Below are 72,089 nucleotides of genomic sequence, written 5' to 3'. Positions count from 1 at the left end.
CTCGATCTCATTTACTTAAAACTCTTGCTATGAACACTCACCTTCGAGTCTTCTTTTTACTAATGGCCAAAAGTAGGCTCAAAACTCAATTTACATCACTTCTTAGTTTTCTTGTCATCAATTACGAAAAAGGGGGAGATTGAAGCATCTAGGCCCCTAATTCGTGTTTTGGTAATTAATGATAATATATCTTTGTGGATAAACATGTTTTAATGAGTTATGAAAAGGTAGTCACAAAGGTGTTGCGAGCTAGAAGTTGCATGAGTGAAAAGTATGAATAATGGCTAGCTCAAGGCAAAAGTATAATTGTAGGGCATTTTCTTTTACCGGCCAACAGAGATTAGAGAAGAAAAATTGACTGGACTGATAGGATAAGTGTCGTAATATTAAGAGGGGTTGAAGTATTTACTTAAGGTTTCTATGGTACCAAATTTCTCAAACTTGCATATCATATAGAGTTGAAAATTATAGTTTGAGAAAAACCATCGAAAAGACTGCTTTTGTGTGCTCCTGTGTGCTGGCGGTCTGACCGAGCCAAGCGGCGGTCTGACCGCTGTATAACAAACCAGGGCAGTCTTGCCTCTTTGAGAGTGGCGATCTGACCGGCCCTTCGGGTGGTCTGACTGCTGTATAAAGTTTTCTCAAATTCTGACTAAATCTAAGTCTCAGTTTGACTGTGAGCCTTACTGGTCTGATCGAGAATCACATAGAGAGTTTTTGTTCCTACGGTCTGACCGCAGGGTCCATCGGTCTGACCACCAAGACTGTGCTGGTCTGACCGAGGAGGATGGTGGTCTGACCGCCAGGATGTGTCAGAGTTTATTTTGACCTTTGTCTGTAGCCGTTGTACGGCGGTGGTCTGACCACCACTGGTGCTGCGGTCTGGCCGTCACTTGCGTAGAGATGTAAGAATGGCAGTAACGGTTAGATTGTGGGAAGAAGGGTATAAATAAGGGCATGGCTGGCTCATTGAGTGAACCTCTTGACTCTAGCACATAAATACAACACTTTGAGCTCTAGCCCTTCACTCTCCCTCTCCATTAGCTCGGTGATTGCATCTTTGAGAGGTTGAGAGCAACTAGTGCATAATTTCAAAGACTTTGAGCAATTTGGTACATGTGATCCTTCAAGCAAGCATTATCAACTTATTACTCTTGGAGGTTGCCGCCTCCTAGATGGCTTGGAGGTTATGGCACCGTCGAGCCCTTCAAGAAGAATGTGAAGGAACCGCGGTGGTGATTGTGAGAGGTTTGAGCACGCCTTGCTGGAGTGGTAAAGTGCTTCACTAGTGATATCGAGGTCTTGAGTAGTTCTTGTTCATTTCTGGCTTAAGGTCAAGTTGCTCGAATGAGCCCTTTCTTGTGTGAGAATTGAATACTTGATAGAGAAGCGGTTTGAAGCTTTAACTCACCTCAACGTGGATTAGGGGTGATTGGCAAATCACCGATACCATGGGAAAAAATCTCTTGTGTTATCTTTGAGCAATTTACCTTATCATTGAGTTATTTACTTTCATGCAATTTACTTCAAGTAATTTATCTTCCTAGATTATAAATTGTTGCATGTCACCATATGTTTGCAAACCTCAACTTAGCTCTTAGTTGTTCTTCATACTGCTCTAGTGATCCTTAGCCTATTCACCCCCTCTCTAGTCGGTATCCTTGATCCTACAACCACTCGATGTGGCCGGTCACAGTGCTCCCAGGGTTTGGACGAACCTAGACACTGGCGGACCGAAGCAGCGAGTCAAAAGGGGTAAAAGCTCAGCTGAGTTGGTCTTAGAATGCCACTCGCCGCTCGTCGCTCTACTTGGTCAGCTGCTTGAGTGTTCTTCGCATCGCATGGAGATCTTCCCGGCAGCGGCGAAGTCGGTCGTAGAACTCCTCCCTCTGCTGGGTGCTTTCCCTAGTCACCCGTTCCAGGTCCCTCTGCGCCCTGAGCAGGCTAGTCAAAAAATAGAGCATAAGCCACACCGCTGTTAGCCGGTTGAATCCTACATGTGTAACCTAGGACCATCACGTGATGCGAGTGGTCGCTGCAACGCACCTTGATGGTCGCTCGACCACAGACCCCCACACACATCTGACCGCCGCCTCAAAGGATTGTCAATCAGAAGGGTGGTCGACAAATATGGTTAGTGTCGGAGGATTAACTCTTGTCGCAGGGATCCCGAGAGACCCCTTTTTAGATATTCGGCTGGGGGGATGATCCTGAATAAGTTCGTCGGAGGAATGAATGAGAGTAAATGCAACGGCCGGTGGTGGGGATGATGACCTAGTGCAAAAAGAAGTAAATGCACCGGAGTTTAGACAGGTTCGAGCCGCACGGGGGCATAATACCCTACTCCTATATGGATGCGATAACTGTCCTGAGGAAGTCCCTCAAGGATGTTGCTGGTTATAAGAATATTGGCCTAACTAAGAGCTTAAGGCTCCTTGTTCTTCGGTTGAGACTGTGCTTAACCTAGCTCACAGTGTCTCTCGTTCTTCTTTGTTGACGTTGTGCCTTGTGCGTTGTGTTGTTCTCTTTTTTGTGTTCGTCTGGCTCTGGATCTATATCTTCGATTCTTTGATGCTTGCCCTCTCCTCTATGCCGCCGGCTCTTTTAAGTACTCGCCGGCTGCGACATGCCCCGAACGGGAAGGAGGGGACACAAGTTCCAAGACGCCATGACTAGGAAAGGCATCATCATTTCTTCTGGGTGAAGTGACCGGGGATGGAAAAAACGCCGCACGCCCGGTCACCTGTCACCATAAATGCCCTGGCAACGGGCGTCGTGGAGAGGGCCCACCGGGCAGCCGCAGAGCAACCCGGTGTACCCGCCCTGTCTTGTTCCTCTGCCACAGCAGGGCGGCAGACGGAACGCCTTGATCCTCACGATGTTATCCCAAGACAAGCCAGATGATACGGGACGGGACCCGTGCAATTAATGACCCCACGCCTCTCTGCCAAAACATGGCAGGAACTGACGCTGCGGCGGGAGCAGTTGGATGTGTCAGGCCATGCACGCTCATTAAATGTGGCCTCGGACCTCTGACTGGTGGACACCTCATCGGCGGGCCCCTCGGGGGCCTTTCTGGGTCGTCGGGGCACCGAGTGCTCGGGGGTACTGTTCACCTCCCCGAGCACTCTCTCCCGAGAATGCCTATCCTTGTCCTCGGGGAACCGGGTACTCGGGGGTACTGTTCACCTCCCCGAGCACTCTATCCCGAGCACTCGTGCATGAACCTTCGGGGAACCGAGTGCTCGGGGGCCGCCATGTGCAGCCCCGAGCACTATCTCCCGAGCACTCTTGTATGGATCTTCGGGGAACTGAGCGCTTGGGAGCTGCCGCACGCAGCCCCGAGCACTCTCTCCTGGAGCTTAGCTCTTCTGATCGTCGGGGGACTAGGGTGCTCGGGGATGACCGGGCACCTCCTCGAGCACTTTCTTCCCGGTACTTAGACTCTGTGGATCCTCGGGGAACTTGGGCACTCGAGGACCATCGACTGTGGCCCCGAGCACCTTCTCCCGGGACTTGAGCTTTTCTCATCCTTTAGGAGGGACCTCGTGGAATGGCGCCATGTGGTGGATAGCTGGTCGGGCCTCGGGACTCAGGGGCCCCCGGTTCCTGATACACCGACAGTCGGGGATTCGATGAGGGCTAGGGGGCCAATCGGCAGGGGCAGGGGAATAGTTCGGGCGAAAGACTTGAACACTCTGGGAACTCTATGACCACAATGACACAATCTTGTCAGGAAACAAAGGCGTGGGGGCTCCATTCAAAAAATCATGTTTTTTACTCCTTGGCGGCCTCCACCCGAAAGATGGACATCACGTAGTCCACCGCCCCCTAGCATTCCCACTGAAGTCTCTCCACGGCTTCTGGTCCGGCAACCGCGACCCCTTCCTGGACCAAGTCCAGGTTGAAGTTGGGGTCACGACTGCAGTAGCACAGGAAGATATACTCCGTGGTCGCCCTCACCGCCTGCGAGACGCCCTCCGTGCTCCTCAACGCCAAGGTGGCAGGGTGCTCAGAGAAGTGCTCCGTGAGGACCCGGAGGGTGTAGGCCCAGGCTTGGGCAGTGTGGTCATCCTTCGGCTCGATCACCTGCAGCCCAAGGCTACCCAGGGGATCCGCCAGCTCTCCGAAGGCTTCCTAAAGAATGTTGAGGGTAGTGCGCTCATCCTCCTTGAACTGGGAGCACTCGGTGGTTAGCATAGCTTTCTCCTGGGAGAGCTCACTGCACCTCCTCTGCATCTCAGCCAGTTGCTTTTCCTTCTCTTCGACCAGCTTGTGAACGGCGGCCGGGAAATGGCAGACCAACGAGAGCAAGTCAAGAGTTGAAACAGACTCCTCAACTGAGCCCATGGGGCCTGGAGCCGCCATCGATACGCCAGGGGCAAAGCTAACACTGGCAGGGGCGCCGGGGTATCAGGCCGGGGCACCGTCGAGGGGGGTGGGGGGCTGGAAGGCGAAGGTCTCTAGTGCAAGAGCTCGGGTGGCGAAGAGATTTCTAGGGCAAACTGTCCTCCCATTTATAGTATCGACTCGGTTCTGCCACCCCGGCTCTCGAGGATCCATCTGGGGAACCAAAATTCCCTCGAAATCCAATGTCCATTAAGGTTTCTCTCTCCCACTATCCTTTTTCTATGGACGATTAACCTCCCCTCGGGATGCGGTTTTCTGGGCTAACCACAAAAGTGGACCGTATCACTGACCACTCCCCGGGTGAACTCATTTTCACCTAGGGCCCAAGTGGTTCGACAAGGTCCAACCATGACCATCTGACAAACTGCTCAGTCTACCGCATCCGCGAAGGAGCTTGGGGGCTACTGTCGGTGTAAAGAATAGTGGGGTCCCCTCGCAAGAGGACCCACACAAGTAAGATATCAGCAAGTACTATATGCCAAGTTTGTCCGGAACTGTGGTCACCCCGCGCGACAAGTCAGCAACTGCGCGATCAGCCAGTGACCACACAACCAGGCTCTCCGACCAAGCTCCGCGACCAGTCCCCAGTCGCAGGAGCAAACCCCGTGACCAGTCTCCTCTGGTCGCGGGGCAGGTTTGTATCTAAACAGTCTAATCACAATAAATGCTTTTTCACTTGAGTATTTCCCTTCCCCATGTCCTCTTTCTGGTCGTCCACGGTGGTCGGCGTAGAGCTGCCGTGTCCCGTCCTGTAGCATTAAATTCTATGGGACGGCCTGACAGGCGTCGCAGGAGTTCTTTTGCAGGTGCGCAGGCGGTGGAACGATGAGACAGGCTCTGTAGCGTCGTAGAGCAAATGGGATACATTTGCTTTTAGTAATGATGGGCCTAGGTGGGAAGCTCTAGCTAGGCCTGGGTCTATGTCTTGACTCATGTGTAAATCCTCTCTTCCTCTGATATATAAAGGGAGGAGTACCAAGCTTGTAAAGGGATCGGAAAAAGAGAGGCCTAGAGGCGAAAGAGGTCGAGAAGAAGGCTTGGCAAGAACATCATCTATAAGCAACTTTGACCAAAGAAAAGAATACACAGGATGTAGGGCTATTACCCTAAGAGGGGCCTGAACCTAGATAATCCCCGGTGTTCTTGAGTTGCACATACACAAACAGATTTAGCAGGCACATCCCGAACAAACATCACGCACCCGTCATCCAATACACCCCAAAATCATTGTCAGGGATTTACCCTCGACAACATTATACTTGGTTGTGACTGGATATTTGTGCATAGTCCTATTGCAATTGATTTGAAGAGAAGGGTCCTTGGAAGATAGTGTACAAGTTAGTTTTGTTGATTGCCTCACTGAAAATGATCCAAGTGAGATGGAAGCACAAATATTTGATAATTGCTCAGGAGGGGAGCTATGGGATATCTGGTGTAGATGAAGGTTAACCGACCTGACTCTACTCAAGATCCTTTCTTCGAGAATGATGTTAAGCTGTTACTAGATCAATATTCACAAATCTTCTGAGAACCAGACAGCCTTCCTCCAAAAAGGGGTTGTTCCCATTCAAGTCCACTGAAGCTTGGTAGTACCCCTCCAAATGCAAGACCATATAGAATACCTCATTCTCAGAAGGACGAGGTAGAAAGATTGGTCAAACAAAAGTTGAGTCATAGCCTAATCAGACCAAGTGAGAGTCCTTACTCATCTGCTTCCATTTTAGCAAGGAAAAAGGATGGTACCTAGAGGTTCTATGTAGATTATAGACAACTTAGTGAGCAAACAATAAAAAATAAATTCCGAATTCCAGTGGTTGATGATCTCTTTGATGAACTCAATGGAGCAAGGTTTTTCTCTAAGCTGGATCTGAGGTAAGGTTTCCATCAGATCCTCATGGAAGAGAGTGATGTGCCAAAGACAGCCTTTAGGACTCACTTTGGGCATTATGAATTTCTAATGCCATTTGGATTGACCAATGCACCTGCATACTTCCAATCAATGATTAACTCTATTTTTGCTGAGCTACTTAGAAAGTTTATGCTTATATTCTTTGATGACTTACTTGTGTACAGTAAGACTAAGGAGGATCATTTGAAGCACTTGGAAACAGTCTTATAGATTCGGCTTGAAAACAAGCTATCATCTAAAATGAGCAAATATTTGTTTCCAGTGAGACAGGTGGAGTATTTGGGATATATCATAGACAAAAGGGCTTATCCACAGACAAAACAAAAAAAGAGACAGTCAAGAACAGGCCTATAACCAAGAATATCACATAATTAATGGGTTTTTTAGGGTTGGAAGGATACTATAGGCATTTTGCAAAGCATTTTGGAAGTATCTATAGGCCACTCACTACTACAGAAATAGGCTTATATTATGGCCCATCACTACCGAACCATTAGGAACCAGCAGTGGTGGGCCATCACTGCCAGTTCATTAGCCACATAGGAAGAATCTAACATCATGACTTATGAACCGACAGTGATAATGGTCATCATTGCCAGCCTATGGCTTGACCCACGAGTGATTCCCTGCTCCCTCATTACTGCCGGCTAAAGTCACTGACCGGCAGTGATATAAGGGTCATCACTGCTGGCTTATGTCTTGAGCCGGTAGTGATTCCCAACTCCCTCATCACTGTCGGCTTAAGCCCCCCGACCGGTAGTGATAGCCAGGCATCATTTTCGGCTAGTAATATGAGCCGGCAGTGATGTCCCGGTTATATAAAAGTTGCCCTCTCCTTCCCTAAGATTGAGCACAATAGAGAGCAGCTCTGTTCTTGCTCGGTGGCAGCCATTTTTGGTCACCAAGTTCTTAGGGGCTTCAAAATTTTGATGAATCCTCATGTCATAGGTGTTCCAAGGTATGTAACTTCATCTTCAATCCATTTCTAGTTAAATTTTATTTGCTAAATTGCTCTATATTTTGAAATGATGGAGATGAAACTATGACCATGATATTTTGAGACAATGTAGATGCAATTATACCTCATTTATGATATGGAAGTTTCAATTAGTAGCTTACGGTTGAAAGTGTCTTTATTATTGATTTACATTAACTATAGGTATGAGCATATTTATTTTGATTTTTAAAGAATTAGAAAAATTATCCATATAATTAAGGTGTATAGCAAACTCCAATTATATTTTTTATTTTAATTAATTAGCAAGCTTCAATATAGAAACTTTAGGTATGGGCATATTTATTTTTTATTTTTAATGAATTAGAAAATTATCCATGATATTTAGGTATGTAGCAAGCCCCAATTATATGTTTTTATATTTTGATTAATTAGCATGCTCCAATATGGAAACTTTAGGTATGAGCGTATTTATTTAATGAATTAAAAAAATTTGCCATGATATTTAGGTATGTAGCAAGATCCAATTCTATTTTTTATATTTTATTTAACTAGCAAGCTCCAATATGGAAACTTTATGTATGAGCATATTTATTTTTTATTTTTACTTAATTAGTCCTACATAAGGGTTAAATAATAATGAAAATTTCTAGGGATGGCACCAATAAACACTCATCAGAAGTGGACATGAAAGTATACAATGGCCAATTGCCCATAGGAGATGGCGAGGCAATTTATTTATTGGTGATTGCAAAATCTTCTAGATGTTATGAATTTGAATTTATAACAATGATATAATTGTAGATGGACAGAAGATGGATGTACGATGTGAGCCATGTGAGCGCAGAGTACAATAACGTCATGTAATATTTCCTAGTCTCAATACATGTCTTGTCCATGTGTCGATTACGAGAACAAGAAGCAGTTTTTCACCACCTAGCATATACATTCCCACTTGATGTCAATGGACTTTATGCTTGGCTATACCCGTTGGACTGAGCACGGTGAAGCTGAGATTGTACATGAAGTGCTACACATTGCGCACCGATATGCTGGCTAACAAATACACCGTATGCCGCCTGTCAGAGATACGTTGGTCGATGATGACCTAGAGCAGATGTTGGCTGACGATGACGACGACATTCTGTAGGAGATGTTACATGATGGGGAGGGGAACTTCACCAATGAAAAAGAGTTTCAAAGTTTCAGCATATGGTAGAGGACTCTAAAACATCATTGTTCCCAGTTGCGAGAAGGAGCACACAAAGTTGCATATCATACTTTTGCTGCTACAATTGAAGGCAAGCAACGGGTGGTTTGATACAAGCTTCACATAGTTGTTACTGTTCCTGAAGAAATTGTTTCCAAAGGAAAATGTGCTGTAAGAAAATATGTACCAGGCCAAGCAGGTTGTATGCCCATTAGGATTGAAAGTACAAGAAATGCATGACGATTGCATGCTGTATCGCGAAGAGCATGCAGACTTGAAAGTGTGTCTAGTTTATGGTGCAGCATAGTACAAGCATGACGGTGATGATATTGATGGTGAAGGAAAGAAGAAAAGGCCTCTTGCCAAGTAGATGTGGCCTCCTGCAGAGTCCTTGGGCGGCCTGAAACGAAAACATGTTAGTAACTAGCCAAAATACGGGCAAAATGTGCTCGAGACAGAAAGGGAGCTTACGTGTTTTTGGGCCCGCGGTACCACCATAGGGACTGTGGGATCCAGAAATCTGGGCTCGGCGGCTTCGGCTCAGGCCCGGGCTATACCCTTCTCCTTTCTGGGGGAGGGCTCTGGCCCTCGGGCCGTCGTGGGCTGGCCCCAGCGGCCGACTCGGAGCCTGTCTTTGAAGGCTGGTCGGTCCGGCCGCCAGCCGTTGCACCGCCAGCCGGGCTCTGGCCCCCGGGTTGCTGCGCCCTAGATCCAGCCTCCGCCCTGAAGTTTGCTCCAGAAGACTGGCCTCCTCGGCTGCCGCCGTCGCACCGCCTGCCGTCGGCCAATGTCACAGAGGTGACGGCGATGAGGATGACGACGGTTGAGGGACGTACACCCGGGGACGCTTCCCCTTGTCGCCTCGGGTCGCTGGCCTGCTGTCTTCGGTGGCGGCGCCCCACCCTCCATTGACATCCACCCTGGGGATGTGTATAGTCCTGAGGTCCCGGCGCCCAGGACGGTCCACCAGCCCCTCGGCGTCGAAGGCCGGCATTGACGCCTGCAGAGCCGCCCGGCCCGGGTCTGCACAAAGCGCCAGCTCCTCGCATGGCAGGACTGCCCGGGCAAGGTCATCGAAGCCGGTCACCACCTTCAGCAAGGTCGCTAGGGCCCCCTCCTCGCCTATGTAGGTCCTCGTCAAGTCGTCCGGACCGGTGTACATCCAAGCGAAGCGAGCGCGCTCCCGCAGAGGGGCTAGACGGTGGCGCAGGTAATCGGCGACCACCATGAGCGAGGTAAGCCCCGCCTAGCGCACGTCTTCGATACGGTTCAGCACCGGGCGCAGGCGCTCGTCCTCCGCAGGGGCCGCCTCCCAGATCCGCCTGTGTGGCTCCGCTGGCGTTTGGGGCAGCGAGAGGCGGTCATGAGGACTGACGTCGACGTAAACCCAGTCTTGACGCCAGTCATCCCATTTGCCGTGCAACACCTGCGGGATGTAGACGTCGCCGAGTCCCTCCCGTAGGCAGAAGTTGCAGCAGCCGACAACCTCCACCTCGTCAGATCCCTTCTTCTTCCCGGCCGCTTGAAGAATGAAGAAGTGCCGGAAGAGCGCGACCGATGGCGGCACTCCCATAAACATCTCGCAGAAGTGGGCGAAGATCACCAGGATGACCACCGAGTTCGGACTCAGGTGGGCCAGCTGGACGCCGAACGTGTCCATCACTTGCAGGAGGAACGTCGAGAACGGCGGCACCAGCCCGGCGGCGACAAAGGAGACGAAAATCATGATCCGCCCGGGCCTGCGCGTGGAGGGCGGAAAGTTGGCCGGTGTCACCACCGACGCTTCCCGCTGACCAGCGGGGACCATCAACTTGCGGACCTTCTCTGCCCCCTCCTCATTCATGAGGTGGGACTTTGGCAGGACGCTGTTGGCGCTCGACGCGTCCCGACGGCTGCTTCCTGCCCTCGGCATTTTTTGGGGGTGGGGAGTGTGTTGGAAGAGGCTGGAAGCAAGGTGCGCCGCGGGCTGAAGAGAGAGCTCCCGGTGCGCAAGGAAGACGAAGGCAGAGGATGGCAACCGCAAGAATGGCATGGAGGGTAACGGTTCGTTGCCCCTCTTCTTTTTATATCTTGGGGAATTCAAACGGCACCTCCCTCGATCCGCGCGGTTGCCAGGCGCACCACCCTCGATCCGCGCAGTTGCCACGCGCGCCTCCCGCCTCGTTATCACTCCCCTCGGAAGTCGGAAGGGCACGCGTCCTTTCTGTTTCCCACTTGGGCCGTACCAAGAGCCTGGGCCAAAAAGACTGTAAAGATCGCAAGATTTTGGCGCCCGATGACAAGCCACGTGGCACCGATGTTGTGATCGGCCTCGAAGAAATAGGGTCCCATCCGCAGTCTCTAGGCCATCACCTGCCGATGGGCCTGGGGGCTGCTGTCGGTGACATGGGAACCAGGGGTCCCCGAGTCCCGAGGTCAAGACAGCAGAATGCCACGTGGCGCCTTCCCTCGGGGACCATCTCCCCGAGACCCGAGAAGACCCAGTTCTGGGAGGGGTGCTCGGGACCACAAACAGTGAGCCCTGAGTACCCCTAGTTCCCCGAGGACCCGAGAAGACCCAGTTCCGGGAAGGGTGCTCGGGGCCATGAACACTGGTCTCCGAGTACCCGTAGTTCCCCGAGGACCCGAGAAGACACAGTTCTAGGAGGGGTGCTTGGGGCCATGAACAGTGGTCCCCGAGTACCTGGAGTTCCCCGAGGACCGAGAAGAGACATATTCGGGAGAGGGCGCTCGGGGCTATGAATAGTAGTCCCCGAGTACCCAGAGTTCCCCGAGGACCTGAGAGGCCCCTTGCCGGTAGACCCAGAGTTCCAACCACTCCCCCCACGCCTGTCGTACTGAGTACGTCAGTCCCTGCCACCACCAGGCAGAAAGGCGTGGGGACATTTAATGCGACGGGTCCCTTCGCACATCACTCTGCGCGGCTTGGAGATATCATCCATGGGCTCGAGGCATATCGCCTGCCCGCTTGCTGTGTCAGACTTGCTCTGACCGAGCGGGCGCGGGGTTGTTTGGTGGTTGTCCGGTGGGCCCCCCTGCATCTGCTAAAGTTGGCGTAATGAGCGACAGGACCAGTCGAGGGAGCATTTTCAACCCCCTGTAATGTCAAACTGCAGCCCCATGATGGTTGCTTTCCATTTATGGTTCATGGGAACTCGTGCCCTCCTTTCTGGGCACGCCAAGCCTCCCCCAACAGAATAAAAGGGGGGTGCACTCCAGAGAAGAACAGGCCGAACAAGCCTGACAAGTCTTAACACGCCTGAACAAGTTTCAGACGAGCATAGCACACAAGTCTGAGAAGCGGAGCAGAGGTTCACCAAGCTCGAAGCAAGACCGAAGCTCTAGACTTAGACAAAAAACCTTGTAATATAGAGATCCAGAGAAAGGCATTCCCAGAGCATTAATAGCATACACACAGGAGTAGGGTATTACGCTTCGTGCGGCCCAAACCTGTTTAAAATCCCTCGAGCATTTACTCCCACTAGTAGACGATCATCCGTCCCGCCTACATCTCATATACTCGCATTAAATCCACGTACAAGGTAGATTCAGAATCATCCCCTGGCTGAATCTCAAAGGGGGTCCCTCAGGATCCCCGCTTGCGGAGTTCATCCTCCGACACTCGCCGTACTTGCTAGAGCAAGATGAACTCTTGCTCCAACAGTGGCATCATCCGTGGGGACACGAACATAGAAGTGCTAAGAGAGGTAGGAATCCACCAAAAAAAAACCATCAAAGGGTTAGCTAAAACTGCCATACCCACTGTTGCAAGCATGCAACCATATGCATGGTTGCCTCAGCCATACGCACCGTATGCATGCTCCAGCCCTGCTACCGTGTGGGATGGCGTTCCTCCAACCTTGGCCAACTCAGAACCCTAGGTCGGTATAGAAACTCCAGACGGCGCGGAGGCCTTCCTGCCTCTGCACGACGAAGACATCACCGCCTCAGGAGAGGATGCGATTGAAGCCACGGTCAAGCAGGCTGCCTTCCAATGGTTCTGGGCGATCCAACCCAGGAGTGCTCCCACCTGGACTTGGTCCCCAGGTATCCCCTTCGACCACACCTGGGATGCCCTGAGCGAGCCAACATCTTTGGAAAATCTGTCCACTCACTGCCCTCCTTGGGCCCCTCAGGTGAAAGAGGGTTCCAAGGAGACGGAGGGCTCTGGGGTGCGCAGACCCCGCTAGCGCCTCCAACGCCTCCCTCGCAATGCCAACCACACACAGGGAACCCCTAGCCCACCTCGTCTGGGGAGGCATAATCAGAACCACTTCGGCCCCAAAGGCCGGTGCACCGGGCAGCCTCGATGGTCTCCCAAGGGGGAAGCAGGCCCGGGGGAAACCACAGGCTCTGGGACACATCACCTCCGGCAACGACCCCAATGACAACTCCAAGCTCTGGTTCCTCTGGAGACACACGGGTGTGTCCTACACGGACCAGGGCATGGCCACAATACCAACGACTGTCGCACCCTCATAACCTTCCGGGAGGAATACCTCGGAAGGCAAGCAGAATACATGACCGCAGAAAGAGCGGGCGAAGGACAACGCATGATCCGAAGGCCTGGGGCCAACTCCCAGGCAAATCCCTGACCCCTCAACCCTACACCGTCGCTACCAACCCTACCAACGGTACCACAACTAGCAACAAGAACTGAGTCGCGGACAAGCCGTCTCCAGGCTCCGAACGGAGTACCTCCGGAGCCTGGCATCGGCTAAGGGCCGAGGGAGTCGTGGACCACCTCTCCCACCTAGCCTTCGGCTTCGCCTTTGATGCGCCGTCGCCAGGCTCCGAACGGAGTACCTCTGGAGCCAGGCAGCGGCTAAGGGTTGAGGGGGTCGTGGACCACCTCTCCCACCTAGCCTTCGGCTTCGCCTCCTACGCACCATTGCCAGGCTCCGAACAAAGTACCTCCGGAGCCTGGCAGCGGCTAAGGGCCGAGGGGGTCGTGGACCACCTCTCCCGCCTAGCCTTTGGCTTTGCCTCCGACGCGCCGTCGTCAGGCCCCAGACAGAGTACCTCCAGAGCTGGGCAGCAGCTATGGGCCGAGGGGGTCATGGATTACCTCTCCCGCTTAGCCTTCGGCTGCACCTCCGACACGCCGTCGTCAGGCTCCAAACGGAATACCTCCGGAGCCGGGCAGTGGCTAAGGGCTGAGGGGGTCGCGGACCACCTCTCCCGCCTAGCCTTCGGCTTCGCCTCCAACGCACCGTCGCTAGGCTCCATACAGAATCCCTCCGGAGCCGGGCAGCGGCTAAGGGCCGAGAAGGGTCGCAGACCACCCCTCTTGCCTAGCCTTCGGCTGCAACTCCGACACATCATCACCTTCAACCCAGACAGTCGCTAAGGAACCCGAAGGGTCAAGGGCCACCTCCAGAGCTCGTCTCCAAAGGTTCCAGAGCGACTTCGCTGAGTCAGAAATCTGGAACAAATTAGGAAAGAGGCCCTGTCAGTCCCAAGCTCAAGGAGTACGCAGTAACCAGGGACGACGAGGTCGCCACTGCTCTACCTAGTTCTCCTTAGTTACGCTACGTATCCATTACCACCAGATTCTCGAGGCCACCTCTCCCCCAGAAGAAACGAAATCAACGATGATCTATACGAAGGCTCGGTGCCCCGATCGTCAGAAAAACTGGCCATCGCCTTCGAAAGGGACAAAGAAGCATTGTTTGGAGGCTTGAAAGCACGCGCGCATGCGGTCACCCGTTCGAAAGATCCCCTCACATTCCGATACGGAAGGAGATACGACCGTTCCCGAAGGTCCACGTTATATTATTAAACAACCAGTACATCTAGGGGATACAAACTAAAACAACCGTACATAAATTACCATGAAGAAGATAGATCCCTACGGAGCAAAACAAGGCGAGAAAGAGTACAAGGTGACTAAGTTCAGCTGTGACATGGATATATCACGGCATCACCAAGTACACCATCCCTATGACTACCTTCACCTCCTACGGGTCCCGATAGGGGCCACGCATGGGACGACGTATGCGCCTCATCTGCAGCCTACCACTGTGGCAGTCGATACAGCAGTCAGCTCCTGAGCTGTCAGAGGACGCTGAGGAGTCCGAGGAGGTCACCGGTGGGGCCTTCTCCCTCACCTTCCCAACCACCTCCTGCTTCACCGCCGGGCCCACAGACGCCGTCTCACTCTCCCTTCGCATGAGATCCAGTCGATCTCCTCATCGTCATCGGAGATATCGATGATCTCGATAGGCATGCCCTCCCCGGCCAAAGGTTGGGCCAGAGCGGCGGGCAACCACCTCCCCTGCAGAGATGGAAGCTGCATCGCCACAGGCGCCTCTGCCGACAACCGAAACGATCCGGCTCCCAAAGATGCCATTGATATCATCGACATCTCCAAAGAGGATAAGGAGGAAGATGATGCCATACTCAAGTCAAGGTTAACTACTTGTTCGTGGGGCTATGGAGACTCCAACTGGGTAACCCTCGCTTTATACCTGGGCCACGCGGCCATGTAGGTCCGGAAGATGATGCGGGACGAACATCGCCGTGTCCTCCCATTGAACACCTAGGGGGGTCGTGGCCATATCTGGGTTCCCTCCAACACGTGGCAGCGCTCCGCAACAAATGCCTCATTTTCTTGCACGGACGTTCCATCACGTTAAGAACCCAAACCCCTTTCGGCGCGTGACAGGGTCGTGGGCACAAGACCCTAAACGACCTCCCGCATTATCCAATCAAAACACGGCAGTGGCACATCTTGTCCCGCCGGGAGAACGCATGGGATTCTCCAAACCCACATTTAACCTCTACTCTAGCGACTTCAAAGGACATAGAATTACCATCAGGCATCCTTGATACTTTACCAAACTGGGGTTGATTTTTCCTCTGCATCCTCTCCCCCCTCCGAAACATGTCGTGCTTTGCCTGCAAGAAAGTGACCGGTATTAAAGACCTAGGCTAATGGACGCCACTCTGACACACCGGCGTGATGAAGGCTATCCTGACACCCCTGACAGTGCGGCGTCGGGCCGCAATCGGCTACCGGCTCACCCCCTTCAAGGGGTAGGCACCACTATAATTACTACGGTGGATATTTATCTCCCCGATAGGGTAGAAGGTAGTTATCCGGGATAAGGTCCAGTAATTTGGTCAGATCTCGGATATTTATACATTATGATAACTTGTACGTCAAGCTACGCATGGCCCTATAAATAGGAGGCCATGGTCCTCTGGGCAGAGGATGTACACAACAGGAGAGAACGAGCAAAACAGCAAAAAAAGATATAAGGGTGAAAGCACACCAAGTCACGCTGTGATATTCCTTCCAGAGTGATACATTTTTCTACCATCAATATATTTGTGGTGTTCCTTCCTCTCAAACTTCGTCTTCAAGCTTGAGTTTCCTCCTTAGAAGAAAGTCTCGCCGTACTTGCTGGGGCAAGACGAACTCTTTCTCCAACAGCGCTATCGCCGACACTGCAACCTTCTCCTCCTCAACCCAGCCACCACCTCCTCTGCCACCACTAGCTGCAGCACCACTCACACGCCTCTGTAGATTTAGGCCATAGGGTAAGCAGAGAGGGAGAGGGGAGGAGAGGGAAGGGCACGCGCAGCTGTGTAGGCGAATGGGAGGCCGCGAGGAGTGGAGCAGAGCGGAGAGAGGGAGCAGAGTAGGAGCAGATCTAGGCAAAAGATCTGGGGGGCACAAATCTAGGCCGCAGGGTAAGTGGGGAGAGAGAGGGAAGGGGAGAGCACACGCAGCTGAGGAGCGGAGTGGAGTGAAGCGCAGCCGAGAGCTAGGATCAGGTTGTATACAAGCCCGTGGGGCACCCGATGGTCCAAATTCAACCCCTCCCTTGGACCCGGCTTAGGTCAGGGCCACGACCCGATGGCCCCGCGGGGCGTTTTCAGCACTCGATCCCGCCCCTATTGGGTCTAAAACCCGCAGGGCCCCAACCCGACCTGGCTCGTTGCCACCCCTACAAATGACACTGCCATAGTTTTGAAGAAGTCTCATTATTTGTACTTCTTTTTATCTTATTATTCACATCATAGATATTCATTGATACAAAAGATTCATTCAGACGAAGCATATAAAGTTTGTCTTGTCTGACAGCAAGACCGATGTTTTCTGCATTAAACTTAATGATACACTTATTGTTTTAGAAATTACATTCAAATCCATTATTGCCCCGATGAAACTGAAATAAGGTTCATCCTCTTGGTAGGAATATAAACAACATTATTAAGATAATGAATGAAGCTACTATCTAATACTAAGGGAAGTGATTCAACAGCTTCAACTTCAGCTTCCTTCCCATTATCGACTATAAGACTTCGCTCCTGTCTTCTTAGGGTTCTCACGATAAGGAATCCTTGTAATGAGTTGGTAACGTACATAGTGATACCTGAATCAATACACCAGGAATTAAGGGAGAAATCAACATAAAGAGATTCATCAATAAATGTTATTATGTCATTACCCTTTCTTGCGACCCACTTCAGGAAACCAACACAGTCTCTCTAATAGTTTATTGTCTTGTAGCAGAAGTGGCATTCACCCCCACTTGATGTTCCTTAAGTAGCAGGAGCAAAAGAAGCAAGTGCCATGGGCCCCTTGTGTCCTACCTTGTTAGACTTAGGGGAGAAATGTAATTTTTTAAGATTTATAATCCCTTGGAATTTCCTCTTACTGGGCCTCTCACATGATGCCCATAATCTTTCTTTTCGGCCCTTAGCCTCTCCTTCTTTTGGACAAACATTACGATCAAATTGCTCATGGTTTACTTCTTCTTCTGAGTGTTGTAGTTGATCTTAAAAGGAGTGAACTCAGGAGGTAGAGATGTCATAATGAAATGGATAAGAAATCCCTTAGAAATATCCATGTCCATGCCTTGAAGCTTGCCAGCCATATCTGTCATCATCATGATGTTCTCTCTTATGATGCTGGATCCATCATACTTAGTGGTTAAGAGCCTATGATTATAAAAGAAATTTTAGAGAGATCTTAAATGAACACATCTTAAGACTGCTACAGTGTAAAAATGATTATTGGAGAAAAAAGTGTGCTACACAATGGGTTCTCTTGGGGGATGAAAACACAATGTTTTTTGAGGTAGTTGCTATGGACAGATACAAGAGAGATACTATTACTTTTCTTGAAGGTCAGGATAGGAGATTAGTGAGTGTTCATGAAGAAAAAGCAGCTATTTTATTTGGAGCTTTCAAGGATAGAATGGGTTCTTCTGGTGAGCCAGAGATGTTATTTAACTAGGATGATTTAGTGAGGAATTTTGATCACTTGGAAGATCTTTATGAGCTTTTCATCAAAGAAGAAATTGATAATGTGGTTAAAGCTAGGCCTATTGATAAATTCCCATGTCTTGATGGTTTTAATGGTCTCTTTTTGAAAAAACGTTGGCAAATTATCAAGGAGGATTTTTATGCTCTTTGTGAAGATTTCTATAATGGTATTATCAATTTACAGGCAATTAATAGCTCCTCCATCATTTTGATACCTAAAATCAATAATCCAGCTACAGTCAAGAATTATATGCCAATCTCTCTGCTCAACATTGTGCTTAAATTGACCACTAAACTTCTTGCAAATAGGCTTTAAAAAGTCATCATCTCTATCATTCATAAGAATAAGTATGGCTTCATTAAATTTAGAACAATCCAAGATTGTCTTGATTAGACTTATGAATATTTACACCAATGTCACCAATCCAAAAAGGAGCTAGTTATATTGAAATTATATTTTGAAAAAGCTTTTGATACAGTTGAGCATAGTGCAATCTTGAGTATGATCAAACAACTTGGTTTCAGTCAGAGATGGGTCAATTGGATTGCTTGTATTCTTAGCTCAGGTTCCTCCTCGGTTCTTTTAAATGGTGTTACGGGAATTTTTTTAAAATGCATTGTGAACAAGGCTCATAGAATGGGTATTCTTTCCAATCCTCTACACAACTCAGATGAAAATAATTTCCTCATTGCTCAACATGTTTATGATACCATTTTGGTCATGAGAGGATCTAAAAAAGTTGTTTTGCTTGAAAGGGATTCTTCAACCATTTACTTCTTCTACTGGTCTGAAAGTTAATTATGACAAATCTTGTTTGGTCCCAATAAACATCAATCAAGACAAAAGTTTCACACTTGGCAAGTGTTTTTGGTTGTTCCATAGGCTCTCTCCCTTTCACTTATCTGGGTCTGCCTCTTGGTACTACTAGACCAAGAGTAGAAGATCATGCTCCTTTGATGAACACAGTAGAGAGAAGGTAATATGCTATTTCAAGTTTCCTAACTATGGCAAGAAGATTAGAAATGATTAACTCTATTCTTTTAGCTTTGTTGACTTATGCAATGTGTGCTCTCAAACTTCCCTCAGCTGTGATTGAAAGTATTGATAGAGCAAGAAAGAATTGTTTGTAGTGTGGCTCTAATATAAATGCAAAGAGCAAATCTCTAGTGGCTTGAAATAAAGTTTGTAGACCAAAGGTGAAATGTGGTTTAGGGGTTATCAATCTAAAAATTCAAAATGAAGCTCTTTTGATTAAGCACCTTCATAAATTTTATAACAAATCTAATCCACCTTCGGTCAATCTGATTTGGAAGACTTATTATTCAAATGGTCAAGTCCCTCATGCTTCAATTGATAGAGGTTCTTTTTGGTGGAAATATATCTTGAAATTCTTTGATCATTTTAGAGAAATTGAATGTTGCAAGGTTGGAGATGAAAGATATGTCCTCCTTTCAAATGATGTTTGGAATGATCTTTACCTCAAAGAACAATTACCAAAGTTTTTCTCATTTGTTGAGAATGAGAATATTTATGTTGCACAGTAAAAAGGAAGATATGCCAATTCAAAAACATTTCCATATCCCTTTGTCAAAACAAACATTTCAAGAGTTACATTTCCTTCAATAAAAAAATCAATCAGTTACAGATTCTTCTAGCACTATCAGATGAATGGCACTACATTCGGGGTTACAATGTTTACATAGCCATCAAATTATATACTCTAACTTTCAGTGCGATTGAAACACCCTCTCCTTTTATCTGGATTTGGAAATCTAAAGTTTTTACATGGCTTCTTTTCATGGATAGATTAAATACCATAAATATTTTTAAAAGGAAGAATCTCAAAATTGAAGGAAATGACTACAATTGTATTCTTTGTAATTTGAAGGTGGAGGAAACAACCTTTCATTTATTCTTTGTATGCTCATTTTCTTCTAGATGTTTGCATGCTCTAGATATCCACTGGGATCAACAATTACAGTTCTTTCTCATGATGCAGAAAGCCAAGAGGGTTTTTAGAGGCCCTTTCTTCATAGAAGTATTCATCATTGCTGCATGGACTATCTCGAAACAAAGAAATAATTTAATCTTTAGGAATATCAATCCAAATGTAGTGGATTCTCCTACTGTTTCTCCCTCAAGAATGTGTGTACTGTGTCTGTGTAGAATGATGCATGCACGCATGCATATTAGAGGAACGTCACACATGAGTGCTTGTACAATGGACACGCTGCGACATGTAAGTGAGGGAGCTATTAATGAAGCATGGTTTTAGAGTAAAAGAGGGCATTAGTGGATTTTTTAAAACTCCAAAAATTACATGGTATTTGATATACTACCGTTTACAAAATAACAATTTTTGTTGCATCTATACACCTCAAAGTTTTCACACAATAATTAGCAATAACCCATTGTGAAGCAAAGCTTATTGGACGTGCACAAATACGCAAGAGAAGCAACAGCTATTGACTTGAGTTTTACCTGCACTGTAATTATTAGACCTAAAATTCGTGATAATTCCGAAGTGAGGTCGAAAAATGCACAACCTTATTCAGATTGTTTACAAAACTTGACCACTGTAACGTTTCCGAAATGAATTTTTCGGTGCCTGGCGCTGGGTAGAGGCACAGTTATGCAGCAACATTTCTAGAAGGTCAACACACACATAACTGGAGAGGAAGCAATCCACCGAGAGTCCAAGCAGTGCCATCGCAGGATCAAAATGGAATTTTTCTATTCACAAGGGACCAAAGCGCAAAAAGCATAGATCGAACGGCTTTTGCGGGTGGAACAAACAAGACTACCACTAGACTTCGAGCATATTTACTCGCAAATGCCATCTCATAAATAGGTCGAACTGGCAGTCCGTCACTCTCGCAAAGAAATGTGACCTCTGGGTAACGACCTCGAGCGAGTAGGATCCCCCTTGCCGCCACCCTCACCCATCGCCGTCGCCTCCTTCGGTCAACACCTCCCGTTCAAGCATGCATGAGCCTTGCTGTCACCGCCAGTTCTCATCCCGCTGCTGCTACCGTATACTTTTAGCACCTCTAGATATAGCGGTCTGGCCTTGGACCACGACAAGATCAGGTAGCCCCGACTTCGATAATGACTTGATCTGGCGGCCTTGGCTTCAACTTGGCCCTTGCGTGAAAGCGATAGGGTCGTGGGCGTCTGTTCCCTTGAAAGGTCCAAATAAATTGTAAGTTTGTAGATCTAATTAGTTCTGCATTGGGAACCTCTAGATATATCTGAGTTAGCCCAGTATGGTAAAGTTCTTTTCATTTCAGTTCATAATTTTACATCCCAAATGTCCTGATTAGCAGCAAGCAGTTCCCATTTTACATTTGTTTGAAACTAAGAATCCATCACTTGAGATTTACATCTTACTACTTGGATTCCTGTGGGTTTATCTTTCCCAATTCATTTGGCTACTGCTGGGGCAGAGTTTGAAGGATACAAGGCAATAGGTTTGCATCGATTTGGCTATCCAGTGTTCACTTTTCATTGAAAGATTTCCCCCTTCTTTTTTAAGGACATGGATCCTTTGTAGTACTAGTCATTGACATATGGGTGATGGTGCAGTACTGCAGATGATCTCTCTCCCTTTTTTAAATGTTAGAAGAGTTTACTTTTTAATATAGGCACTACATTGGTTGCAAAAGATTCAGTATGAAACTATTCAAACTCGCTTAGTAGGTCACATATTAACATTAACTTTTGTTTTTGTGGTTGCACATAGGATAATTCATTGCAGTTAGAATACTGGGTGAGTCCAGGTACAGAGTTGGAATTCTTATGTCTGGTTGTCTCAGAAGCATGAATATGTAGCAAAGTTGCTCTGTCTTAATCTCTCTGATATAATGATTATGCATCAGACATTGCTAAGTAATAAAAAACTGCAAGCAATATATATCCATCTGTTTTTCCCATGGAAATATTTAATGGTTTAACATACAATGGATGCAATTCGTCTTGCATAAATAGCTATGGTGTGTGACTAAACTATGAAGATCTGAAGCAATATTAGTCAATAATGCTGTTTGTGGAATACTCTAGAAGTACAATTTTATTGAAAGAATTCCGCTCTTTTGCATATGGGTTGACATGTGGATGTAGATCTGCGAATTGAGTTTGGTGCATATCCTCTAAGCTTCTCAGGCATGTAGCACCAAGACATAATGCTCTGAAATACAGTTGATCAAAAGAGGTAGTACAAGGATTTTACAACAACACAAGAATTTCGAAGATTCAGTTGATGGAATGATGAAGTACAAGGATTTTGGAGCAAGAAGTCAACTTCTCAATGTACATACTTTTTTTAATTGAAATAAATGCTATCTTGAGTTATTTTGGAAAATTACAGTATATGGACGATAAACTATTTACATTTTCAATAATGCTAGTTATATGTTCATACCGCTTTTATATTTTTTGAGTTGATCAAATGATCACCGTGTAAAATTGGAAATTGTTCATCTTTAAAAAATATATTTAATCTCTCATTATTTACTTTCTATATCTAGACGTTCAATATTTATCTTTTATACATTCTAAAAATATATTCAATATCACATTATTTGCTTTACATATATTCCGAAAATAAATTTAATATTTTATTATTTGTCTTATATATCTAGACATCCAATATTTGCCTTCATATATTTACTGTCAGGTTGCCATATTCTAGTTCTAGTTTGATTCCACATATACGAAACACATGTGCAGAATCGTATTAATAGTAGTCACTAAAATAGTTTATAGAAACAAATACATTCATTCCAAACAACCAGAGTATTGCAGATATTACACACTTCATTTAACGAAAATGCTTGCCTATAGATGTCCGGAGCGATAAGACATTTTGACGGATCGGCCCATGTATTTGAACCCGAAAATATTATCAATTTGAGTTAATTCTTATGTTCTCACATCTTTAATATTTCAGACATTCAAGTAATTTGTTGCTATAGTTAGTTTCGTATGTTACATCCCAGAATCTGTTGCGCACAGTTTCGGATAAAAAATTATCTATTTGAGTTAATTCCTATATTTTCGCATCTCTAATGTTTTAGATGTTCAAATTTAATATTTCAGACGTTATGAAAATTTGTTGATGTAATTATTTTCGTATGTTGCATCTCGGAATCTCTTACATACAGATCTGGACCCGAAAAATTATCCATTTGAATTAATTCCTATATTTTTGCATCTCCGATGTTTTAGATGTTCAAATTTAATATTTCAAACGTTATAGAAATTTGTTGGTATATTTATTTTCTATGTTACATCCAATTCTACACCACATATATTTTGCATAAAAATGTTACATGAAACAAGCCGTAATATTACGTTAAGAATTGTTCTTCTGGATCGGATGCATACATGTACTAGTTTTGATACATATCTTTTGATGTTCCAAACATTATTTTCGATGTTACAAATAATTATTGTCCGGACGCTAGCTCTGCCCTTCATTTAACTTATAAACCATCGACCAAACAGAATTACCAAATATGCTATCAACTTCTCCAAAATCATCAGACAGAAACAGCTTCTCTACCCATTAGACAGAAACAGCTTTTGGAAAAGCTTTGGCCAGCGGGCCGTGAACCAAGTTTCGTATCTTTACACCTCTGACCGTTGCCGTATCTTTACACCCTCTGACCGTTGCCCACCTTCCTCGCCGCCGCCTCCGGCGACTCCTCCATCATCACCGTCGCCTCCGGCTACACCCCCGCCACCACCTCCTCCTCGCGGGTAAGTAACCGGAGACCGCGCCTCGCCTTCGACGCCGCCGCTCCTCCCGCTGGCACGTGCCGTGCGGATCTGGATCCGAGGCACGGAGTGGATCTCGACCCTAGATCTCACTGGGATCCGCTTTGGTGCGTGCTGCAGCTGCTTCCGAGGGATGGAGAACGTGGGGATCGAGGAAGTGGACGACGCGCTGCCGGTGCCCGCACCGCCGAACGGGCGGCGGTACCGGCCGGTGGGGTCGAGCGACCGCGCCGTCGTCCAGATGACCTCCATGGAGCCGGGCTCCTCCTCCTCTGCGGCCATCAATGCAGCCGTGACGCCCCAGCCTCCGAGGTGATGCGGTTGCTTCTAATTTGTGGGTTTCGCGAGCATTTGATATTTTGATTGTGCGACGCGCAAGCGGATCGAATGGGGATTCGGACAGAGTAGAGAGCGTACTTCTGCGTGGATCACTAGCATAGTTGCTGCAAACCCGTGCGTGCATTGTCTTGCCCGTGCTTTTGTTTAACTAAATGAGGTGTTCAACTGAACATTCGTAGATGGACTGTTGGGACTTGGGAGTACTCACAGGACTGATGATATAGGTTGGCTTGTGCGGGTTGTGAGAGAACACTGAAACCACTAATTTAGGCTTTTGGGTTGCTGTTTTCTATTTAGAGCTCTGGGCATTAATATCAAGGTTCTGAGATCCATGCAAGTTCTATTTGTTTTTGTGGGATACCCGCAACTGCAACATCACCATTATAAGACCTGTAGTGATATATGGTTGCCTCTTCCGTTTCATGGAGCTTTGAAGTTTGCATGATGCTGAACTTGTTTCTAATTTCATACTAGAAACTAGTCAACTACTACTGGTTCCTATCGACATAGTCAGGGATTGTCATAATGACCATTTCTTATTTGTACAATGCTTTGATCGTTTATGATAGATCAAATTCAAATCATTTCTTATGTCTTATGGTATTTTTCATGTGAAGTCATATATCATGCTTTTATGTTGAGCAACTATGGGTATGATTGGTTGCCCGCATGAACCGTATACGCAGGCCGAGGGGAACCAAGCTGAGCGGAGTCATGTTTGTTGAAAATAAGAGTGTTTGGTTGGTTGTATCTGTATGGATAGGTTGAGTTGAGTTTCTGTTTGATTGACTGACTTTGAGATCGTATGAATGGATGCGAGAGCTTAGATTCTGATTGGTTACTCGCATGAATGTGATTTTGTGACACTGACAATGGGTCCGTCTGCATGAGCGGATGCAGCAGCCTGCATCCGCTGGGCCAAGCTACGGAGGGAAGCTCGGATTGAGCTTCTCCCTCGGGCCAGGCTGCGGGTGTACATTTGCATCTGCCGGGTTAGGCTGAAACAATTCATGCGGGCAACCAAACACGTTTCTCTTTGAAATTATACGCATCCACCGAGTCGGGATCTATCCGTGCGGATAACCAATCACCCCCTATAAGCACACTACTGTGGACTGTAGTTTTCAGTTCTGTAGTTGGACTGTTGGAATTTGATGGATCCCACCCCTGTTAATACTTGAAGAGGATAATATATATGTTTTCATTCCTTGTCAGTTCTAATTCTTGAGCCTGGTAGTGATTCCAAATGGCATATCCCTCAACCTTGCATTTCTTGACGAAATGGCTATCACTTGGCATGTTTTTTCCCTTTTCTTTTTTGCTTCATGTATATATGTTTGAATGGAACCTTCTGGGTTCCTTCTTTTTTTGCTTTTCTGGGGTGGATATTCTTTAATATTATCTTGATATTCTTTAAGTGTGTCTTTGGATAATTATAACAGTCAAGAAGAGACTTCAGAAGAATGCAGGTTGCCCAGGTGCTTTATGAATAAACTCACACTCTTTTATATGTGATAGGAACCTTAAGCCTGGTGCTAATCTAACTATAGATCCAAGCATGCGAGAAGGTTCTCCTGATGATCATGCTATATCTGGTGAATCTCAAGGGGATTCTAAGCTAGAGCTCTTTGGTTTTGACTCTCTTGTAAATATTTTGGGCCTCAAGAGGTATTATCAACCCTTCTGTATTTTTACTGATCTCAACTAAAAGTTGATATTCTTCTTTCTGTTAAGATGCTGAAGGTTTTGACTAGAATTAAGCATGTGCTCCGTGGAAATTGTATGAATAGGTTATTTGACCTTATGACATATCAGCATCTGATTGAATCTGAACAGCATGACAGGAGAACAGATTCAGGCGCCTTCAAGTCCTATGGATGGCGAGGATGTAGCAATTACCATTGGGCGTCTGAAGGTTGTCTTCCATTTCAACATTTTGTACCATCTATTTCAGACTTCATCACACTTTTCCTACTATAGTTATGAATAGAAAAATTAGTGACGGAGAGTCATACTATAGTCTGCAGAGTGTATTTTTCTACATCTAATTTTGAAGTTAAGGAGAACTTGATTCATTTACAATACCTTCACCTATTGTATTTGTCTTTTGTCAAAACATTCGCTTAAGCGTAAATAATCGGTTGCTTTGTACATCTTAGTTTGCTTGGAGTATGAATTCGTTCGTGCATGCCTGATCTTTAGAGTTTGTACAGTGTTAGTGTCACTTTTTCTTATTGCTTTTACTGACCATGTTCCGTTCTTTATTTTGGCTATTTGTTTGTTTATGCTATTTGATTTATGAACATATGTAAAAAGTGCTATCCTATATAATTGATTAAATTACTCTATGTTTTTGACAGGAAACTGGACCTAAGTTTGGTACCATGATGGGTGTTTTTGTTCCATGCTTGCAGAATATCTTGGGAATAATTTATTATATCCGTTTTACCTGGTAAGGTATTGCGTACACTTTTGTTACTGTCCATCAATACACTGTTTCTACATAGTTTCTGCAAAAATAACTTTTCTCTGCTGGTCATCCAGGGGCTGCCTGTCCTTATAGTAGAACCAAGTAAAAAGAATAGTAAAGTAAAACTGTAAATAGGTATCAGTATTTGACCTATTTTAGTAATAAGTACTAATCTCTTTCTATCCTCTCCTGTTGTTCACATCAGGTATAACTGGTGTTTCATTGCGATGCATGACTCTCTTCAATGCCTCACACTACTCAAAAACTAAACAATACTTCTCAGAAAAAAACTTGACCAATGTCTTCCCACCTTTCTGTAGGATTGTAGGTATGGCAGGTGTATGGCAGTCGCTTGTTTTAGTTTCATTCTGTGGTGCGTGCACATTTTTAACTGGAATATCATTAAGTGCCATTGCAACGAATGGGGCAATGAAGGTATGTTGAACATTAGCACAAAATTTGACAGTTCTTAAAATTGGGTTATACCTGGTTGACTGGTCACATTCTTTGCTTTTCATTTCATTTGTGGAAATGGCCAAAATTCTCTCCCAGGATCAAATTTAATCATGATTCAATGTTGGGACAAAATACTTTGAGATCTTACTCTGATGTTCCAAGGTGCAACCAAAATAAACTTACAGCACCAAACTGAGTTGCATTTTGAATGATGCATAGGGTGGTGGACCATATTATCTTATAGGTCGTGCACTTGGTCCTGAAGTTGGAGTTAGTATTGGATTATGCTTCTTCCTTGGGAATGCAGTTGCTGGATCCATGTAAGTATACACCAATACAGCCAGTAATTGAGGTTGTCTTTATTTTATTTTATGATACGTACAATGCTGTTCTGATATTGAGGCTCTGCACCTGCTGCGTAGAAGCAGATATCATATCAAATCCTCTTCTAGTTGTCATGTGCTAAAAATGTATAATACTAGTGAGTAGAAGAATATACAGTAGTAAGACATTTTTGCACCTTATTTTGCATTTTCTGCCTTTACCTTCTACCGGTGAATGATTGGATTGCACAGAAGCACCAACAATTGGCTAGTATTTCTAAAAGCTTGGCTAGTATTTCTAAAAGCTCCACAGAAGTCTGCAATTAAACAAGTATGTCCAATTGTAGAAAGTGTCTGGATGGGAGATGGGTAAGGAAATAATGAGAAGAGTTTAAGTGAATGGAAAGCATATTCTTCTTATGCTGAATGGGATTTGAAATAATATAGTTTTTCATTAATTGCTACTTGTTGATGTGGTGTGCGTTCATGCACGAGTGTCACCTCCTGCCTTAACAACTTATTTGGTCATTTTAGGTATGTGCTTGGGGCGGTAGAAACCTTTCTTGATGCTGTTCCTTCTGCTGGTCTTTTCCAAAGTAAGTTACAACTGATTTGAAACAGTATGCTAAGTTCATGTTTGTGAATTAAAGTGTTGAATTATTTTTGTGTATCTCAAGTTTAACTCATATGTATAGAACATCTATGTTTACTTCAGTTATCATTGTTGGGGGCTGGAGCACATTCGCAGTTTATGACGTGGTAGTCATTTATTATGTGTATATTTGATTTTCCTGCTAAGGGTATTAGAGCCCTTTTTTTCTTTGTTATGAACCACAACACTAAGAATAGGAAAAGGACTCTAATACTATGAATAGGAAAATGATTCTAATGCACTAAACATTTCCCTCGTTTCAAATTATAAGGCAAGCATGCATTTTTTGTGATCCTTTCTCTTGTTTGCATGCATTTACATTCTCTCCCTCTTCTGCATTTTTAATTTAAGCTTCAAACAATAGTATTCTCTCTCTTCTTTCTAAGACAATCACACATGGACAAGATACAACTTGCTATACTCTTGATGTTATAAGCTCCTTAATCGCTGTGTGTAGACTAAATACACCTTGCCAAAAGAAATGAAGAGGGTACTTGAAAAGACCATACATACCACCCCCCTAACCACCATCACACATGTACAAGATACAACTTGCTATACTCTTGATGTTATAATTCCTTAATCGTTGTGTGTAGACTAAATACACCTTGCCAAAAGAAATGAAGGGGGTACTTGAAAAGACCATACATACCACCCCCACCAACCACTCAACCGCTTCCCCTTGCGTGAATGCTTTGTTAGTGAGACTCCATGTTTTACAACCTCTAAAACACTCTTATAACAAAGATCCATACATGCAGTCATGCAGAATTAAGCTCTTCGATTTTCTTTGGTAATTGCATGCATGTAAGCAAATTTGTTAGGTGTTGGCATGCCTGTTGTGGCAGTTGCAAAAGAGCTCGTCAATGCACAACATGTGCTCAAAGCCGCCGATCCTATTTGAGGAGTGGCATATTTATCGGGATAGCATCCAAGCCACAAATTCCTAGCGGGATCAGGATGATGAAGGCATGAGGAATTTTTCAAGGAGGTGGTCATCGTGGGGCAAGTGCTTGAGGAAGCCAATATAACACACTAGATAATCCTTTTTCCTCCATTGGAGGTCCATGATGAGTAGTTGCCACCTTATGGTAAGTGAGGAGTTGGCGTCTAGGTGTGGTACAGAATTAGTTGCCTTGCGCATCACCCTTTGTGGTACATAATTAGCTGGCATGTTGCATCCCATGGATGCGCAGTAGAGGGTAATGGTCCTACATGGAATCCATGGGCGTGATTGGTAGCTCAGACCTTCCCTGGCTTGCGATATTGGATAGGGACAGGCCAATCAGGTTACCTAGGCGCAAGACCTTTTTTTTAGGTGGCGATTTGGTAGCATGTATACGTTGATACATGCTCTTATAAAACTTGGTTGTTAACTTGGACAATTGATATGCTTACCTTGTATTTGGTACATGGTAGAGTTACCACCAATCCATCTAAGTTCCTCTTCCCTCTCTTTCACTGCTTCTTCTCCATTCCCTCCATCCCGAACTGCACTTGTTCTCAAGTCCATTCTCCAAATCTTGTTTTTCCCAAATATGCTTGTCCTCAAATTCTTGATGGTTCGAGACAATACTTCTAGACGCAGAACATTAGCTACTACGTCCCAAGCCCCCGTTTGTGAAGGGGAATTACGAGAACCTTACCCTAGATCAGGCGCCGACACTTAAACCAAATAATCGGAAGCTTTGAATTGAGGTATCTGAAATGGTCCCCAAGCCTCAATTGATGAACAAGCCTATGCACTCAAGCAAAACCTGAACAAGAAAAAGGGAGATTTTTATGGGCTCTGAAGAACAAATTGGTAAAGATGAGCAAGAACTGACTTGTTGCAAGCCAAAGCACAACACATGATAGATATAAAGAACACACATAATTTATGAGTGGTTGCGCATGCATTGGCCATCGCCTAGGGCACCCTTGTTGGCCACATGTTGCGCCGGCCGTGCCCTCGATGTTGTGCTGAAGGTTGCAGGAGTAAGAAAATGCTGCTTGGGTGGGTGACAACAGGTTTGACAGTGTGCCCGTTGATAGAAGTGTGCAATGGTTGAAAGGAGTTCATAGATACCACCGCCTCTTTGTGAACATAAGGAGGTGAACAGAACCTCACGTGAGGAAGTCGAGTGAGCCCTATTTGGCACAACTTTTGCTTGTGGATTCTAGAGGATTCTGCAGAAGCTGTGCCAAACGGTAAAATTCTGTAGCAGATTAAGCGGATTCTGAGAATGAACTGCACAATCTGCAGAAGCAGAATCTAATTTTCACAGGATTCTTCAGAAAGCAGATTGTGCAGAAGCACAAGCTGTGCCAAACAGGGTTCGAGCCTGGTTCCATGGGAATGAACAAATTTTTTTGTTTCAAGTGTGTGTGGTTATGCTGAAAAAGTAAACGATGCTACATGCAATGATCTAATCCAGGATAGATGCAGCCTACCAATCACGCCCCATACACTTCTACATGTCTGTTGCTATATAATTTTAATGGTTTTTTTATTGTATTCCATAACAACTTGTTGGCATTTAGCTAGCAAGCAGTAAATACCATTTTCCCATTCATTATTCGATATTTTAATACAATGAATCTCTTCTAGAGGGAAGGGACACCATTAATTTTGCAAAGTTTTCTTCCTTTTTTTGGGTGGTGGGGTGGGGGGTATCATAAATGTTCTCTTGTTTTTTTTATTTTTGAGTAATTCTCACCGTGCAACATAGCTGCTCACTTTTTCCATTCTGTTTCTCATTATCTCAGATGGCATATTCTTTCTCTGCTTAACCTGTTTGCTTGCATTCATATCTGTATGACTAATGGCATGCAACACAGTGAACAAAATTAGCCACTTAAATTGATGGTGAGAAATAAAAAAGGAATGAAAGCCATACTGAATGATACTAAATTATTCATTAATTTACTTAATTTTTAACTGTTATTCTGATTTTCGTTGGACTAACTTGTTGTGTTTTAAAATGCAGAGAGTGTAACTGTAGTCAACAACACATTAGTAAATGGTACAGAAACAGCTGCCACATCAACTATATCTACACCAAGCTTACATGATCTTCAAGTGTATGGTGTTATTGTGACCATACTGCTATGTTTTATTGTGTTTGGTGGTGTCAAAATCATCAACAAGGTTGCACCTGCCTTCTTAATACCAGTCCTGTTCTCGCTGTTGTGCATTTATCTTGGTGTCTTCATTGCACCAAGGCATAATGCTCCAAGTAAGTACACTATGTTTTAACTTATGTGTTGTGTTTTCAGAATTATGTACTGAATTTTATTGTTGGCTTTCTCATGTAGAGGGAATCACTGGGTTGAGTATAACCACAATTAGAGACAATTGGGGTTCAGAGTACCAACGTACAAACAATGCTGGAGTTCCTGATCCAAATGGATCTATATATTGGGATTTCAAGTAAGTTTTACTGTATCAATTTTTTTGAAAACTACTTTTTTACGTGAAAATTTATGAGTAACTTCTGCATGCTTACCTAGAGCTTGAATAACTTCACTAAACCCTATGAGCTTTGAGCTTGTTGTTGTTAATTTGGAAAGAGGTAAAACTTGGGAACCAACATGTCGTCGAAATTCCTCTTCACCTTAACCAACTTTGCCCCCTCACCCCTTGTCTTGAATACTTCTGTCTCACTTGTTAGGAATATAGAGTCCTTATCCTTTACTTATATATTAAGTTACCAGAGTCCTTATCTTGTACTTCCTCATGTATTTTATATATTGCTCTCATGGGCTAGTATTAAATACAAGTTACTATTTCTAACATGGTAATTACAGTTAGGTTTTCTTTTTCTAGGGACGCAACAACTTGTCCTATTTAGATTTACTCCATCAGCTCTCTCTCTCTCCGTCGGCTCTTCCTCTCTCTCTCGAATTGATCTCAGGCCGTCTCCCCGCACGGTGCCTGGTCTCTCGTTGGCCTCCTCGCGCAACCGTCAACCCAACTCCCTGTCCGCTCCTCTACGTGCCTGCTCCGGCATTGGTACATCTGCTCCTGTCGTAGCGCCGTCCGTCTTGGCTCATCGTGTGGCTCTCTGGCACACCGGATTCACCTACCCCGTCCGTCTCCCACGTTGAGTTGCCCCGTCCATTGGCCGTCAGCTCCACTCGCCAAATCGGGTCACCATCGCCCTCCCCGAAGGCTCCTCCAGCCCGCGCGTTGCCCGCCTTAGCTCGGCTGGATCTGTCATTGTCCATGGGCTTTCCTGTCCGCCTCAGCTGCTGCCAGCTCCCCTCGACATGATCTACCTTGGTCGCAGCCTGATCCGCTCAGGCCAGGCCCTGTCTTCGCCAGTGATGAAGATGAGCTCTGCCATGTGCCTCACAATGGTAGCTATGGCGTGGTGTTGTCCGTTTGTGCTTGCATTTCTTGATCTAGGGCATTCTTGTCATCTTGGTCTTTCCATAGCTCCAGTGACAATTTTCGTTTGTTGTCTTGCTACTCATTGTCGTTTTGTTGCTATTCTTGATCAAGGGCATTCTTTGTTGTCATCATCACGACTCTACTTATGTGCTTTGTATAGCATTTCTTTGGCTTGATTCAACAGGATTACAAGAATCCACTCTACGACTGCTTTAAAGAGAGTTTTTTATTACTAAGTTTATTACTTAGTGTCTCTCTTTCAAATGCAATGCTATTGCACACGCCTTGCATTTGAGGTGGTGTGGGGTGGGGTGTTAGGAATATAGTCCTTATCATTTACGTGTAGGTTAGGTTACTAGAGTCCTTATCATGTACTCCCTCATGTACTCTATATATTGCCCTTAGAGGCTACTATTGAATACAAGTTTCTATTCCTAACATCACTTACTATGCAGAGTGATTTCTCTACTATTTAATTATCCTATGCACCTCTCTGCCTTTGCACCACTGCTCCGCTGCATGGCTGTGAGCGTGCTCAGGTGCAATCTTGACTAGTTACAATCATCTTATGAACCTATATTCTTGAGATCACTGTGGACATTGTGCAACCTTGGTGCTGAATGGCAATGTGGGTTGGATGGGAACATATTTCGTTCCAAACTAATGAGGAAAATAGTTGAATCGATTGCAAAAAAGATGTCATATTATGTGATTTTCTGCAAGGTGTATAAGATAACTGGGACGTGTGTTTTCTCACAAATAGTTTTTTGTTTCTTTAGAATGTATATTACAATGTTGGTCTGTAAACTTGTTATATAGTCATCATTAAGTATTTAAGTTCATGGTGTTCTAATTTATCTTGGTAGATTTCTAAACTAGTCAAGTAGGTCCATCTGATGGAATCATTTGGCATGGACAACGAATTCCGTTACGAGGGATCACATGGTAAATACATGCTGACATGGTTTGTCCTGTTCTTGTTCCTGTTAACCACATGACCTGACGGCACATTTGTAGGACATAATCCATTAAAATTGACGCAAGTTGTTCAGACTTCAGAACTGCAGTTTGGCAGGACTGCAGGATGGTTTATTACCAATTTACCAGAAAGAAGCTCGCAGGGGTTCATATCCACTTGTTTAATGAATTCCACCTACCCTCCTACACATTACCTACTTCCTGCAACCCTTTAATTCACAGCCTGTTGGAAGTAGATGACTAACTGCGACAAGTTTCGGAAATATCTGAGCTATTAGGGGCCTAAGGAAACCTTTGGTGTGTTTTGTACATGCACAGCGGTTTACTCATTTCCTTATGTATGTGAAACATCATCTTACTAACAATTTTGTATCGATTTCTCAGTGCTTTGGTAGGTCTCTTTTTCCCAGCAGTCACTGGAATTATGGCTGGCTCAAACCGATCTGCTTCACTGAAAGATACACAACGTTCAATACCAATTGGCACATTATCTGCAACTCTTACAACAACTGCAATGTACCTGTTTTCTGTGCTTCTATTTGGAGCCTTGGCCACAAGGGAGGAGCTTCTAACTGATAGGTATGTGCTTTTTAGTGCTGCATATCAGTCCTTCTATTTTCCAATTACAGATAATGTATTTTTAGGGGTTTTGATACATCTGACTTTGTTGTTCATAATGCCTTCAGGGCATCAATATATGTCCTGGTGGTTTCATCAAGTTGTTCAAGCTGATGGGGTTTCGTAGCCAAATGGGATAATTTTGGTCATGCTGTGTATTTTTCCTAATAGTAGAGTAAAATTGATTCAAAGCCTTACTTGCAGCCATCACCTGTTTCTGGCTGTACGAGAATTAGTCACAAAACTTTTCTTGTTAGTGAATTGTTCAAGTATGGTACTATGGTTCTGTTACTCCCTCCACTCACAAATAAGTGTCGTTTTGAGTTGCGTATAGTCAATCATTTCAAACTTCTGCTAGAAAATACTTTTTATATATTGAGTTTGGATATTTGAAGTGATGTGGGTAGATTTGTCACAAAAAGTATTTTCATAATAGTATGCTTTTGCTATGTTTATCAATATATTACAATAAAAAGTAGTAGTCAAAGTTGTATTTTGAGGACCGTGTCGATGTCCAAAACTACACTTATTTGTGACTGGAGAGGATATATGAAATCCTGTTTCAGGATACATGTTTCATGCTTTTTACAATCAGAACGTTTTACCATTTCCGTTTTTCATCTGGAGCTAATATAAATAAGTGCCAGCGGATAGTCTTGTTGCTAAATCTACTTTATAAGATCGATGGTCATAATATTGTGGCAGATGGTCTTAATGGCTACTATACTTTTTATGGTCAACTATCTTGTTTTGTACAACCTTAAGTAAGTCTTGAATATATTTTATGCTTAATTAGTTATTTTCCTAGAACTACATTCTAACAGCTTGTGCGGTCTGCTCATAAATATCCTTAACATTTGCAGGCTTCTTACTGCTACTGTAGCGTGGCCTGCTCCTGCAGTGATTTACATTGGTATTATTCTGTCCACTTTAGGTGCAGCACTGCAGAGTTTGACAGGGGCTCCAAGGTTACTTGCAGCAATTGCAAATGATGACATTCTTCCAGTTCTTCATTACTTTAAAGTTTCTGAGGGCTCTGAGCCTCATGCAGCCACTTTATTCACAGCATTCATCTGTATTTGCTGTGTGGTTATTGGAAACTTGGATCTGATTACACCCACAATCACGATGTTTTTCCTCCTGTGCTATGCGGGTGTGAACCTGTCGTGCTTTCTGCTTGACCTCCTTGATGCTCCTAGTTGGCGCCCTCGGTGGAAATTTCACCATTGGAGCCTTTCACTTGTTGGTGCATTGCTTTGTGTTGGTACGGTTCTTCACTCTTTACCATTGTATTTTATTTTATCATGATAATCATTACAATTTTTTTTATTCTTCACTTTTTATTGCATTAGCTTATCGTCACCTGTACTCGAGTATTGTGTATCACACCCATACATGTATTTATAATTATGACCACTCACATGGATCTCTCTCAATTTTCAGTGATCATGTTTCTGATCTCTTGGTCTTTCACTGTTGTCTCCCTTGCTCTTGCAAGCCTCATCTATTACTATGTGAGCATAAAAGGGAAGGCTGGAGACTGGGGAGATGGATTCAAAAGTGCATACTTTCAGTTGGCACTACGAAGTCTCAGATCACTTGGAGGTACACACAACTTTCTGCTTTGCAAATACATAATCATACTTTGCCATTTTGTAACTCTTGGTTCTTTCCACAGCAAACCAAGTTCATCCTAAGAATTGGTACCCCATTCCTCTGATATTCTGCCGTCCATGGGGTAAACTTCCGGAAAATGTTCCTTGTCATCCAAAACTTGCAGATTTTGCTAATTGTATGAAGAAGAAGGGCCGTGGTATGTCGATTTTTGTCTCGATAATGGATGGCGATTATCATGAACTGGCTGAGGATGCGAAGACTGCATGCCGTCAGCTTGATGCTTACATTGACTACAAACGCTGTGAGGGTGTTGCAGAGATCATTGTAGCCCCCTCAATGTCTGATGGCTTCCGTAGCATTGTTCAGACAATGGGCCTAGGAAACTTGAAGCCGAACATTGTTGTAATGCGATACCCTGAGATCTGGCGACGTGAGAATTTGACACAGATACCGTCAACATTTGTCAGCATAATTAACGATTGCATTATCGCTAACAAGGCAGTTGTCATTGTGAAGGGGCTCGATGAGTGGCCTAATGAGTACCAGAGACAGTATGGGACTATTGACCTCTACTGGATTGTGAGAGATGGAGGGTTGATGCTTCTTCTGTCTCAGCTTCTGCTTACAAAAGAGAGCTTTGAAAGCTGTAAGATCCAAGTCTTCTGCATATCTGAAGAGGACGCTGATGCTGAGGAGCTGAAGGCTGATGTCAAAAAGTTCTTATACGATCTTAGGATGCAAGCTGAGGTCATTGTTGTCACCATGAAATCTTGGGAATCACATATGGAGAGCAGCAGTGGTGCTCAGCAGGATGACTCCCATGAGGCTTACACAAGTGCACAGCGAAGGATCAGGACATACCTCGACGAAATGAAGGAAACTGCACAAAGAGAAAGACAGACGCTAATGGAGGATGGGAGGCAAGTTGTTGTGAATGAGCAGAAGGTTGATAAATTCCTATACACAATGTTGAAGTTGAACTCCATGATACTCAGGTACTCCAGAATGGCAGCTGTGGTGCTTGTGAGCCTCCCCCCGCCACCACTGAATCATCCTTCATATTTCTACATGGAGTACATGGATTTGCTTGTAGAGAATGTCCCACGCATGTTAATAGTTAGGGGATACATGAGAGATGTTGTCACATTTTTCACATGATTAGATATACACTTGGAAGTTGTAGCGCCGGTTGGTTGTTGTACTATCTTAGCAGAATGGATGCACAAGATTCAGTGCAGATTCTACTTGAAATCAGAAGCCCTCACCTTGAAGGCTACCATGAGATGAGATGTCTGATCGCAGAGCTGTTGTTCTCTTATTGGGTTCGTGAACTGCAGTATCTTCATTCTTTTCTAGATTCCAAATAAATAAAAAATCCACATAGCGAGCTTTGAGATACTACTTGATTGACCCAATTTTGTAGCCATCTAAGTATACGAGTAAAAACTTTCCATCTAGTAACATATACTTGCATGCGGTCTCGAAGAAAGAAGTGCAATCGTTGCTTTTTCACCGACATTTGTGTTGGTATTTTCTTGCATCTCTTGTATACGTCCGTGAAACACATGTACCAGTTGATGAAATGAGCAAAGCTGCGAAAGAGGTAGCCATGATCATAGCTGTCAATATTTTTTCCTTGTGTTTTGTCTCGAATGCTTGGTATTGATTATGCTAGATTTCTGTCAATACTTGAACCATCTTTCTTGGTACTAGGTTATGTTCAATTCTGGAGATATACTTGTGACTTGTCAGGAAATTAAATCAGTTGTATTTTTGATTGCGCTGTGTTTTCCTTTTGAGAAATGGGGTAGTGTTATTATCTCAGCCGCACCGTGCATTGTTACAACTAGGACGGAAGGCACGCTACGCTGCACCCGTCACGTATTTCATGACAAAAGAAGACTAACAACAAAGTCGACAATTTATGATTTTAGATAACCAAATATATGAGTAAATGCTGATAATCAGCACGTGTTAGGCCTAAATAAAGGCGAGAATAATAAAGTAACAGAGAAAAATATACCGTAAATAGTAAGATGAAACTACGTTTAGGTAGGCAATGTAGCCATAACAATCCCAGCAACAATCACCCTCGAAAGAACTGCACCCTAAATTGGTGGGTCAGGAATCACTTCATCAAAACATCCAAGTATATTGTATACATGAATCATCCTTGAAACAATATACAGTGCTAAGCCCAAGTAGGGGTGAAGATAATTATTAAAAAAGGAAAACATACAGTAACTTTAAGCCATATGATCAGCTATCTTTTCTACTATAAAATTCAAGCATGCCAGATTAGTATATTCTATTTAAGTATTTGGATAGTGGGATATCACTGAGCATGGAATTGGTTGGAGTAACATCTTTCGTATGCCAGGTAAAGAGAGATACTGATAAAAGATGCTACGAAATTGCCCTACTATCGATCAATACTTGAGCACTTCAACCATTCTGGGATTTTAGGCTAATAATTAAACATAATACATAGTACATTGATTATAACTTTTTGACTCCATTCATTGAAGCAAAGAATGAAACAAAAAGTGAGTAAGAAAATAGAATATTATCAAAGAGAGCAAAGAACTATTCCAATTTATTACTCGTAAGAGCTTTGTGGTGAAGCTACAACCTTCAGATACGAGATATGGAAACCTGTATAAAAAAGGCATAATTTATATATGCTCATGTGAATAGTAAATATATGAAGTAGAAACACAGAAATAAATACTCCAGAATAAACGGTATGGCTACAACCTACGGATATGAGAAATATTAACTCTAGCATATTCCCAGGTATAGCATGAATAAAAGATAACATGCAACACACATTAATTCTTGTGGCTAAGGGGATCATAGTTGCACGTACAAGTATTTATGGCTAAGGCTATTATATTGCTGCCTTAATTTTCGAATATCACTATGTAGATAGTATAAGTTTAATGTATCAATTAACCTTGTCATGTGACATTATGCACATACATAAAGGTCAGGTGGGATCTCAGTTAGACTCAGGATTTGCAAATTTTGTGAAAGCTCAAAAATCCAAAGATCAAATTTGGAACATCCATTTAGTATGGTGAACCTTTACATATATGTTGACCATGAATTGCAAAAGGAGCAATATTTTAAATCATAGCCCGAAAAGAATTAGCAAGCAGCCATATGTGAAGATGTCAACACATCAGATTACCTTTGGCCTTTTAGGAAGATATAGCACTATGTTACATACACTATAATTTTGAATTCATCTCGAGAAAGGCAGGCTCGAATTCTTTGACTTGCTATCTGCTACATTCTTGTGCAACATTTGTGTTAAAAAAAATACATAACTTTAGTAGCACACTGAAAAATGACATGGCGAAGGTGATCCCTTGAATGATGCTCACCAGAAAAAATTGAAGGAAGGCTGGAGATAGTTGTGATCCCGGGAGGGGCTTTTCGTCTTAGCCAATATCTTTACTTAATTATCATTTGTGTTCTGCAAAACACACATAAACAGACATGGTAAGAAGCTAAATCATCCCTAGAACCTACACCTGACAAATATCATAAAATAAACTCCATTTATCCCAAACTTCTTAGGTCCTCGTACCTATGTCTTCCATTAATAAATAATCTATCAATGCATATATGAATTTTAGATTTACAGGCTTGCAATTTATCAATGTAGCAAATTATAATTTTGAAACACATGAAAACTGTGAGTAACCCAGCACCATAATTAAGCTCACTCCATCAAAAGGCTGCACAAACTTGTAATTGATTCAAGAATACAATGACTACAAACAGATTCGGGCGCATAGGCGAGATATAACAAAAGTCCAAGAGTAAAATGGGCAAAACACGGGAAGTCATGTATACATCCAGTGATAAAGATTCAACAGATGGCACACTAACAGTGTGTCGATGCCTCCAACGGCCTCCAATTCCTTCCGTGATAAAGATCAAAATTAACGAACATGCTAACCAGAACATTGGATGGTTACATCGAATTAAGCTAAGCAAGAAAACAGAATCAAAATTAACTCAACAAATCTGGAGTGCGTGCTCCAGTCTGACATCATCACCATGCCGTAGTCCAGTGGCACGTTGTAGTGGTCGTCGTCGGCGCCTTCCCGCATCCAATCCATGAACCGCACGGTCAGTGCCTCCTTCGCCTCCCGCATCATGCTGACCACCTCCACCAGCTATGCCTCATGCATGGCCTTGCTGATCCGGGTGATGCCCACCGAGTACACGCAGTTGCCGTAGTAGCCGTCCACTGACGGCAGCACGCCGTGGAGGAGGTGCTGCGTGCTGGCTGCAAAACCGAGCCAAACCTCGTGTCGTCGGGGAGGCCCGCGGCTAGCGCACGGCACTTGAACACCACAGTTGTGACAGCGTCGAAGGTGGAGTAGGTTTGCCCTATCGTGTCCTTGAACTCTTCCGTGATGTGCGCGATGCTCTCTGGCGAGATCTCGGCCACCTGGGCCATGAAGCTGAACATCGTGAATGACGATGGGAGCCCTCGTGGTAGCTTGGGAAGTCCTGGGATTGCATCACGGCCCCACACCGGTGCCACCGACGGCTCCAACAGCCCTCAAGCCAGCTCGCCCGCCGCCTTGAGGAAATGTGCAGCGCCCTGCCCGTCGAACCCAGGTGGCTGAAGCATATCCCGATCGCGAATCCGTCGCAGATGAACTTCGTCACCTACAAAGCTCAAAATTTTTTAGCACCTGAAGATTTCCTAGTTCTTGGATCGGATAAGGGAATTGATAGGTGATCGAACCTGAGCCATGAGGATGACCTGAGCCATGAGGATGAGGTCCTCGAGCTTCTCCTTGGGGGCAGGGAGAGGCCTCCTTAGGGATGAGGAGCGGGCACTCGAGGTAGTTCACGTCGGCGAGCGCACAGATCGTGGCGGCCTCCATGAAGCAGACGCCCTGGCCGGTGCAGTCCACCGTAGGGTCACCGGGGGTCAGCTTCGCGATGTGGCCGGCCACCGGGTAGTATGGTAGGGTCGGGGAAGAGGGGATCTATGGCGGTGACTCCTCGGCTGAGAGATTGGGTGGCCGGATCTGAACGAACCGGTCCTTAGGTCGCAGTGGGGTTCGCCGGTGATCGAGCGACTGCGGCGGTGAGCGGTTGCGCTTGGATGCGGGGTGTTGAAGGGGGCTAGGGAGGGCTTAAGGGGGCGGGTGGACGGATGGAGGAAGGAGAGGCGGAAATTGGAGAGTGCAGCGGCATGGGAGATGTCGGAGGGGTGCGGTAGCTCGCCTGTGGTGGCGGAGAGGAGGGAGCATGCGGGAGAAGGGCTTGGCCGTGAGGGAGCGATTTCGTCGATTTCATCGCTCGCGTAAGGTCAGGGAAGGGGGACACGTGGAAGGATGCGGTAATGTGTTCCACGCACCGTGGGACTGCGCGCCATGCGTTGCGACGCGACTCGCGAAAATCCGACAGCTATTGTTGGCTGGGGGGCACGCGTCGCGGGGAGGCGTCCGAGGCTCTAAATGGCCTCCGGATCCAAACTCTATGCTCGAGCACAAATTTTATAACTAAACTTTCACCCATATTTGGCACAAATTTCCATCACAATAATCTCCTAAAGTTTGCAACCCTTCGTTATGTGGTGCCGCTCCTCTTCCTTCAACAAAGACTAGAAGTGGATCCAATAAATACATTTGAAAATAACTTGCATAGAAGAATAAGCTATTGCTTTATCAGAAACTACATTGTTATGACTTAGCCAAATCGCCTAACCCATAGCGCTTGCCCCAACTAAAATTGGATTCTTAAGTTTTGGTTTCACTCCTTGTAGCCAAGTGCCAAATAAATGAGACACCTACTTTTCAGAATTTTGCAATTTTTTAAAAAAAAATCAACATTAGTTGGTAGCTTCACCAGTAGAGTAGTTTGAAACCTATTTTCATAAATAACCAAGCAACCTAGGTTATTTCTTATGTATTGCATGATGTGTTTTGCTAGGATCCAGGTAAATGCATTAGAGTTCTTTTTATTTTTCTTTCTCTTTGGTGTTTTGAGTGAAAAAAGTTTTGAAAAGGTTTTTACAAAACTCAATAGTGATTAAGTTAAGGATTTTAATGGATGGAATTCAAAATCTTTGAATTCATCATCTATTCAATCATCGATTATACATAACCCTTCTCTAGTTCAAATATTATTCAAATTCTTGTTTAAAGTCAATCTTTTCTTTTATCTCAAATCATATCCAAATCCAAATTCAAATTCCTTTGCTACTCCCATTCTTGTTTAATCTCATCTTTCATTTCTCTCAAAATTCACTTTGAGCTCAATTCAAATTCAAACTCTATTTAAGTTTCTCTGCAAAAGTTTATATTCTAAAATCCTAGATATGCCTAAAGTGACATTGGGCCCAATATTACCCAAGCCCAAACTCTTGGCCAAGTCTTCTAAAAGGCTCAACAAAAGTTTCCATGAAATCTGTAAATATTCACGAAGTCCTGAATATCCTCATTTTCTCATGCAGTTTCGGAGTTAAAGACGGCCTCAAATACAAATCTTGACAACACCAAAGTTATAGATCTCATCAAGAGTTTCGATTTGAACTTATGGAATTCCCCCTTTGGATATTTGAGCTGGGAGTTATGGCCCTTGAAATCAGTGCTGCGTTGATTAGTTCAAGTTCAAATAGTTTATATTGTGACACATTTTTGGAAATTAAGATGGCGTTTTAAGAAGTTCCAATGAATATCAAAGTTGCAGATTTTTTCGAGGACTATAATGGTGGAGATATTATCCTCGAAATATAGAGTTGTGAGAAAGGCAATCGTACCGATTCGGAATCCAACTCGAACTCTATGTCGTACCGTACACAGACTCTAGCCTCTCTTATCTCTTCCTCATGCCTTCCTTTCTATATATAGAAGCCTCCAGTGCCTCTAGCCCTCTTTACACCCCAGCCACACCTCCCCTTTGCAAACGTTGTTCCATCGCAACCATCGTTCTCGCAGCCAATCGCATGGCCGCCGTTTGGCATCACCATTTCCGGTGAACTAGAGCTCCAATCATTGAGCCCTTTTACAAAAAGATGCCCCTGGTTATCCTCCACAATCCCACCATTCAAATCGTCCAAAGGAGGAATGATGTCGCAGGCATCTACATTTCCGTGTCGCTATCCCCGCCTGGGCGTGTCCAGCACGCGCACCGGAGGTGATGTCTATGTTCCCATCTATCCAGCAGATATTTCAATGTGCATACCATGTCACCGTGTGTTCTATAGAGTCTTCTACACGTTCGTTTGAGGAATCATACAGATCTGCAGTGACACAATGGGAATGCGAGCCCGAATTCCAATGTTGTCATTCACCGCCACGACGATCACCTCCCCGACCGTCGAAGCAAGGTGAGGACCCATTCTTTTCTTTCCTTCCTCATGTATCGCTGTCATGTGCAAGCCCCAACCTTGTCTTAGTCCCCATGGAGCCCTCTATGAGCCACCACGACTATCGCTGTCGCGGACAGCCACGCAACCATCAATTGGCATCGGTGTTTACGGTGGACAAGTGCACTGATTGCCATGTCCTTCCACCAGCGTGAGCCCCTGGTAGCCCATAACGACCCCACAAAGATAGTTGTCACATCCTGAAACTCTAATCACGTGATTAAGCATTCATAAGCATCATGGCATTATGTTTATACGCATTCTTTTGATAAGTATTCGTTTGATAACTTGAGTTTAAACATATTTCAAAAGTATTTGGAGATAGTTGAGAGCCCTTTAGGAAAACCCTAGATGCCTTGGAGATGAAGAAGAATAGAAAAGGGGAATAGAATCAAGTTTCAGCACAAGACCGCCCTCGCGGTCTGACTGGGATTCCCCACAATCTGACCGCTAGGGGGCAGCCACGTAGGCCTACCATGTGGCTTTTCGCAGTCTAACCAACACTTCCCACAGTTTAATCTCCACAGCTTAGAGGCTCCACTTAAGGAAGTCAGCCAACTCTCTCACACTCACTCTCTCTTACACTCTCACTCTCACTCACTCCTTCACCCAAACCAAGAGAGAGGGAGACTACCTCGACGTCCATGACGGCCAAAGATCAACGGAGAGGAATTCCTTGAGCCTCCTGAAGGCTTCCTCAAGCTCATCCCCTTCACTCTTGTCGTTGGTGAAGTTTTCACGTGAGTTCATCCACCTCAAGCCCCAAACCACCCCGGAGCCTGATCTCCAAATCGTAGCTTCTCCAGAGTGATCCCCTCCAATAAAAAGCTTCCCTACACCAAGGTGAGACATCCCCTACCATTTGCCCATCATTGCCGAGCTCGAATCAGTCCTCATTTCGTTTAAGACCCAAATTCAACCTTAGCTTATATCACATCTATGGATTTTTCCAAGTTAGGCTCGGTGAAAGTTATCCAAACCACCCTAGAAGCACTTCACTAGTTCCATAGAGCGCTTTGGTACCCTTTGTGGTTAAAGGTTTCACCGGAGCCTGTGTCGGCGGCCTCGCAAAGTGGCGCTAGTAGGATCTCGCGGTCTAACTGTCAATAGGGCCGGTCTGATCACCAGATACTGATCTGACCATCGACATACCGTCAGTATGATTGCCAGAGGTCAAAACCTTCTGCACGCTGGCAGTCTGACTGCCACTTCAACACCAGTCTAACTGCCAGCCACTTAAAGCTATATGCACTTCGGTTGTCTTATCTAGGGTTTCAAACTTTGGAACCCTAATCATTTGGTGGTCTTTTGCAAATGTTTTTGAAAAGCAATGCTCTATTAATTTTTAAGCATGCATCATATGTATACTTTTCCATCGTTCGATTATTTTTGCAATGCATTCTTGCTTCGTTTAAAGAGAGTTACATCGATGGTCCAAGTGAGTGAAGGCGACGCCAATCTACCAAAGTTCTATGAGTGTTGCGCTGGGAGTATCAGGCAACCGCCAAAGCAGCAGGACAAGCATCTAAGCATACTCAACCTACTACTTTGGATCTCGTATTGTATAACTTGATAAATTATGCTTTATGTATGTTTGCATGAGTAGTGAGTCCATTATTGGGTTTAGATGGGTAGAATCTATGTTGATGAATTGCATAACCTCTACCTTGAGTTGTTGATTATCCATATCCTTATAGCCTTGATAACATTGGTAATGTCTAACTTACAAATTATTCAAAATGCTTAGCAATGCATACGTCCTCAGTAGAAGACGAGCAATGGTTCAACCATTGTTCGCAAGCTTAGGGCTTACTTATTGTTTACAAACACAATGACAATGATGTGGGTTGTATTAATGTGAGAATGAGGTGAGATGTGGGCAGTGCTAGGGGTATCTTCTACACCAGAGGAGTTTCTTGGTGTAGTTCAGGAGAGAAGCCCGAATGCCATAGACCGCTTGCATCATTTAAGCACCGACCATCGGTGCAGTTGGCTTTAGCACTTTTCGTACTTACTACATGTCGCATATCAGAACGATAAGCCAAATACCTTTGTAGATGTGGCCTTTTAGCGTGCGAGTCGATGGTGCCGTGGCCATAATAGTCTTGTATAGGTATCTAGTTTGCTTTGGGAGTAGTTTTGAATGACCCTCACACATATCGACGTATAATCAAACGGTTGGGGTATATTGGAGAAGGTTGACACAAGTACCCCCGTTACGTGGGCCTGTGTGGACACATGAGCTGTATGGTTCTCGAGTCGTGTAGATGAAGGAGTACCCTTTGCAGGGTGTAAAAATAATTTGAATTGTCGTGTTCTCGATCATGATCATGCTTCTATCTATTTGCATCGGTCGTAGAGTTTTCGAATTCGGGGATGTGTGATATGGAATGGTGTGTTGGGGATGGTTGGAAATTATTATAGATTATATGATATGGTTCCAGTTACATTTTTATTCTAGTTGTTGGTTACAGGGTAGAAATGTACTTTTAGTTAAGTATAGAAGCTCACATGTGTATGCCAAGTTGCATTTCGATTATGAAATTTACTTAACCATGTGGTCGATTCCTTGCTAATACCTAAATGCAATATCTTTGGAGTCGGGCTATTATATGTACCTATTATGAATTAAGTCTTGTGAGTACATTCGTACTCACACTGCTCTTTCAGGTTCTAAAGGTGAGGAGGAGCTCGTGTTTGGCTACTTCACGCCTGCCGATGTAGGTTGCGGAAATGAGTAGTGCAAACTACTCGTGTGGTGTGCTTTTGAGTGAAGCCTAAGGGCATATGGCTTCACCTAGCTTTTGGTGTTGACAGGTGTTACTTTTCCGTTGCCTAGTTTCTCTAATCTTTTATTATAAATTGTTGTAAATGGTCGAATGTTTAAGAACTTGTAATATAATTTAATTACTCGCTCTTTCTTAAGCTTTGTTGTTATGCTATATGTTGGAAAGATATGTGTTATGATCTTGGCACAAAACATGTGCCGGGACTATCGGGATGGTATTCCGGTTAATCATCGTGGTCTTGATTAAGCAAATGATCGTCTTGATGATTAATTAGAATACTATTTGAACGGTTCCTCATAATAGTTCGGCCAGTAGAGCACCTACACCATTGGGATCTTCGTCACCAAGCCCACTGTCTGGTGTCTAGTCGTGTTCTGCGCTCGCATCAAATTTGCATTTGTGTTCCCTATTAATCCAGAAGCCATATGGATGCAACATCAACATCATGATGTGTCCCATGAAGTCTTATATATGAACCAAGGAGCAGATCACTAGTTGTGTAGCGACACGACCAAAACATGGTTGCCAACCACAGCATCCCTTAGCCGTTACCCATTTCATCTCCGCTAGTGAAATACAGCTTGAAGCTCGAGAGCCAGCTCGGGCTCAAAAAGGCTCGGCTCGGAGGCCAAACGAGTCGAGCCCAAGCCACCTCCCTAGCTCGACATCAAAACTAGATGAGCCCAAGCTAGCTCACGAGCGGCTCATTGGCTAAGTTGCTGGCCCAACCAGAGGAGCCCAGCTAAGCCGCCCCTATTGGCCCATCCCACACGTGTTTTTGCAGCCTTCCACAACAGAGACACATCATTCATCACTCGATTCCCCAATCTTGAGCTTGAGGCCAACCGCCAAGATCGAGAGATACGTCGGGCGCCAGAAGCCGCCGCCCTCCTTAGCTGCCATTGGCCTGCTGCCGCCCACCCACTCGCTCGCCCTGATGCACTCATCCCTCACTCTCGCCATGCCACCAGTTTCGCGTCTCTGAGACTCCGCCCACAGCCCACCGCTGCCACCCATCCATCACCTCTCCAACTGCGTTGTCACAGTCCATGGAACCGAAGTAGTAGCCAAGCAGTGTTTGAGGGCTATATGCGGAGGCCACGAAGAACGATGGCTCATCGGAGGAGGCGCTCTGGGCACACATGGGAGTGTGAATATGTTCAACGGCTTTGGGCGGACGCACCAGGTGTTGTTCCACCCTTCCAGTATGAGGCCATGTGGGAGATCCTTAGGCAGCGGGTCCAAGTCCCGGACCAGCATCAACACCAGGGAGGTCAGGGAGGTCACCGCAGTGAAGGCCAAGGCTGTCGCAGCCAGAACCAACGACATCCCCCTTGTAGCTCCAGCTACATGCCCTTCATCACCAATGAGTCCAACAACTGGGTGTCGATCAACAAAAACTAATTTGGTTGGTCAATTTAAGCATGATAAGTACTTATACTACTTAGCTTGCTTGATGCTTTAATAGCCTTCTTTTTAGGTTGGGGATGCACATGTTCACATGCTTTTGCAGTTGTTAGCACGAGCTAGAAGAAGCAGGGTACTAGTGAGTTCTTCAACAATCACTCAAAATGGCTTGAATATCTTTTTCTCAACTGGATTAGTGAGTAATGCACCTCTGTAAGACTTCAAATCATCAATCGTATAACTTGAATTATTAATTATTCATTTTCTTAACTGGACAAACCTGTGAATTTTCTCATTTGAATGTACAACATCAACTGTTGAATTATTTTTGCTCTTCCCCTAATGACATCATTGGCATTAGGGCTACTAGTTGTTGAAGGGGCTGTTTAGGTGAGTAGATAGAGGACAAACTTCATAGCAGCTAGCAGCCCAACAAACTAGGCTCGTGAGCCAAGTCGAGCCGGCTCGAGCCAGCTACGAGCCCGAGCCAAGCCCTTTTTTTAAGCTCGGTCAAGTAGTCAATCCGAGCCTGACTTGGCTTGCCCAAAACGAGCTCGTGCGAGTCAAGCCGAGCCTGGCTCGACTCGGCTCATTTCCACCCCTAATCTCCGCTAATCGATCTTCCTCTCGGGGATGATCTACCCAAACCCGTGCTATAGCATTGTGTTCCCAGGAAATATGAACGCTTTTGTTCATACGGTTTCTCAATTTCTATAGCCAACCTCTAGGAACGTATGCATCTTCATCGCTGCATCTGAACGCAACCACGGTTGGGCCTAAGAGCAGTCGTTGGTGTTTTGCCACTACCTCAGAGCACCCGCTCCTAAAACCAACCACATCTTTGAGTTAGCCTTTCCACGTTATACACGTTTCTTCCCTTGTTTCACTAAAATGCCACCGAACCCAAGCATCAATGTCAGTGGCCACGCGCCCGATTGCCTTCTCCGACGAAACCCGAGCCACCTTTTTGGCTACACAAAGTTATTAGTAGTATCCTTAACCTAGTACTATAACCTCTGGCCATTTGATCCATCATGGGCGGTCGAGACTAGACCTCAGTGTACCCCTTCTTTAACCAAGACAACACTTGCATGGCATACCAAGTCAGCACTACATCATGCTCCTTAGCCTAGTCAGCGAAGTCTAATCAGCTCTATACTTCTTGAACCTTGTGCAATGATGCTGTCAAGCCTGACGTAATGATTGTGCAATAAAACTTTTTCCATAGGAAGATAATTCTGATAAATCAGTTTTTACTTTTCAGTGTAATCCATCTCCTGAAAATTGTTCTCCTTCATCCTAACTCCGATTTAGGCAATTCTTGTGTCTAAATTTTTCTAAAATTATAACCTATCCAACCATAGAGTTTTTAAAGTGTTTTGATGAAATTTGGTACATTGTCCTTAGTATTTCTTTTGTGTTATTTGTCGGTAGTTCCCACGATTAGTCGATAACATTTCAGAATAGTTCGAGGGACTTTAAGACCAAGATTACAACAACACTGAGCAACATTGGATAAAAGGCAAGTGTACTCTTTGATCATATTGCCCCTATATTTTAAATGTTTTATTTTACAAATTGCATGTAGTGTTTATCAATTTGATGAGTAACTACCCATGATAGGTTTTACCTAGTTCTTCCTTTATATGTTGAAGCCAGCGTGATAGGTATGTGAGTCTTTTGGGTAGAATTGCTTAGCCTTACTATTGGGAATATTAGAAAGTGTCTTATACTTGACTAATGAACATATGCAGCGGTGATGGTTAATATGTTAATGGTATAGAAACATGGAACCTTAGGACTTGAGCAAAGTGGTATTTGTGGTGATGATCATGGTTATGTTGTTGGTTTAGTATTTGCTCAAATAACCTAAGTAAGGACCGGTTTGTGGAGCGACAACCCAAGAAGTAATACCAACCACGAGGCTGATATGGGTAAAACTTGACATATTAGTTATAGTTCTATCCAGTATGTGTTGGGTCGGGACAAAAAGGGGCTTCTGGATTGGAAGGGGATCCAAGTAAATCCTGGCGATGAAATCTAGAGTCGGCAGATGCATACTGGAGTAGGCTCTAATTAAAGGAACGTGTCATGTAGTGATCTCTCGGTGCACACCTCCAAAGTGTGTAATAGTCGTGATGGGAGATTTGGATCCACACATGATTAGTTGATGATAGAATGGTTGTAGTTATGGTTATGATGGTACTGGATAGTACGTTTGGTGATGGTACTTGTCGGTGACATGGGAACCAGGGGTCCCCGAGTCCCGAGGCCAGGACAGCAGAATGCCATGTGGTGCCTTCCCTCGGGGACTATCTCCTCGAGGGTCGAGAAGAGCCAATTCCGGGAGAGGGTGCTCGGGGCCATGAACAGTAACCCCCGAGTACCCGAGTTCCCCGAGGACCTGAGAAGCGCCAATTCCGGGAGACGCGGCTTGGGGCCATGAACAGTGGCCCCTAAGTACCCAAGTTCCTCGAGGACCCGAGAAGAGTCAGTTCCGGGAGAGGGCGCTCGAGGCCATGAACAGTGGTCCCCGAGTACCCGAGTTCCCCGAGGACCTGAGAAGCCCCTTGCCGGTGGACCCCAATACTGCATTTAAGAGGGAGCATGTCCAGTCATTTCCAACTACTCCCCCCACGCCTGTCGCACTGAGTACATCAGTTCCTGCCACCGCCTGGCAGGGAGGCATGGGAGCATTTAATGTGACGGGTCCCATCGCACGTCACCCTGCGCGGCTGGGAGATGTCGTCGCTGGGCTCGAGGCTTATCGCCTGCCCCCTTGCTGTGTCAGACCCGCTCTGACCAAGCAGGCATGCGGGGTTGTTCGGCGGCTGCCTGGTGGCCCCCCTGCACCCGCTACAATTGGCGTAATGGGTGACGGGACCGGCCGGGACGCACTTTTCAACCCCCAGTAACATCGAGCTGCAGCCCATGACGGTTGCTTTCCATTTATGGCGCATGGAAACTCGTACCCTCCTTTCTGGGCACGCCAAGCCTCCCTCGACAGAATAAAGGGGCGGGGAGTGCACTCCGGAGAAAGAAAAGTCCTATGAGCTCAAGCACGAGACGGACAACGGATTGAAGAAGAACAAGCTCTAGCGCACAGTTAGAGGTCGGCACTTGAAGACCAAAGCTCTAGACTTAGACAAAAACCTTGTAACACAAGAGATCCAGAGAAAGGTATTCCCAGAGTATTAATAGCATACACACAGGAGTAGGGTATTACGCTCCGTGCGGCCCAAACCTGTCTAAAATCCCTCGAGCATTTACTCCCACCAGCCGACGATCATCCGTCCCGCCTACATCTCACGTATTCGCATTAAATCCACGTACGAGGTAGATTTAGAATCATCCCCCGACCGAATCTCAAAGGGGGTCCCTCAGGATCCCCGCTTGCGGAGTTCATCCTCCAACAGTTGGCGCGCCAGGTAGGGGGGTTGCACCCCTGAATCTGCCTTGTTTTCTGCAGGAAAAATAGTGGGCGGACATCGTCTTCAACGCACTAGCTCAAACTCGAGCGAAGAGGTGGAGCACGTGGCCCAGGAGGCCCCAGCTCTCCTGTTGCTCCTCAGCAGCAGCAGCAGTCAGCCTGTACGGCGCCTCCCTACATCAGGGACAACGGCGCTGGGCCCAGCAGAGCCACCACCACCACAGGCGGGCCGCCCAACCCTCAGCAGGCGGCAAATGTCCCTGCCGCAAGATCTACGTCCGGACAACGCCGGGCACCATTACGGCGTAGGCTCACCTTCGGTGACACCAGCCTTGGGAGTGCTTTGCTTGCGGCGCAAGCATTCCTCAGGAACCCGCCTCTCCAGGCAGCGGGGGAAACCCTGGAAGGCCGTTGGCTGCAGGAGGTGGCCGCATTGCTGGGCACGACTCACCGGCAGGTGCTAGCCGAAAGTTCCCGTGCCACCTCCCACCGCGGTGCAACAAAAGCCAGTCCATCTTCGGGTGGCGGCAGAACCGGCCGGGGGGGCTCCAGGCGGAGCGCCACCCCCTGGTCACAACAGAAGCTCAAGACCTCCGCTTACACCTCAATGAGCGGAGGGCTGTCAAAGATGCGCGCGTCACTCTCGAGCGCCACCGGGAGTCCCGGCGCGAGGCCGAGGCAGAGGACCAGGCTTCCTCTATGCCGGCCCGCGACCGCCGGGGCTCCCCGGTGCGCCGGCGTTCGCCCCCCAAGGGCACGGCTGGCGCCATGGGATACGGCACGGGCTGCCGCGCATTCACCAGTGACCTCCGTCGGGTCAACTGGCCCACGAAGTTCCGGCCAGAACTACCGGAGAAGTACGACGGGTCCATCGACCTCGTCGAGTTCCTCAAAATCTACACCACCGCCGTCCAAGCGGCGGGAGGGAATGAAAAGGTTATGGCCAACTATTTCCATGTAGCCTTGAGAGGCACTGCCGCTCTCGGCTTATGAACTTACCCCCCGGATCTATTAGCTCCTAGGATGATCTGTGCCACCAATTTGTGGCTAACTTTCAGGGTACTTTCACATGCCCCGGCTTAGAGTGTGACCTCCATGCCATCAAGCAGCAAGAGGGGGAGACGCTAAGATGCTTCATACAGCATTTCAGCCAGGTCCGCAACACCATTCTGCGGATCACCTCCCCATGCCATCATTGTCGCATTCCGGCAGGGTGTTCGCGATGAGCGGATGTTTGAAAAGCTAGGTACGCACAAGGTCGAAATCACCGCGGAGCTCTTCGCATTGGCCGACAAGTGCGCCAAGGCGTCAGAGGCTCATGCGTGGCATGTCCCGCACCCTGAGCGACCCGCTGCCGACAAGGCAGGTCCTTCCCGCTCCGACAAGTGGGAAAAGAAAATGAGAAAGAAGTGCGACACTGCCCCTGTCGTGCCGATAGAGGGCCTTGCCCGTAGGCCGGCACGCTGGGCGGCTGTCGACAAGAAGCCCACTCCCGCGAGGACCAAGCTGAGAAAATGGTGTGAAATCCACCAAACTGACTGGCATGACCTCACTAAGTGCCGGTCGGTCAAGGGCCTCGTCGAGCGGTGCCAGAAGGAGCGCGAGGAGCACCGCAGGGGTGGCGACGACAAAGCTGCCCCTGATAATCAAGAGCTCGGGTTCCAAGAGCCCGAGCACACCATTGCCTTCATCGACAGAGGCACGTATACGCCCTCCTCTCGTCGCTGCATCAAGACAATGCGGCGTGAGGTGTGCTCGGCAACCCTGGGCGCTGCGGCCGTAAGGCCTCTGAAGTGGTCGGAGACCCCGATCACCTTCAGTCAGGCGGACCACCCCGCGAGTACTGCAGGGGAGGGGCGACTACCTCTCGTAGTGTCCCCCACCATCTACAATGTGAAGGTCAGCCGAGTGCTGATCGATGGGGGCGTAGGCCTGAACCTCCTGTCCCAAGAGGCATTCAAGAAGCTGCAGGTGCCTTCGAGGCGTCTAAAGCCGTCCCTCCCCTTCTATGGGGTGACACCAGGACATACTCTACCCCTCGGGCAAGTTGAGGTGCCCGTCACCTTCGGGAGCCGGGACAATTTTCGGATGGAGAACGTCGTCTTCGATGTCGCGGAAGTCCCTCTCCCCTACAACGCAATCCTCAGGCGCCTAGCGCTCGCCCGGTTCATGGTGGTGACGCACTATGCCTACCTCATCGTCAACATGCCAGGCCCTGCTGGCCCCATCTCTGTGCCCGCTGAGACCGGCAACACCGTCTCCTGCGCCGAGCAGCTATACTCGGCCTTGGTCTCTGCTCGGGCCGAGGTCGAAGGACACCCAGATCTAGTTCTCCGATGCGCCCAGACGCACGAAGGAAAGAATAAACTCTCCCCCATGTGGGAAGGCCCCTTCATCGTGACTGGTGCCCCGCGACAAGGCTCATTTCGGCTGGCCACAGAGGATGGACAGCCTCTCCCAAACGCGTGGAACATCGAGCATCTGCGCAAGTTTTATCCCTAGGTGAGCTTGTTTGTACTCGGGCCAACCAGTACAGGGGCTTCCCCCCCCCCTGCCCAAGTTAGCCGGGGGCTGCCACCAACCATGTAAGTTAGCACTTCTGTACAAATCGTCAATATACGCTCATATTACTCGTATTCTGAGTTTTTCCTCTGGAATCCATATGTTTAATTTGCTTGGTGAGATGCTCGATTTGTGCAAGAAAAACACGCTCTCTCATTTTTCCTGCTGATAAAAACGGATCCCGATCGGTATGCGCGCAGGCAATGACTGCTGACTTAAGTCTGTTGTGGTAGGCTGTGGTGCCCGGCTGCATGGCAGTACCCCAAGCACTACCGAGCCTCTGGGGTTCTCAGGTAATCCTACTGCTCGAACATGAGTGGTCGGGACCGCCTAGACCCCAGGGGCGGGCTGTCAGTGCTCGGCCTGGTCAGTCCTACCCCGACACCATAGAACCATTGGACCTCTTGGTTATGCCTCTGCCTGTACACTTCGCCGGTCCGGGTATTCGAGAGGTCTTGGGTCAAAAACGAGAGCAGTCTATAATAAGTACCGCACTAACAGAGCGCACCAAGCAAAGAATCTTTGCCTATTTTTCAAGCTTACAGATCAATGCTCGAGAACCAAGCAGCCCGATTACAAGGGCCTCGGTGCCCAAGGCGCTGCTCAAGCCTCTGGGGTCCTCGGCTAATCCTACCGCTCGGACATGAGTGGTCGGGACCGCCTAGGCCCTGGTTCTGTTACTGGGTTTCCAGTGCTCGGGTGCTAAAAAGACATCCTGGGGTTTAGGCGCTCTGCACAAGGGAACCCATGTTCCCGGGCGCCCTGAGCTCAGGGCATCTACCCTTTCCTGGACCGGTCGGCCGGAAGGCTGACGGCTACCTGGTGAGTTACTAAAGTCATATGAATTTCCTGTTATACATACGCAATAAACTATTGTTTCCGAGTTATCCTCGGACCCTCACATGCTAATCTGTTCGGCGAGACAGTCTCCTCGCGTGCAAAACCCTGCCCATGTGCTCGCTTCTCCGAAACGACAAAAACAGACAATAGTCGGTGTAGCGTACAGGCTGCGATGGCTGACCTAGGTCCTTTATGGTGGCCGTGGTGCCTGCCGGCTTGGTAGTACCCCGAGCACTACCGAGCCTCTGGGGTTCTCGAGTAATCCTACCACTCGAACATGAATGGTCGAGACCGCCTAGACCCCAGGGGTGGGCTGTCGGTGCTTGGCCTGGTCAATCCTACCCCGGACACCACCAGACCGTGGGGACTCTTGGTCGCATTTTCCACCCGCATGCGTCTCCGGTCTATTTGTTTGAGAGGTCACAGGGTGAAAAGCGTTCACTGGTCATGGCGTGTACCGTGGCAGGTGGATCTTTCTCCCGAGCAAAGAAGTTCGAGTCTATGTCTCTTGACTCAGCAGTTGCGCACTCGCGAGGGCTCGGGGGCTGGACGCACGGGTGGTCCCACTACTCGAACGATGAGTGGTCCGGGTAACCTAACTTCTCGGGGGAAGATTGCCAGGCTCGGCCCGGCCAGTACCTCTCGGCACATCAAGGAAAAGCAAACAACACAAGGAACAAGTACAGAGCGGAGTTTCGATCCCAAGAATGGCTTCTATTATATTAAAAGGAACCGTTCAGAAGGGGATCACTCCCATATTTACAACATTCCAAAAAACAAAAACCCTAACTATTTACAGACTCAGGAGGAGTGCACGCATTGCTGCTGCTATCGCTGCTCGGGACCGGCTCCCACACAAAACATTCCGCCACCTCAGCGGCGACGTCGCGGACGGCTGCCCGGGCGACGGCTTCCTCTGCCTCAACCACCCCCTGTCGTGCCTGCTCCAGTGGGAAGGCGGGGTCTCGGCTGCGGTAGCAGATGAGAATGTGCTCAGCCACACCTTGGGCCAGCATACGCCCCTCCCGGGTCGCCAGCTCCTGGACAGTAGCAGGGAGGGCCTCGAGGCGCCGGGCGATATCTGCGAACCCGAGGGTGATGTGGCCTATCGACTTCTTGTCCATCTACTGGTCACCCATGAACACGCACCCAAGTCGGGCTGCCTCCACGGTGTCCCGTGCCTGCTGAAGGATGTCTCGCATCATCAGCTTCATAAACGTCTGCTCTGAGAGGACGATCTCGAGCTCCTCCTCGGTGTTCTTCAGCCGGGCCTCGAGGCTGGTGCTGTCGGCGGCGCTGATAGGGACACCCCTCGCGGTCGGGATCTTCCTGCATTGGGCGATCTCCTCAGTCTGGGCTTGCTCCAGCTGCTCTCGGGCAGCCAGGTCGGCCTCTCGGTTGGCGATCTGCTCCTCCCGGGTGGTGAGTGCTGACGATGCCAAGTCGGCATCCACCTCACGTCGCGCGATCTGCTGCTCCCAGGCGTCAAGCGCCAACGCCGTTATGTCGATGTCTGTCTCACGCAGCGCGACCTGCTCCTCCCGGTGGAGGATGTCAGCGCGGACGCGCTCGAGCTCATCGTTCTGCGGTAGAGGTCCACCTGGGCAGCCCGCACAGCCTCCTCCCTCTTGCTGGCCGCCTCCTCCCGAGAGGCAACCTGCCGCTCACGAGCGAGCAGCTCTGCGGTGCGCCTCCTCGACGCCTGGTCGCGCTCCACCTCGAGCCGCTCCAAGCGACTGGCCTTTTCCTGTGCGGAAACGGCCTCGTCGCGGGCCTTCTCCAGTGTCTCCAGCTCCTCGGCCACCTCCCGCATGGACTTCTCGTAGGCCGAGCGGGCCGAGGCAATGCGGGTCTCCAGCAGCTTTCGGACCTCCTCCAGCCGGCCCCTCTCATCGACTAGGGCGGCGCGCTCTTTTTTGAGCTCGGCCCGCTCTGCCGCAACGGCAGCCTCTAGCCATCCGATGACCTCCCCGACACTTCCCAGCACCTCGGAGAGGGGTTCTGGGGCCTGGCCAGAAGATGGCCGGGAGCTGGGTCCCCTGCGAGCCCTCTCTGCAGAGGCGCTCGGGGACCCTGACAACGGCCGCGCCGGCACCGCCCTTGTCGCGACCACCTCCCCTGCGGTCGTTCGCTCCTTCCTCGGAGGGCTCGGGGCAGGGCCGGCCGGGGCTCTATTCTCGGGACCGGCCGGGGCTCTTGGCTTAGAGCTGGCCAGAGCCCTCAGCTCGGGGTCTGCCGGTGCACTCGGCCTAGGGACAGGGGCTGGCCTCGGCTGCTCCGGGTGCTTCTGGCCTCCTGCAGGGTCCTTGGGCGTCCTGAAATGAAAACGGGTTAGCAACTAGCCAAAGTCCGGGCAAAATGCGCTCGAGACAGAAAGGGATCTTACGTGGTTTTGGGCCCGCAGTACTGCCATCGGGACTGCAGGATCTGGAAATCTAGGCCCTGCGGCTTCGGCTCAGGCCCGGGCTCTGCCCTCCTCCTTTTCGGGGGGGGGGGGCTCTGGCCCTCGGGCCATTGTGGGCCGGTCCCAGCGGCCGCCCCGGAGCCTGCCTCCGAAGGCTGGTCAGTCCGGCTGCCAGCCGTTGCACCGCTAGCCTGGCTCTGGCCCCCGAGTCGCCATGCCCTAGATCCAGCCTCTGCCCCGGAGTCCGCTCCCGAAGACTGGCCGACTCGGCTGCCCGCCATCGCGCCGCCTACCGTCGGCCGTTGTTGCGGAGCTGACAGCGATGAGGATGAAGACGGTTGAGGGATGTACGCTCGGGGACGCTTCCCCCTATCGCCTCGGGTCACCGGCCTGCTATCTTCGGCAATGGTGCCCCGCCCTCCATTATCATCCGCCCCGGGGATGTGCAGAGTCCCCGGGTCTCGGCACCCCGGACGGTCCACCAGCCCCTGGGCGTCGAAGGTTGGCATTAACGCCTGCAGGACCACCCAGGCAAGGTTGTCGACGCCGATCACCACCTTCAGCAGCGTCACCAGGGCCCCCTCATCGAGGTCCCCCTTCTCGCCTATGCAGGTCCTCATCAAGTCGCCCGGACTAGTGTACATCCAGGCAAAGCGGGCACGTTCCCGCAGAGGGGCCAGACGGCGGCGCAGGTAATCGGTGACCACCATGAGCGAGGTAAGCCCCGCCCAGCGTAGGTCTTCGATGCGGTTCAGCATTGGGCGCAGGCGCTCATCCTCCGCAGGGGCCGCTTCCCAGATCGGCCTGTGGGGCTCCGCCGGCGTTTGTGGCAGCGAGAGGCGGTCATGGGGACTGACATCGACGTAAACCCAGTCTCGACACCAGTCTTTCCATTTGCCGCGCAGCATCTGCAGGATGTAGACGTCGCCCAGTCCCTCCTGCAGGCGGAAGTTGTAGCAGCCAACGACCTCTACCTCGGCAAACCCTTTCTTCTTCCCGGCCGCTCGAAGGATGAAGAAGTGCCGGAAAAGCACAATCGATGGCGGCACCCCCACGAACATCTCGCAGAAGTGGGCGAAGATCGCCAGGATGACCACCGAGTTTGGACTCAGGTGGGCCAGCTGGATGCCGAACGTGTCCAGCACTTGTAGAAGGAATGTCGAGAACGGCGGCACCAGCCCGGCAGCGATGAAAGAGATGAAGATCACAATCCGCCCGGGCCTGCGCATGGAGGGCAGAAAGTTGGCCGGCGTCACCACCGACGCCTCCCGCTGGCCAGCGGGGACCATCAACTTTCGGACTTTCTCTGCCCCCTCCTCATTCATGAGGCGGGACTTCGGCAGGACGCTGTTAGCGCTTGACGCGTCCTGACGGCCGCTTCCTGCACTAGGCATTTTTTGGGTGTGGGGAGTGTGCTGGAAGTGGCTAGAAGAAAGGTGCACTGCGGGCTGAAGAGAGAGCTCTCGGTGCGCGAGGAAGACGAGGGTAGAGGATGGCAACCACAAGAATGGCGTGGGGGTAACGGTTCGTTGCCCCTCTCCTTTTTATGTCGTGGGGAATTCAAACGGCACATTCCTCGGCGCAATTTGTGAGGCGCATCTCCCTCAATCGGCGTGGTTACCAAGCTCACCACCCTCAATCCGCGTGGTTACCATGCGCGCCTCCCGCCTCGTTATCACTCTCCTCGAAAGTCGGAAGGGCATGCATCCTTTCGGTTTCCCACCTGGGCCGTACCAAGAGCCTGGGCCAAAAAGACCGCAAGATTTTGGCACCTGATGACAAGCCACGTGGCACCGATGCTGTGATCGGCCTCGAAGAAATAGGGCCCCATCCACAGTCTTTGGGCTATCGCCTGCCGATGGGCCCGGGGGCTGCTATCGGTGACATGGGAACCAGGGGTCCCTGAGTCCCTAGGTCAGGACAGTAGAATGCCACGTGGCGCCTTCCCTCGGGGACCATCTCCCCGAGGGTCGAGAAGAGCCAGTTCCGGGAGAGGGCGCTCGGGGCCATGAACAGTGGCCCCCGAGTTCCCCGAGGACCCGAGAAGCGCCAATTCCGGGAGAGGGCACTCGGGGCCATGAACAGTGGCCCCCCGAGTACCCGAATTCCCCGAGGACCTGAGAAGAGTCAGTTCCGGGAGAGGGTGCTCGGGGCCATGAACAGTGGTCCCTGAGTACCCGAGTTCCTCGAGGACCCGAGAAGTCCCTTGCCGGTGGACTCCACAGGGGCACAACGGTGAGGTGTCAATTGGTGAGAGGCCCAATACTGCATTTAAGAGAGAGTGTGGCATGTCATTTCCAACCACTCCCCCCACGCTTGTTGCACTGAGTACGTCAGTTCCTGCCATCGTCTGGCAGGGAGGCGTGGGGGCATTTAATACGATGGGTCCGATCGCACGTCACCCTACGCGGCTAGGAGATGTCATCACTGGGCTCGAGGCTTATCGCCTGCCCCCCTACTATGTCAGACCCGCTCTGACCGAGCGGGCATGCGGGGTTGTTCGGCGGCTGCCTGGTGGGCCCCCTGCACCCGCTGTAGTTGGCGTAATGGGCGACAGGACCAGCCGGGACGCACTTTTCAACCCCCTGTAACGTCGAGCTGCAGCCCATGATGGTTTCTTTCCATTTATGGTGCATGGAAACTCGTACCCTCCTTTCTGGGCACGCCAAGCCTCCCCCGACAGAATAAAAGCGGGGTGCACTCCGGAGAAAGAAAAATCCTATGAGCTCAAGCACGAGACGGACAACGGATTGAAGAAGAACAAGCTCTAGCGCACAGTTAGAGGTCGGCACTTGAAGACCGAAACTCTAGACTTAGACAAAAACCTTGTAACACAAGAGATCCAGAGAAAGGTATTCCCAGAGCATTAATAGCATACACACAGGAGTAGGGTATTACGCTCCGTGCGGTCTGAACCTATCTAAAATCCCTCGAGCATTTACTCCCACCAGCCGATGATCATCCGTCCCGCCTACATCTCATGTATTCGCATTAAATCCACGTACGAGGTAGATTCAGAATCATCCTCCCGGCCGAAACTCAAAGGGGGTCCCTCAGGATCCCCGGTTGCGGAGTTCATCCTCCGATAGTACTGGATAGTACATTTGGTGATGGTTTTGATCAAGGTGTTGACCTTGGTGCTGATATTATTTTGGTGGGTTGCTGGGTTAATCTTCACTTAATTTAATGCTTTTACTTAACTATATTTCATTATTCGCATTTACGTAAATATACCTTGTGTCAGCCTATCCTTGTTATAAGCCTGCGTATCATTATTCTCTTGTACACATGTTGAGCGCGGCATGTGCTCACCCTTGCTATTTTTCCTATGCCATGCGACATGTGTTGTGCTACTCAGTGAGTGAAGATGTTGAAGACTATCAAGACGAGGTGTGATGTTTTAGGCGTGTGTCTCCCAGTCGGTTGCCTGCAGTGTTATTGGACACCAGTGTTTCTGTTCCACTGTAGATATCTACATAGAAGACAATATATATCAATTATTGTCATAGTTAAGTGTTTTTTCCTTTAAAGTATTGCTACTGTTATTCCACATATGATGTCCTTATGATTGTTAAACATTCTGGGCACACATAAGCCGTATTTAGTTTTCTCCGCTAAAACCGGGTGTGGCAGATGATGTATTGTTTCATTATTATTGCAAAACAACAATTTGAGCATCCCTTCCATTCCCTTTTAACTAGATTGTCCTTGGTTAATATCACTCAGTTGGAAAGTAACATAAAAAATCTTATTTCTTTAGGGGGAATTTGAGTTTTTTTTAAATGTAGAGGTTGGTTGATAAGACCCTATTTCTTATCAAAGCTCTATACATCGACCAGATTGAAAAACGACCATTATAATGCAATGACCAACTAAAGGTATCACATTGATCCCTGAGTTGAACAATCATGACTTTGGCATCCAGATCATGCCATGCATAAAGTTTTTTCCCCACCAACACTCTACAAAAAAACACTATTGGCGGTTCTCCATTTATCACTTCTTCTACTATTATATTTTTTTTACGAACAATGTTATAAAGAATAGGGTATTGCTCTTTAAGCATACATCGGTTGAGCCATTTGTCTTTCCAAATCTAATGTAACTGCCAACCGATTCGAGAACTTGCAATGCACATACTTCATTAAGAGGAAAAATGAGTGCAACTGATTATAACTGCCAACCAACAAGTATGTTAGTGGCAAGAAATTACAAAAATAAAATAGGCAAATTGCCAAAATACCACTAGTGAAACCCTACTTTGCCAAAATGCTATTGAGCCATGTCAATGACAAGTGGGGCCTGGTCCCACATGTCATTGACACACACATAGTGTTTTATTCTGGAAAGTGCAAGTTCACTAATGGTACGGTGGCAATTGGCCTGAAGAAAATTTTACATGGACACTAGACCACCTTGATGATCTATAAGGGCAGATTTAGTGTATAGTTTTAACCAAAGGTGCTATGTGTGACACATCATCTATTGCTAACATAGTACAAAATGGCCCAATGCATAAATTCCTAGCACCATTCTAAGGTGGCCCCTCTTGCAATTAAAGAATTCTTCCCACTGACTTTCCCCAACCTAGAATTCCTTCGCGTGGAGGAGCAGAGATTGCCATGGCTATTTTTCTTTCTCTCCAAACTCTCATATCCAAATGCTCTCTCCACATTCCACCCTCCCCTTTGTATAAGCCAAGCGCAAGCTGCTTGGAACGTTTGAGCGGCACAGACCGCCACTCGTCTACACGCATAGCCTCGAGGCACACGACGCAAATGTGTAGCAAGGAGGGCCAATCCTTGCCGGCAAGGGGAGGGCCATTGCGAGTGGCCGATGCAGGAGGGCTGACGCGAGAGTCCAGCTAGGAGTATAACGGGGGGGGGGGGGGAGAGAGATCTAGGAACATGACTGCAAATGCTTGGCAAGGATTGGCTGTCGCGTGCAGGACAAGCTGCAAGACGCCGAATCTGTTAGGCTGATAATCAGGTAATTATGGTTTCAATTCTTTATCTATTGCTCAGATCATGGGGAAGAAGTTTTACATTGCTGCTCACTTCATAGGGAATAAATTTTACATTGATGCTCATTGCTAATACATGGGAATGGAAATTAAGATTACAAATAAAAAAAGTTCCAATGCTAAATCATGGACATATTATTAAACTAGGAGTACAAATTAAACTAAGCTTGTTCATCCCCAAAATTTTGCCATAAGTGCTTGACCAAATCAGCCTTGAGTTGATGATGTTTTTCCTGATCATGAATGGCATCGTTTGCTTCAAGTACCCTGGATAATTCATGAATTGGCCCATGATTGAACCCCACCAAAGGTTCAGACCTTCCTTGTTCATAAGTATTGCCTTCATTCCATACATCATAGTGCTTGATATCATTGTATCGTACCTCGTAGGAATCCCTTTTATCTTCAACTATCATGTTGTGCAGCATAATACATGCATACATGATGTTTGCTAGTGTTTCTTGTTTCCAAAAATGTGTGGGGCCTCGTAATATTGCAAAACAAGCTTGCAACACTCCAGATGCCCATTCAACATCTTTTCTTGTCGCTTCTTGTTTTTTTTCTTTTTGCAAATAATTTGTGTTTCTCACTATAAGGGAATGGAATTGTCTTCTCAAAGGATTCCCATTCATTATAAATGCCATTAGCTAGATAGTATCCCATATTGTAGTGCTTGCCATTCACTGTAAACTGAATCACTGGAGCACTTCCTTGCAATATGGTTGTGAACAATGATGACTGATTCAAGATATTAATATCAATGTTAGGACCAGCAACACCAAAAAAAGCATGACATATCCAAAGTTCATGTGAAGTAATGGCTTCAAGCATGATTGTTGGCACTCCATAATAACCACAAGTAAACTGACCTTTCTATCCAACCGGATAATTTTCCCAATGCCAATGCATGCAATCAAGATTACTTAGCATTCTAGGAAAGCCACGCACTTCACCTACTTGTAGTAACCGTCAAGTGTATTCTTCTATGGGTCTTCTAAGATATTCTAAACCAAAATTCTCTCTAATGCCTTTCAAAAATATGGTCAAGCACTCAATGGTAGTGCTTGCAGCAATCCATAAACCTTCATCTAATAAATCTGCAGGGCTGCCATAGCTCAACATTCTGATAGCTGTGATACATTTAAGTAGTGGTGAAAAACCAAGCTTGCTGAAGGCATCTATCCTTTGACAAAAATATGGAGACCACTCACAAAGGGTGTGCATAATACGTTCAAACAGATGCCTTCTCATCCTGGACCTTCGCCGAAAATGAGTATCATTGTACACCGAGTTGTCACAGAAGTAGTCAGCCCCCAACTGCTTGTTTGCAGCCTCTCGTTTCTGGTCTATGTACCTTCGAGTTCCACTTTGGCACTAATTGGAGTTACGAGCTATGTCAGCTTCAATCTCCGCTTGAATATTAGCTTCAATCTCGTCATCAATCTCTGCATCAATCTCAGCTTCAAGTGGGTCATTCATAAACTACTGAAATCATCTGAGTTTTTGGGGCTAGGAATTTGATTGTTTAGAAATTTTAGAGGTGGTCTTGCTTGCTTCTGTCACCCTTCATCCTTTAGAAGTGCTGCAGACATTTTATAAGTAAAAGGAAGCTCTCACAACAGCTAGTTCACAGTTTCTTAGAGTCCTCTGTGCTATACTTTTTTTAAGAAAAAGTTGTTGCCTTCTCTACCTAGTTTCATATTCTCTCCTTTAGTTCAATTAATACGCCCTCCTTTCTTTTCTTCACCGTCACTATTATCACTCCATACTTGGTTGTTGACATATTCATTGGTTTGCGCTGCATCGGATATTGGTGAGGCTAGACCTAAGTCAACAACACCACGACCAAAAGCCATGGACTCAACTGGTGATGAAGACCGAACACCTTCACTTGCAGCTCCTCTTCCAAACACTCCACAAGGAGAAAAGTTTAAGTTAGCTTCATATGAAATGCCATGATGAAAGCCTCCATATGGGTGGTACAAAGGCATGATGTAAGGATTGAAGTTTTGAGGAAATTGAGATTGGAATTGTTGGTTGAATTGAGGTGGAAAATTAGTTGCAAATTGTGTTGATGGGTACCTTGCGATGGATTGGTTGTGTTTTGTTTCTCTTGGAGTGAGGATTTTGACGGATTGAAACAAGGTGAATCATCCATGGTATTTTATTGGCTGATGTTGGTTGAAAGGTTTATGATAAATGTGTAAAAGCTTTTGTCTATTTGTAGGAGTAGTAGCATTAGCAATGGTTCAACGGCTAGTTGGCAGCGGTTAGGTCCCAACTGCCAGCAATAAATGTACCAACTAGATATTGTTGTTTATTCTTAGCACGAGGTGTTTAAGGTCCTATTTGTTTCAGCTCAGGATTATAATAAACTAGCTTATTTGTTCTGAGCTGAAATAAACAGCTAGCTTATTCGTCCAGATTATTATAAACTGAAACTCAGATTATAATAATCCCATAAGCTGTAAAAAGGAGCTTATTTCAGCTTTTTTTTTGACCTTTAACTGTACTACCCATCAAATTTAGTGAAAATTACCCACTAATGACACTCCTCCTACCCTACACCCGAATCCTCCACCCCCTATTGAGGGTATTGCAGACTTTTACCAATAATCTAGACTCCAATAATTTAGATTGTCAAACAGCTCACAGCTTATTTCCCTCCAGTTTATCATAATCTAACTTATTATAATCCACCATCTATAAACCTCTTATTATAATTCTAAGCTGGAACAAATAGGACCTAAGTTGGCTCCAGGTGCTTCGTACAGAACTGGTTGGAAGTTTTGCTCCAATGTATTGCACCCTTATCATCTCTATCTCTCTCCTCCTAGCACCATCTAAAAACACACACTAGAGCTGCCCTAATAGACCCAACCGCCACCTACGCAAATGCTAGCTTGACTACTCACCATCTACTTGGCTATAGCCTCGTGTAGCTGAGCCGAATGACCATGGCTCTTAAGTGCTTGGTGACGACTGCAGCATGGCGCCTTCAAACAAGTTGTCCTTGGCACGCATGTTCATTGGCTGAGCCGGGAGGATTGGAGTGATATTGACTGACCAAACAAACTCAAGCGCGCGCCATTGTCAGGTCACCCAAGGCATCGAACGTCTAAACGTCTAGGAGCCACGCGTGAGGAACACGCTGGTTAAGTCGAAGACTAGGGTTGAAGTGGGCTCCTCCATGGCGTTTGCCGGCAAGATCGACTTGGTGGTTCACATCATGGAAGGGCCATCTCGCTATGGACCGGAGACATGTCCCAACTCAGTGTGAATAGGATCCATGTGAGCAAGCACCTTCCTTAGAGGTGTCCCTGGAATGTACGGTACGGTGCATGCCGCATTTGAATCGTAGCCTCTAGGGACATGAGATCCCAATCCGTACATTGAGACGCTGGAATCGCCGTGCAGTGCAAAACCTACTCGAGATGATCCTCCGAGCGCGACAGCAAAAATAGAGGAGGCGACCTCACCTGGTCCCTGCAACACCGTGACAGACAGGTGAGCCTGACGCTGAGATGGAGCAATCGTGGCCGACGGTGGCCTTGCCACTGGCACACAAAATAAATCGTGGCAGATAGTTACAGATCTTGGCCGTGCTCTAAAAATTTGGTTAGGGGCTGAAGGGAGCTACTAAATTTTAGTCATATTCTGAAATTTTGGTCTCCATTTAATTTGAGGTTAAAATTTAGTCGTGCATCGAGGAAATTTTGCTGGCTAAAATTTTTCTATAGCGCGGGCGGCTAAATCATTCGCTAAAATTTTTGGCCGACTAAATTTTAACTTCATCTCGATCAAACGTTATTTTCATGATTAAAATTTGACACTATTCTGATTTGACTTCTAATCAAATTTTGGTTTAGATAGCCGGTTAGGAAAAAAAACCAAACCAACCTTTAGTGACGAAAAGAGGAACCAAGTTCGCAATGCACAATGGCCTGTCATCTCTCTCTAGTTGAAGACTGTGGAGCTCGACTCACCATCCGCTACTCTCTATGTGCATGTGCCACATGGATTCTGAGTAGTATCATAAATATTCTATATAATTTTCGCCACTCTAAAAAGTGATAGTAGTGAAGAATTAAACATTCTCAGTTGGTTAGCATTCTAATAGTGGATCTTACTCATTCGGGTTTGAGTCTCAGACTCAGTATGCGTGCTCTCCTTTCTTCTAGAACTAAATTCTGAGTAGTAATAGTACATACACATATAGATATATTTAGTGATCAAAGTATGTGCTCATGTTACGTGAGGCTAGACCACCAATTTAGTTTAAAAGTGTCTACGTATTGTTTGTGTATGAGTGCATCCGACTTAAGTGATAGCAGCAGATTGCAGGCTGGCTTGATCATTTACTGTGATTGCCGAGCAGATCCACCTTTATCTTCTCTCTTTTATTTTATTTAAGAAAAGAAGGAAGGTCTTTTTAAACAGGATCTTATAGAATTGCTTCTATATGCTTTCGTGTGGCGTTCTTATAGGGTGCATATGTAATTGCGTGTGCAGTTTTCTTATCATCAAAGAAAGAAAGGAAGGGAAAAAAAAGCCATCTCTCGCACCTGCTGGCTGCTAAATCTATCTCTAGAATTATATACATAAATACACAAATAATAGTGTTATTCTACACCCTCTGACATAGCCCACCCATGAGCAACCAGCGCGCGCCCATGTGCCCATGCGCCAGCATGCACCATGTGGCGCACTGGCCGCGCTCGAGTGCCCATGCGCCATGTGGCACGCCGATCGCACTCCCGCTTACGCCCACGAGCCAGAACGCACCACGTGTCCTCACCCCACGCTCCACGTGACCCCACCCGCGCCCAGCTACCAACCATCAGGGGCGTGATCATACACTGAAAAAACTACTCACACTACTGAACCAAACTACTAATACTATTGGCAACTACTAATACTATTAGCAACTACTGATAACTACTCACACTACTGACACAAACCACTAAACAAAATTTACTATGACTTAGAACTATTGAACTACTGACACTACTAAATAAAAACTACTAACACTATTGAATACAAACTACTGACACTACTGAATAAAACTACTAATACTACTCGTAACAATTTACAACTACTGAACAAATTATTGGTAAAAAACTATTGACGCTACTGAACAAACTACTGATACTACTAACAATTACTAACACTACTGACATAAACTACTAACGACTATTGACACTAATGAACAATTTCTCTATGACTTGAAACTAATAAACAACTAAATTATTGTGCACTACTAGACTACTAAACTATTAAGTAATAGTAGAGTACTGAATACTACTGAGTAACTACAAAGGTGCTACTGAACTACTAAACGCTACTGGACTATAAACTACTAGACACGTGACGCATAGCACAGGAGCAAGCGGGCACGGAGGGATGTGTGACGCACAAGCGGGCATGGGCGCGGGAACACGTGGCACACGGGCGCAGAACAGGTGGTATGTGCGTGGGGGGCCACAGGGACATGTGGTGCGCGGCGTAGCGTGCGGGGTCAGGGGCGAGGTGCGCGTGGTGCGGGGACTCGTGGCGCCACACGGGCGCCCGCAGCGTGGGCGGGTGCGCAAGCACGCACGAGGCTGATGAATTGGGTTGTAGTATGTTGGGCTAAGGTGTAGAATAGTTATTCTACACCCTGAGTGTACAATAGCATCCGTGTATATATATATATGTGTGTGTGTGTGTGTCACACCAAATTTTATAAAGGAACAAAATCAGATGTAAATTACATGTATATCATGATCAATTTTCATATATGCAGCAATTTCATCAGTGTATCGCATACCTTAATGGTCTTAAGCAAAACATACTATCAAAACATAGTGAAGCTCCCATCTTCCAAAGGTAATTAACCGAGAGTTCACCAACCTAGCAGTCTCCATCTTTGTCTGAGAAGTAGTCTAATTCTCCTTCATTATCTGAGTAGTATTTTGATGTATAATTGTATAGAAAAAGTTATTGTGAATACATATTGTACTCCGCAAGTGTGGAAAATAAATGACATGCAAGCTTAAATAAAGGAACAGGCTATAACGGGTACAATTTGCATAAATATCAACTATACAACGTATGAGTTATAAAAAAAATCCTATTTAACTATATGAATCATCATTAAACTTCTAATTCTAGAAGCATCTCCACATGTCTCCCTAACTACCTGAAATTTGCATTAGGTTCACAAACCAACCGACTTAATACTCATCTCAGGTAACCAAGAGCCACCCACTACTATTATCCATCACAGATAACCAAAAACCATCCACTACTATTACCCATCACAGGTAACCAAGAACCATCCACTACTATTACCTATCACATGTAACAACCCACCAACCAAACCAAACCCAACTAATCATGTGAAGGGACCACACCATTCTTAACCACGAGCACGGCTGATCTATCAGTTTACACTCTGTAGAGGTCATCCAACTTTACTCACGAGCCATGATACCCGTATACCCGTGCCATCACAACACTTACACACTCCCGAAGTGTGCGGCTAGGCTTCACTACAAAGTGTTACAAAGCATCCTCCCAACAAAAATAAGCCCACTAAGATTTCACCACCGTCAAAGTGGCATCGCACCACCCAGAAGCCCTCTCTTGCGCCTTGTAACTTCAGAAATAATCACTCTTTCCTTACTACACCATTATTCGCTTATACTATGTTGAGGATCTGCTAATTTATTGACCAAGCTATACCCATATAAGCCTCATGATTGAACTGTTAATCAGGCTTACCCGTTCCATGAACTAGTTCTTAAGACGAGCAAACACTTCTACCAACTGTAATGCTTCCGCGCATCTGTGCATTCCCGCACCATCATGAATCAATCCTTATGCTCGATATCCCTATATTCCATGTTGCTACAACAATTATCAGGATTCTCAACTCATAGTTGCATAGACTATTAGTCATATTTAACCAAGAATCCAACCATACCCTTGTGCGAAGCTAAGCATAAACTACCCAACATAACTACTGCTGATAGTTAGAGTGACAAGGAAAATATGGAACATGGTACTAAAGTAAATGGAATTCAGAATTAACAGCATGTATATTTGAATAAAGATCACATTTGAAAAACTAGGATCAGAATATTCAAGGATACTTGCCTCTACCAACTTGCTGCCCAGACTCTTCAAAGACTTGATCCTGGAGATTCTCAAGCACCTCCTCGTTTGTTCCCGATACACACTAGAAAACACACAACAATGCTAACTAAGAACAGTACACCAAATAATAGCTAACATCTATGAAAAAGGTATTAAAAGATAATACACGTCGCTACGAACGTGGGAGTGCGAAAATGCTTAAATCAGAGCTAGAACGAGAAAGTTACGTTAAAAATAGGTTTAGGGTTAAATCTGAAAAAATTATTTTGAATAAAACAAAAAGGATAGGGGCCTATTTATAAAAATGATGGACCTTTTTGGTAAATACAGAAAAGTTTAGGGGCTTAATTGAAAACTTTCTAATTTTCCCCAATTAAAAATAAATCTGGCTGACTAGGAAAAAGGGCTTACTGACGTGGCTATGCTTAGGCATGGCACATCAGCACATCGGTTGACATGGCCGCTGATGTGGATTGCCAATCGTGCGGCTCCAGATCTAATATGGACTGTCGAATTTCGAATGGATGGTCAAGATTTCATGTTATCGAAGGGGTACACTGGATCTAATCTAGGCTGTCCATCTTGAATCTAATGGCTGCAGCGCTCGGGAGCTGCTCGGCTGACTACGACGGCGGCAGGAGGGGAACGCATGGCAATGGTCTTGCCGACGCACCAGCAGAGCTCTTCGTCGAGCACGGCAAATGATGGTGAGCGGAGGAGGATGATGCCAAGGCAACAATGAACCCATTTGAGGGAGATATGGATGTTACAGAGGCTCACCAAGGCTTGACCACGATGCGTAGTGGCGAAGGAGACATTCCAGCAACCAATGGGCATCAAGATCAAGCAAGCGAGCTTGCTCTCATGCTTGAGAAGCTAGAGGTCTGATCGGCGAGGATGAGGCGGCTTTGGCACGGTGGTTAGGCGAGCTCAGCGAGGGCGGCAATGGCAACGGCTACTCTAGGGCTCGGGGGAGACTCAGTCTGGGGCAAATCAGGAGAGGATGGGGGTGGACTTAAATAGGGGGAGGGTAACGCGTAGAGCAGGTTGGATATGGTCAGGGTTAGTTAGGATTCAGATCGGGGGAGGGCAGTGGTGCGCTTTCGAGTCGGGCGCGGGTCGGACACATGGAGGGAGAAGAGGCGGCTTGCGGAGACGCCAACCAAGGGAGAAAATGGCCTTCAGCCTAGGTGCCAACCGGGAGAGGTGAGGAGGAGGTAGCTGGGTAGCTACTAGGCTGGCCTAGGTGGGGAGGCGAGGGTGAGAAGAGGAGGAAACAGGCTCAGCTCGAGAAGAGGAAGGAGATGTGGGCCGCGAAGTTAAGGAAGAAAAGTGGAAAAGGAAGGGAGATTTGGCCCAAGGAGGAAAAATTAAATTTTCTTTTATCGAAACATTTTCAAGTCTTTTTTCAAAATTTAAACAGTGCACCTCAGTGTTTTCAAAAATTCATTTTTCACACAAAGAAACCCTAATGCTACTGCTCAACATGAATGCAACACATTGAAAATAATAATAACCTAAATTAATTATTTAATTTAGAAATTAGGCTTTTCTCTTAGGGTTTTTAAACGAAGGCTAACACCCTAAATCTAAGGAAAAGAAAATTCATTACTATTCAAAAACTTGGAAATTTAGGGTGTTACAATATATGCAAAGTTACATGCTTGTTTGAAAAATTGGCATGAATAGGCTACCGTCGCCCGTTCAACGGGTGACACCTTGACATGGCAGGCCAGTGTGATTGGTCGCTGACCTTACGCAGAAGGTGTCGCCTGTTGGATGGGCGACACCTTGCTGTCACGCATCTGGCGGGTGACACCTTGATGTAGCCTAATAAGAGGGTGGCAGCAAGATGTCACCCGTTGGATGGGCGATCCCTTGCTGTCGTCCTACCAATGGGCGACATCTTGTTGAATTAGGGTTTTGGCCCGCTATTGATTTGGTTTGTGGCAAAATAAGCGTCATCCATGCGTTGCCATTCTTTGTTGTCGATGTGTCCATTGCCATTAGATATTTTGGATGCACGAAATTCACGTAAAAGCAAGGTTGAACATGGTGATTTTAGTGGAGCTGCAATATACACGGTGGCATGTACGATATGCGATCATTCTAACATATCCATGTACAACTTCTAAACCTAACATGCCTTAGGGAATGTAAACAACACGATTACAACATCAAGTCTACTAAGTGCAACGTGGGTATTTTCCATTTCTCGTCACTTTCGGTCTTGCCTCACACACCGATGTGCCCTCTCGTGCTTCCTCTCCCTCTATGTCTCATGGGCCTTCGCCAGTATGCAGTTATGCTCCTACCTTATCTTCTGATGCTCCTCTTGAATGCGTTTGCGCGTAACCTCCCTCCTTTCATTAGCTTCCATTTTATGGAAGTGTCTCCAAACAGCTGGTGTTGTGTGTGAAGGAAGAACATGTCTGGTTGCGACTGCTTAGTATCCAGCCACTGTAAAAAGTCACATAGTGGTGACAGAGACTTTGCAATGGAGACAATGAACGTAAGCACATCACATATGGTTCGACAATGACATAGCTGAAGAGGTACAACATTATGCATCTGTGTATGTTACTAGGCACTGTCCTAGTGAATGGGAGCAGGAACGCCTGGAACCAACCGAACTTCCACATCACGTGATACAACGAGTACTCTTCGACATAGATGTCATACACGAGGGTGCACCGCACCAGCTAGTACTCCTGGTCCCGTGTGCACAACAAAGAAAGTCCAAGCGAGGTGCATAGATGTACCTCCTCCTTGGTGTATGGCCTCCACCTGACATTGCTCACCGTCAGCTTGTCGAACTGGTGAACAAAGTCTGAGTACATGGTGGGTCTGCACACTAGACCAATTCATCTGTGCAACAAAACTAAGTTAGAGAAATATAATAATGGAAGGATTTAACAAATATGTGCAAAGTTCTTAGCTCTTACTCAACGCTGGCACCACAAAGAGCCCATGGTCAGGTCGTTGACGCCATCATCAGGATACTGGTATGCGCTATGGTCGACAATGGGCGAGCCGATGACGAACCGCTCCTACGACCATAACTACAGCAGTAGTAGACACCCAATGAAGATCGTGTTCGCGTCGGTCTTCGTGTTGGCGTTGCACATGCCCCGATACATTGCAGCCAGCACAGTTGAAGCCCAACTGCACTGTGGGACCTCCATTTGTGTCGTAGAGCAAAGCCCACTTCTTATTGAGCTTATTCTTAATCCACTTACTAAATGACCTAGTAGATGGCCCGGTCCTCCTTGTTATGCCATCTTCATTGTCCATTGGAAGGGACTCAAGAGCTATTGGTTCGTCCTCCGGTCCTCTCACCGGCCTCGGTGCATGCTCCTATGGTTGCTTCTTCGTTAACTCATCTAGTGTCTTTCACAACACATCAAACTTTCACTAGTGGTTATGATCATACAGTCTATGAAACATGTTCTTGAGGTTCTTATTCTTGAATTGCTAGAAGAATTTTGCACCCAAATGCCTCGTACACCACTTATTCTGTAGATTTGGCCACACATGACCCATCATGTCATCCTCCGTACCATTCTGTTGATCCTGAATTGTCTTGAGTACCTGCATGTCAGTCATGTATAAGGCACATGTCCGACTGAGCACTCATAATTATCATCTTAACACGGTACATGAACGAATACAGATTGTTGGTATTCTCACTCTCCATAAATGCAAAGGCCAACGATAGT

At 46.5% G+C, this 72,089-nt stretch overlaps 1 protein-coding gene and 1 pseudogene across 4 annotated transcripts; one reads left to right on the top strand and one right to left on the bottom strand.

Annotated features, from left to right (window-relative positions):
• The first annotated feature begins 23,316 nt into the window (after nt 1-23,316).
• On the top strand, nt 23,317-36,671 carry LOC133884344 (cation-chloride cotransporter 1). 4 transcript variants are annotated; one of them, XM_062323714.1, is made up of 14 exons: nt 23,317-23,524; nt 23,663-23,854; nt 25,400-25,549; nt 25,718-25,796; nt 26,242-26,333; nt 26,672-26,786; nt 27,027-27,127; nt 27,665-27,726; nt 30,752-31,000; nt 31,080-31,194; nt 33,520-33,714; nt 34,617-35,017; nt 35,197-35,358; nt 35,432-36,671. In XM_062323714.1, the coding sequence occupies exons 2-14, from the start codon at nt 23,676-23,678 to the stop codon at nt 36,526-36,528; spliced, it is 2,997 nt and encodes a 998-aa protein (XP_062179698.1). In that variant the 5' UTR covers nt 23,317-23,524; nt 23,663-23,675; the 3' UTR covers nt 36,529-36,671. The 4 variants fall into 4 exon arrangements, with proteins under 4 accessions (XP_062179698.1, XP_062179700.1, XP_062179699.1 ...); XM_062323716.1 differs by lacking the exons at nt 23,317-23,524; nt 23,663-23,854 and having other exon boundaries at nt 25,484-25,549; nt 26,242-26,338; XM_062323715.1 differs by lacking the exons at nt 23,317-23,524; nt 23,663-23,854; nt 25,400-25,549 and having other exon boundaries at nt 25,556-25,796; nt 26,242-26,338.
• Nucleotides 36,672-39,365: 2,694 nt separating this feature from the next.
• Nucleotides 39,366-54,927, bottom strand: LOC133884032 (acyl transferase 5-like; annotated as a pseudogene).
• Nucleotides 54,928-72,089: the final 17,162 nt, after the last annotated feature.

This window comes from Phragmites australis, chromosome 11 (genome assembly GCF_958298935.1).
Source record: "Phragmites australis chromosome 11, lpPhrAust1.1, whole genome shotgun sequence".
Taxonomy (NCBI): Eukaryota; Viridiplantae; Streptophyta; class Magnoliopsida; order Poales; family Poaceae; genus Phragmites; species Phragmites australis.
Note: the sequence above shows the minus strand (reverse complement) of the source record. Positions and strands in the feature narration are given on the sequence as shown.

Coding starts and splice junctions, on each gene's coding strand:
- LOC133884344 (XM_062323714.1), top strand. CDS start 23,676: ATGGAGAACGTGGGGATCGAGGAAGTGGACGACGCGCTGCCGGTGCCC. Junction 25,797..26,241: donor TTACCATTGGGCGTCTGAAG/GTTGTCTTCCAT, acceptor TGTTTTTGACAG/GAAACTGGACCTAAGTTTGG. Junction 27,727..30,751: donor TTCTGCTGGTCTTTTCCAAA/GTAAGTTACAAC, acceptor TTTAAAATGCAG/AGAGTGTAACTGTAGTCAAC.